General features: G+C 46.5%; 2 protein-coding genes across 3 annotated transcripts; one reads left to right on the forward strand and one right to left on the reverse strand.

Moving 5' to 3' along the window:
• The first annotated feature begins 578 nt into the window (after positions 1-578).
• On the forward strand, positions 579-10,657 carry LOC125946438 (uncharacterized). The gene is made up of 3 exons (XM_049669724.1): positions 579-823; positions 7,754-8,249; positions 9,770-10,657. The coding sequence occupies exons 1-3, from the start codon at positions 820-822 to the stop codon at positions 9,990-9,992; spliced, it is 723 nt and encodes a 240-aa protein (XP_049525681.1). The 5' UTR covers positions 579-819; the 3' UTR covers positions 9,993-10,657.
• A 143-nt stretch (positions 10,658-10,800) lies between these two features.
• LOC119456317 (phosphatidylinositol 3-kinase regulatory subunit beta) lies at positions 10,801-40,242 on the reverse strand. Of its 2 annotated transcripts, none has more exons than XM_037718015.2 (5): positions 40,164-40,242; positions 37,431-38,962; positions 34,660-34,828; positions 29,222-29,420; positions 10,801-23,641 (listed from the first exon to the last, which is right to left on the reverse strand). In XM_037718015.2, the coding sequence occupies exons 2-5, from the start codon at positions 38,871-38,873 to the stop codon at positions 23,443-23,445; spliced, it is 2,010 nt and encodes a 669-aa protein (XP_037573943.1). In that variant the 5' UTR covers positions 38,874-38,962; positions 40,164-40,242; the 3' UTR covers positions 10,801-23,442. The 2 variants fall into 2 exon arrangements, with proteins under 2 accessions (XP_037573943.1, XP_049525680.1); XM_049669723.1 differs by lacking the exon at positions 40,164-40,242 and adding an exon at positions 39,987-40,122.
• Positions 40,243-69,473: the final 29,231 nt, after the last annotated feature.

Below are 69,473 nucleotides of genomic sequence, written 5' to 3' on the forward strand. Positions count from 1 at the left end.
ACTTGCTGTACCACTGAACATATTGAGCTCGGGTGCTGCGTTAGGCAATATGGGAAATGTGCGTCCCTGTCGTCTGGTACGTGACAACTACCGGCGCTATCAGCGATGGCAAAGTAAGGTGTAAACGCCCGTCTACCATCCAAGTCTGTATTGCGAAGTACACGAGTAGTCTGTGACTGTGGCTGCGGGCGCACGCTGGCCTGATTCCGGAGCGAGCGCAGATATCCATGATACAGATAAGGGCGCGAGCCACTGACGAGCGCATTGTCATCGATTGGTCTGAGATTTAGTATGTGAACGCCAAACCCCCAAGACCCATGTTCTTCTCAATGCAGACATGACTACGAGCATATATATACTTTTGGGCCGGTATTTTGTAGCGATGCCTTTAAAGTAATAATGCCTTTTCGCGCTTATCGCGCTTTGTCAGTGGTCAGAGCGACGGTCCGCTCGCGTTATCAACGTTGATATCGTGAGCGGACCGTCGCTCTGACCACTGACAAAGCGCGATAAGCGCGAAAAGGCATTATTACTTTAAAGGCATCGCTACAAAATACCAGCCCTGGCTTCTGCTGTCTTCAAGCCTCACTTTTGTAGCACTTGACTCACGGTGCAACAAAAATTTTTCGTACACGGAAACAAGCTTTCGGTGTGCTTTCTTATTTTTCTTACAGTATTTATACATCATTAAGAAAGCAGTGACGCATAGCTTGAAAGTTGAAGTATACCTCTCTTGCTAGATCCGGTATTTGGCGACCATGCATAGTTACCGTAAAGTACCGAGCAAGTGCTCAAGCGCAAGTATGCACCCACCTTCTCATGTGTAAGTACATTATGAACATCTATTCTCGACTAAAGCGCCCTCACCCCACCTTTGTCTGAATTTACACTCTAAGGAATGTTACACCCTCGAGCGCGGATTAGATGTCGAAACACCCATTTTGCATCCTTACTTTCTCAGCAAATTTTTTTAAAATGGGTGCATTTGTTAGCAGAACACCCTTACTGCACCATTTCACTAAGCACAGGGCGCTTAAAACATTATAGTTATGTGGCTGTATGCCTTTATTGGACGCTTGCATGTACATGTCTGGCTTTTGAGTGTGTTTTCAGTCACCTTAAATTTCGGTAGCACATTGTTTTTCTCACTTTGCTGAAAATGCTGTTACCATGTAATAAAAAAAAAAGGTGGAGTGGTGAAGAGAATCGAAACATCTCCGTTCAGAAAACTATCGATCCCCAGTTCGAAATCCAGGCTGCGCAGCATAGAGCGCCGCTCTTAGGCGCCCGTTCCTGGGTTGAGCGTCGGCGTCCCTCGACGTAACCGCACGAACGCGTTCGCACCACTGCTCGCGCGTTCGTCGTTGTCTTCTTCCACTGCAGGCTCCGATGCCGCTTATGATGCCAGTGCTTCCAGTGCCGTAAGCCCCTCCCTCTGCGAAGGCGCCGACGGCACTGCCAGTCGGTGCGGTGATTTCGGTCTCAAATTCTTCACCGCAATATATCGCGAAGTGAAAACACGTATTGACCCTTTTCGCGGAGCAATTTGTTTTAGATAAACAAGATGGCGCTCACGGCGGCGCGCCATACCTCTCCTCAGCGACCGCGCACGAATACGAAACCACTACCGCTTCTACCTTGCTACTGTGATCAGCTGTCGGAAATGTAACTGAGTTTTTGTTAACACACTGTGCTCCAATCATGCTAGATTGAATCATGTGGATTGAAGACGTGTGCAGTAGTTAGCTGCAAAAATAGTGACTGGCATGTTAAGGAATACAATGACTCTGTGTGGCGAAGCTCGCGGACCGCTGCTGGAACTGTCCGAACGTGTTACCGGCACTTCGTGATGTACGGCTTTCCTCGAGGATACAGAAATTTGCTCGTCCGCTAGCGTTGTATCGCTAACCTTCAAAGAAAGGGCTTCATCCCCAGAACGTCGGCAAGAGTGAGTACCACTCGTTAAACAATGACAAAGGGAGTAGCGCCGCTTCCTGTCATAGTAAGTTTCGCGCACGTTATCTATACACATCTGTCCCAAATGACAGTGAATGGGCGCACACTTGAATATATGCGCCTGTATACGCACAATAAATGACGGACTACACCTATGGCGCACGAATGGTCGAAGCTGAATGTTTCGTGACGGTCCACAAAAGTAAGCGAGTTACTCGCTGTAATATATATTTGCTACAAGGTATTACAATGTACAAAACAGCTAAGTTCCAAGCCTTGCGCGCAGCAAGAACAAATCTATCGGAACTGAGCACACCCGCGAGCGATTAGGCAGAAAATAATCAGATAGTGGCCGCACTGAGGAACTCCACTGAGTCAGAAACTGACAAGCCCCTGCTTCAAAATATTTGCCGAATAAAGAACAAAGAGCAAAACACACTAATCCTGACTGAATTCATAATCGGAAAGCTTGGATAGCTTGGAATACATATTTAGCCCCGCTTTTAGAACAAGCACCATATACGCTGCTTGCGCCGTTTGGACATAGCTTAATCAGCTCAGAAAGCGCTTTTACATGTATCTGAAGCTGTGATCGAAGCTTCGTGTCGTCCACCTAGTCACCGTCTACTATATCTCCGAAAACAGAGGTTTTCTAAGCCGCGCCGGCGTCATCCACTTCCATTGTAAAGAAGGAGGCAACGGGGACAGTTGAGGCAAGCAATGGACGCGTCACCACGTGATCAAACATGGCAGCGCCCACGGGATCGCCGCGAAAAGGGTAAATACAGCTGCGCTCAAATTTCGCATTAGGGAGTATCGTAATCGTCGGACATTTTTGTTTTCTTGTTTATTTCTTTTTCTTTCTTGTTTTTATTTCGCTTTTTCATAAACGTCTCGGAAAACACTCCGAGATTACTTCGGACGACCTCAGAAAGATTAGGGTACTGAGTGAGCAAAAGGTATCGCTGCAAGAATTAAACGTAGTGTGCATTTTGGCAAACACACAGGGGGGTGAAAGGTGCAATTCCAAAAACCACCCTTCACACGGGTGTATTAATTCGCCTGAACACACTTTCCTTTGGGTGTAAGGGGGTGAGTTATAGACACGAGAAAACACACGTAAGGCTGCAATTTTCCTTAGTGTGTAGTTTTTTTTTTTTTTATCGATCGCGAAATGACAAAGTAAGGGCTTTACAACTATTACTTTATAAAAGTTCCCAACTACCGATAGCCGCGTTCTGGAACGTTGATATTAGCAGTGGTGTAGTCTGCCAACCACGGAACAAGCAAGGTCGATTCACATAGGTCGCGAAGCTTCGGGCGAAAAGCGGTTCAGAATGAATTGTCACCTACATCAGCAAGGGTGGTTATGGGAGCAGCGATTGAAGCGCGACTATGTTTGGAGGGAACAAACATTGGGAAAGACAAAAGCGTTTTATAAATAAAGACAGACACAGTTAGATTCATTCAACGAAAATACAATTCCTAATCAATTTTATATACGCATGGCGAGAAAAGAACAACTCTATTTTACTTGATCATTATCAATAAATACCTTTTTTTCAGCGCCTACCGTAAGAGCACCCACCGATAGCGGCGGGCGTTCACGCCGCTATCACTTGCAATGCAATGCAGCTCTTGAAGTGTGCAGAAAGGCGCGCTCGTAAAGTTAACCTGTTATAATACGCCCCCCTCACATGCGTCACAATTTGGTGACGCAGGTAGTCTCCTTGTTTCTTAACCTGTGTAGTCAAAAGCAGTAAGTTGCGACTGCCAGATAATTGTTTAATCTAGTTGTTTTCGTGCGACAGCGCTGGCCGACGGGCTTGGCGTCCGACGAAAGTGTGTTCTGTGCAGGGATGCGATTTCGACACCCGTACGGCTGACCTTTTCCTGCATCGCTTTCCGCGCTGAAAGCTCGCAACGCCCATCAAGTCGTATGGCGGGGCATTTGAATATACAGCTGTAATAGCAGGCCTCCGAAAACAAATTTCGCACATTTGCGAACAAAATGACGTCACTTCTGTTTTTAACGGATATGACGTCACATTATTTTTTTCCGCCGGAAGTGTTCTCTCCTCACACAGATGGCGCTAAGCCTCATGGACCGCCGATGAACCGCCATGTTTTGAACGTATGGGCTTCTATGGAAGCTTCGCTACCAGGTATATCTACCTTGGAACAAGTCTGAAGGTTTGTATTCTACTGCTGTCACGAGACCAAGTAACGTTATTCCATGACCGTCAGAGAGCTGGTCCCGTCACTTGAAGAATCGACAGCGGATGAAGTATCGACGGCGTGAAAAGCCTCCGTGCTTCCTGGCTTGATCCCTCAAGGGTAATTGCTGCTGATTGCAGAACTCCGCGGCTCGCTTGTTGATATAGTAATTGGCGGAAATGAGAGAAGCCGCTGGCGATGACTTATTTGATACCGCATATATACCGTATTTGTACGGCATAGGTAGCCGTACAAGGTATATAGAAGTTTTGACGAAGAGAAAGAAGATTAGGGAAATGTATACAAAAATGCTGCAATGAAAAGCATGTATCGCATACCTGATAAACTTAAGCCCGCTAGGTGAATATATTTCTCACCGCCCAGTTTCAAAGGGGATGTCAATAAATCATCGGCATCATCATCATTCATGATTAAGCCGGGGTGTCGAACCGAATTCGAACCCGAACCTATCCGAACCGTAGCGTTGGTAGGAACTGAACCCGAACCGATATTTTTGGAACGTTCCTGAACCAAAACCAAACCTAAACCTAAAAAAATAATAATAGTGACCGGCTCGGCACGAAATGGTTAAAGCATATAAGGCTACAACGGGTGCTCAATATTTGTACGATTGTTCGAATAACTATTTCAATCGGCGCACCTTGCTAGCAGATTCTTACGACTCACGAGTTGCGTTGTGTGCCAGAATGGGGACAGACGATGGGTACGTCATGGTAAGTATATACGGCCACCTTGGCAGAGAGACACTTGCACTTCTGAAGTCCGCCATGCGAGTTGTATACCGCACCCGAAAAGTTATTTCAAGGGGCTCCCCGGAATCAACATTTCTGATAACCTCCCAATTCAGCCGTTAGGTCAACTTGTTACTAAATCATAGATAAACACGGAGAGCGGAAAAGACGATGTCCTTGAGGAGGGATATCAAAAACTTCTGCTGCATGACTTAGAGTATTCATAACACTGCTGTGGCTAATTAATGCCGTCACCTTGAGCGAGTGGTAACCGTGGCTGCATAAACGGCACACGAAATCTGCTTTTGCTAAGTGCCATGGTTCAACGCACGTTTGGTGCTTAGTCAAGCACAGTGTACAATCTTCGTACAGTTGTAGAAATTATTCGTGGGGCACATGTGCGCGCTTTAGACTGCTTTGTCCGCTCTTAGTCAGCTCGTGCAAATGCGTAAGAAATATCGACGGATAGTTCCGCACAAGCAGTCCTTGTTCAGAGTTCAGAAGCATCAATGTCCTTGCCTGCTTCTAAAAAAGCAGCAAACTGAGCGAACTGCCAAATGCTGGCTTCTTTCTTTGCTACAGACTAGAACTCTGAAGGCGTAATTTATGTTATACAGTGTGAATTCGCACTGTCTTCGACGCCATAAATCACATGCCAGAGTGCGCTCACCACCAGTGCTGTAGTAAAAACCTGAAGCAAAAAAAAAAAATGAAAATTAACTGACTCTGCTGCTGTCAAATTAACGAGTGAGGAACCTACGCAGACCTTATACGTTGACACATGGATTCTAAAAACCCTCTGTCTTTCAATATGTACATGAAAATTCCGCCGTATCTGTACTTCGAGGACCACTGCGTTATCCGCTCTCTGTCCACAGCCCAATAAACTTCACAATTCGTAAATTTCTGCCTCCTCTTGGTGAAACTTGTGCATGCGCCATGTGCACAAGTCGATAGTACTATGCAGCATACCGCCATGGATAAAACCACGGTGGAAGAATATTCTTACACCGTGGATAAAACCCACTGCGCAGAACCGGTTTGCGAACCGGTTCAGTGTTGCGAACCGGCTCACGAATGATTATACATTTTTATTTCTCCGAGCCGGAACTGAACCGTAACAAAATCGGAGCGTGTTGAACCCGAACCCTAACAGGGATTTTTTCAGTCTAACACCCTGGATTAACTCTCGAGGCACGTGTGTAATCACAGTTAGCTGATGGAAACAAGCCTCCTTTCAGTTTCCAAAAAAAAAAAAAAAAAAGCACGTCATATCTCCCTTTCCAGCACTTCTGGCGTCCTTAAAGCAAGCGTACGTCGCTTCGCATTTCTCGAAAAATCCGAAGAATCAAGCCCATCTAAATCGTGTGATTCAACTTGAATGCTATCTCAATAAACGACAGAGCTCGAGACACGTTATACGAGGAACAGCATGCTTGATTTGAGGAATTAAAGTGAGCGCCAACTTCGTAGCCGCAACTGTGTGGCACCAAGATTTCGGCAAAAACAACTAAGATTTAGCTGCGGTCCTTTATCCAAACGCACGTGAAAATAAAATAAATAAATGATCTCGTAATGCAACTACCGAACGGACCTAACTGACATTTGTTGCGTTTAGAAGAAAAGCTCGAATTCTTGAGGCTGATGTTCGTAGAAAATTGACTTACAAGTCAAGAGTTACATGCCGTATTATACTGGTTGCGTGTACTTGTCACATGATTTACTTAAATTTTTTTAGAAGTTCTTTTCACCAAATATTCGTACTGTTTATAAGGCTAATTAAGTTAAAACAGGTACAGCCTCTTGGCTTTAAACTTAATTTCGTGCGCTGTTTATAAAGATGTAATATCCCTTTTCGTCGCAGAGTTACGAACCTGGCACTACAATTTTTTTTTATATTTGGAGATTTTCGGCAATTTTAATAAATTGTTTGAAGGAGTAAATCAAAATTCCCCCAACTATCGGCGATTAAAATTTTACCTTTTCTTTTAAGCGCATCAAATTTCCCCTAACTCCGCAAAGCGGATGAAATGATGTGGAAGAAGGGAGGGGGCATTGACGCTTCGATGATTTTAGGCAACAACCTTGTCGACGATTTACTAGCCTAAGAAAACGAACCCTAGAAACACCAGTCCGCCTACTTGGATTAGATTTAACTGTTCCAAGTGCCCTATCTTTGGGTGATTCTTCACTTGGGCACAGCGACGGGAAGGCTGGCGCTGCCTTCCAAGACTTTCTTTTAGGTTCCATGAGATTTTAACTCTGAATACAAAATGTTTAAGCCTCCTTTTCTTTGAACCAAATATAATCTGAAATGCTTTATTTTTATGGTTATGGTGAAATTTTCACAATTACAAAATCACGCAGGTTTTAATCTCTATCTTTCGATTCTAACTTAGCCAGTATAAAATTGTGCACTCTATTGGACATTTTATTTCGACCTACCTGGTTCTTGGCCAATCCCCCGGAGTGGGTACGTGCCAGTCAGGCCCGTAGCCAGGAATTTTTTGGGGGTTGGCCCACTTGCTGAAGGCCTTGACTACTTGAGGAAAGCACCTATTTTTCAGTAACCATTTTCGGTAAAGGTAAAAATTTCGAGGGGGGGGGGGGGGTAGGGGCGGCCCCTAGGGCCCCTCCCCCCTGGCTACCGGCCTGGCGCCAGTGTATCCCAATGATCTACATCTACACCTACAACCCCAGCACCAACAGTAGCAACAACTTTGGTCCATCGCAATATGGCGGCCTTGCATGCAAAGTTACAAAGACTAAGCAAAGTCATAACAGTCTGCGGTACTGAAGCCCCTTTTTCGGTGTTCATATATTTTTAGCATTTACCACCGCTGTCAGCACAAGCGGGCACATTTTTTCGCGGAATGGGACACGAGCTCCCAGCCAGTGGAAAAGACAAAGACGCATCGAATGCGTGCGGCGGTCAAGCGGTTCGTGCACGTGTAGCACAAGCCGAGAATTTCCAGCACCGACGGCGCCCAACGAACCGGTGGACATGGCGGGGGTAGAGTCGAACCGCTACGTAAGCCGCTCTTGCCAAACTGGCGGTGTCACTGGCTTCCAGTACAACGGCTCTGGCGACGGCATCACGGACGAGCTGGTCGAGTGCTGCCAGAAACTACTCCAGGTTCCGACCGACCCTCGCAACATCTACAGCGGGCCCGAAGAGGCGCCCGTGCGCCTGGGACGGCGTCGCAACGGTGCCTCGGACGCCGACGCCAGCGCACCTGCAGGTGGGGGCAGGCGGTTCAGGCTGATCGGCTTCCTGAGCCGTTTGCACAAGCCGAAGCAGCCGGCGGAGAAGACTCGGCCAAGGTGGGTTGATCGTGTTGGTGAAGAGAGTGGTAGGGCCCCGCAGTTTAACCGCGCACAAATCAAGAATAAAAAGAAAAGCAGACGTATTTAAATCCACTCGACTGACTTCAATGCGATAGAATTACGAGATCCTTAAACCCTTTTGAGGACACACATATCGGGCACTAGTATCAGGATCAACCCACTTCCGAGTTCAGCCGCTTCCGAGATAGGCCCGCTTCAGAAACTATGCAAGGTACAACACCTGCGGCCCAGTTCTCAATATGTGTAATGCAACCGCATTGAAAATGTCAAATTTTAGTCGCTTCGGCAAGCGTTTCAACATGCCAGCCCAACCTAGCTTTGACAGTAGAATGATGGTCTAAACCAAGCGCAGATTTTTTTTTTTTTTTTTTCAGTAGCAGATGCTACTTGTTTACGGTCGGACTATAAGCATCACAGCGGAGGTTTAATACATGTGTATAAGTACTCGAAGAAACATCCAGCAATCGAGGGTGTACGTCAGAGCCGCGCTAAACACTATAAGCATGAGTATGCAGCATGTTGCAACTCCTGCGCATCTTCGACTGTGGAAATCTGGAGTCGAATCGCGTGAAAAATTGCGGGCGCGCGCTCGCGATTCACAGCTGCGTGGTGGGCGGAGGCGGCCGGGTAGGGCGTCGTAAACATGTAGCAACGGTGCATGAAGCAAAGCAGCGCCGGTCGATGTGAGGGGCATCTAGCCATACGTCCCAGGAGTAGCTGGAAGCCACGAGTGCAGGGTGGTGAGGGTTGATAGCAGGCCCGTAGCCAGGAATTTTTTTCGTGGGGGGTCCACTTGCTGAAGGCCTAGACTATTCGACGAAAGCACCCATTTTCCAGTAATTATTTTCGGTAAAAATTGTGACTATTTAAATGCTATTTTATTAATAGTTTTATATTTTTAGTTTTGAGATTAATCTTCCTAATAGTATGTTTTTACGGACGATTCGTCTCAATATATTTAATTAATAAAAATAAAACAGCGTTACTCGGAGTCTAAAATAAAAAGAAGAGTGGAAATATTCGTTTTATTGATGCACACTGTCGGGTGCGGCAGTGGCGCAGTTAACCCCCCCCCCCCCCTTTTTTTTTTTTTTTGCTTAAACCCTTTTCTTTCCTTGCGCCTTTGAGTACTGCTACTAAGATGTAAGACGCGCAATCGTCTGCACAATCGCAAACTTGCGCAAAAAGCTCATTTTTTGACAATCTCCCGTGAAGAAATTCAAATTAGTGCTGTTTAGATGGTATCGGCAAACTAAGGCAAACTGTGTTGAGCGCATAAGTGTAGTGTAATGTGTAGAACTGTAAGTGTAGACCTTAAGTGTAGAGCACATAAGTGTAGAGCACAATCGCCCGATTTTGCAGCAGGTAGCTTGTGGTTGGTGGCGCTCGTACCTTTATACTCCGCTGTGCAATAGCTCCCATCGGCACTTGCAGCGAGAGCGCCAGCAAAGTGAGAGCCGCACATTAGTGTTGGACCGCACTGCACGTGCGCGCAGGTGGTCCGCTCGCGCACGGCAGCGCTTCCACAAGCTGGCGTCGTGGATGCACGCACTGCGACTGGCGCTGCGCATCCCGGGTGAGACACCGGCGCCCAAGGAGGACTACCACAGCCCGGCAGCGGCCGAGGGCGAGCACTCGGCGTTCGTGGAGGTCGCCGCCAGCGAAGAGGACGACACAGAGTCCTGGCCGCCAGACTGTTTTCAGGACATCCCTCTGTGATGGGTGCCTGGCTCGCTCCAAGGCCGCCATAACGACACAGGGCAGGGTCGGGCACTGTCAACTGTGCCTGTTTTCCTCGAAACTTCACTCGTTTTACATTGCAAGTCAGCTTGGTGGCCATAGACTGACCTTCCTGATGCACCGGCTTCAGGGTTAAACACGTGCTTTCATCGCCTCGCACAGGACTTTGTGCTCTTTAGGCGAGCCATAGTTGTCTTCGCTTGACAGACTCGCCAGTCGACGTTGCGCCAGCTGGACTTGCAGAGCTCCTGCGCTCTCCTTGTTGTCGCGCATTTTTTTTTCCTTCTCTTTAAAGAACACTTGACCAAAAGCAATGTTTTCTAACTAGTCCAAATAAAGCGCTTAATCTAAGAACCCAGCCCCAAAAAACCAGCCCAATGCACAATGTACCCCAGGAAAGTGCCGTCCACTTTAGCAACTTGTGGAGAGTTAGCCTAGCCGCGATGTGTTCGGGAAAGAGCGGTGGTAGCGCTGATGCCCTGCGACGTTGATTGAACATACGTTTTGGTGTTGCACGCCTGTTTCCATTATAAAACAGGCGGAAAAGTACAAGTGCCTGTGGTATGTACACCGTCAGACAAGCAGGATAGGTCATAGTCATTTATTTCCTGCAAACAATAAGTCGCATTCTACATTAATTAGACCATCAGAGCCGGAGGTGCAGTGCCACAGATGCAACTCTGCCACCGCAGTGATCCAGCCATAGAGTAGGTATAACTTAGTTATACTAACTCTATGGATCTGGCACCATGGGCACAAGGTTGCCAAGCACATCCAAGAGAAGTCGTAATGTATACACGTTGACTTTATTCCATAGAAGCCTACAAATCTGTCGCGTCTATATATAAATGATTGCAAAATCTCTTCACAGCACAAGACACGGAAAGACTCTTGCGGAGCGGCATACAGGGAAAACACAACTATTTATATGTTGTCGTTTGCTTAAAAAGCAACGTGGATGCCATCAAGAGACTGCGTACCATCCACCATGTCCATTTATATACATTCACGCGCATTTTCCGTACACAGATGATTCCGGAGGTCAGGATCTTCGCCACCACAAACTGCTTGTGCACAAGTGTGCTGCCGACCAATCATGCAAGCGGCTGGACTCCACATCAAGTTCACATTTTATAACGAAACCTGCTGAAGGTGCCAGCTTCAAACCTTTGTATGCTCATACCATGTCTTAAGCACCAACACTTTCTTGATAAGCCACTGAAAGCAGCCTTTATGATAGCAGCAATTTGTTTGGTGGCTCACATTAACAAAATGCATCTGTAGCCACAGAAACGGGAGCCGGCAGTTTTACATTTTTAGCAATACCACCAGGGAGTGGTGCCACCCTGGCACACTAAAGTATGCAATAGGTACCTCACACCAGCAAGTTTTGGTGTGCACAGTTTTTCTATCCCTCAGTTTTTCTTTTCACCACTTCATGTTATTTCAAACGTTTGAAATACCATGCATATACACGAAAGTGCTGTCTCCTTATGTTTGGCCACATCATATGGCATGCATATTGCATAACAGCACCGGATGTGCACAAGCCACATCCCAAGGTCTGTGATGCACTGCCTAGCTGTAGCTAATTCACCATTCACCGGAATTCATAAAACTGAGCACTGTCGCCAGGGGACCCTTAATGAACATCCCTGCGCACTCCGAGAAGAATCCAGCCCTGTCAATTAGCAGCAGCTTTCAGCGGCTTTTTCTACCCAGTTACTGCCCCACGCACATCAACATCAACAGACCACTTTTGTGAGCATCCCATGAATCGAAAGCGATGCACCAAAAACCACCTTCACGGCAATGTTGTCAAAGGCACCGCTTTTCTTCACACCTCCTCATCAACATTGAGCTTGCAAGGAATTGTAATACACTGAATATTCGCACACACTGCCCGAAACATTTCCAAAGTGCGAGCAGGGGTGCTCATTTCAAAAACCACAACCTCCACTGTATAGTCAATGCAACGTGGCATACGTGTGCTTTCATGAAACCCCTACTTTTATGGAAATAAGAATATTCAATGCCTCGCATACTAAAGCAGCAAGCTGGCTGGAAATGAGCAAACTGCAAGAGAAATGCTGTAGTATGACGCAAACCAAACAAGCTTTACGCCACTGCAAATGGATTAAGATTTCAGCGTGCAAGCATTTCTTGAATTTTGCTTCTTAGCCTTTAACAATGCTTGAAATTGGGCTTGTTGATGAACTCCCATCTTAATGCACTAGCATTAAGGAACGAATCAGGTAAAAACAAACACAGAGGAACAACCTAGCACAGGTGCTCGCTCATTCGGTTTCATTCCTCTGTGTTCATCCTTGTCTGAGTTGTTTCCTTATGCTATTACAATAAGATGGTTTTTAACCTCGCCTTTTACTTCTCAAGTGTAGGCAAATTTTTCTTTCAGTAGTCTTACTGCATTCTCCACAAAAAACATATAACTACATATGGCTGGGTACATTGAAGACTGCTGTGTTGCTGCAGCTTCAATGGTAACTAGAATGTAGCTAGAATGCTAAGTCTTGAAACATAATTCCTACGTTATTGCTGCGCTTAATGAACACAAAGCAATGAGCAAGCCCCTTGGCACAGCGCTGGCGAGCGCCATTTGATAGAAATGCTGAAGTGCAATAAGCATGGTGTTGTCATGAAAAATTCAAGAACACAACAGTCATTTAAAAAATTATAAATACATACATGCATAGGGCTTTGTGGAAAAGCCCACTTGGCATGCTAGTACTATGCAAGAAGGCATATCCAAAGATGTCACACACAAAATCACACAAAATCACACAAAACGGCACATTACCATGAACAGCTAACGAAAATCCATTAACAAATGGTACACACTACCATTGCTTGGGTATAGCATAAGAAATAATCCCTTCTGAAGAACTGCACTGTTCATTCTTTTGCAAAGCGAAACACCTAGCAACAACAGCAAATTGCAAGCGCACAACGATCCAGGGCACATGAGAGAACACATCACAACTTCCACTGTGCTCACAGCGTCTACTCCTGTGCTTCTCCAACATTCACATCACAGAAAGAGAAGCAATTTCATTCAAGAAAAAAGGAAAATAAATGACACCAACACTGCCTAAAAAGTTCCCATCGGTCAGGAAACAAATATATCTGGATTTCGATGAAATACCTTCGCATCCTATTGACACAGCGCTCTGCCTATGTGAAGCTTCACAGCATGGCCGATTCTGCATTTTTAAGAAAGGTACAGCCACTACAAGAGTGCATGATATTAAATGCGCAAGATTAACAGGTGAACAACAGTGAAACCAGTGGTACGCTAGAAGATTAAATGTGTGCTCACCGCAATAAGAGAAAAAGCACAGAGCTTTGGTCTTTACCGGGGAGGCAGAGATGCAGCGACTCACAGGGCAAACGCAAAGACATGTTGGAACAAGACAATGCAGTCCTCACAATTGCACTAACCTAGCAAGTTGGCAGAAACCACCATCAACAGCATAGAATACACATTAAAAGAATGTAGTATCTGAATCTCTCCAAGTCAAGACACCTAGCATCCGACAAAGCAGCCCACAGCTACCCATGGGCCAACATGCAACTTTAATCGCACAGAGCTCGTCCCCTGCTGACAGATGCTCATGCACAAAACTAGATGCACAGACACGACGGCACAATGAACGCTGTTGAGTTGTAGATACACCAGACCGGGTAACGCGAGGCTGCACTTCCTTAAATGTGCTTGTGACCGACATAAACATTGGGCCATTCGTTGAACGTCTCCGCTTCGCAAAAGAGCCTCAACAGGAAGGTGCACAGGAAGCCATACAAACCCTGACATGTGTACATGGAAACTGTGCCAACCACTGTCCAGCCAAAGCACTCACAATATCTTCCCAAGGTACTGTCTTGGCACTTACTGCCGAATGTTGAATAATTTAGGAAGCCACCCATGAATGGTCTTTGCAGCTAAATCGCTGGGTTGTTTGCACTCGACCATTGCATAGAGGTGGCATCTCACGGTGCATTTTGTTATAACACCTTGTCTGAATTTTGTCTGGAATAGGTCACAAATGCACACCATCAGCGACAGTGCAGGGCCAGAAAAGTAACTCTCGGTAAAGGAATGAAACTCAATTTTTCGACGAGCATCCCTAAACAACCTACAGGGCTCACCGCTCTACATGGACAATATTCACAAATGAATTTGGCGGGCCACTAAACCATTTTTTTTTTTTTTCACGAGTATCTAAGGGCCCTGTGTACCTTCCACAGTCAATAAATATTCTCAATTCGCTTTTTTGGGGGGTACTCAGCGAGTATAATGGGCAAAACATGTAAGTGGTCAAGGTTCTAAGAGCACTAACACGAAGCCAAGCAATGGTCGTCCACTATATACGTGATGCACTCAGCAAGGACTGCACAATGGGCAAGCATTAGAAAAATCCAAAATGCAAGGTGTATGTGTTTTCATTCCTCTTCTTTTTTTTTAATCCGTAGTCAATTTTGGTCAAGAGTAAAGATTGTCTCCATGGAGGGCATATAGGTCTGGGAGAAGTGGCACTAAGCTTTTAACAAGAGCAATCATGGGACGGCTCGGGGCACTTTGCATTTGTGAGTCGGGTCTCTCACGAGTTCTTTATTCTCAACCACAATGGTAATCTTGCAACCTGCCCATAACAAAACATGCAAGACAATTTTTTCACTCCTTCGTTGCTACATTATTGACACCAAAAAATGACCACTTCATTTCTTTTTCTTACTTCAATAAAAATTTGCGTAACATGAAGGTTTTGGATAGCTGGTATTCATCCATTTGTGGTTTTATAGTGCCATGAAAAAAAAACAAGGACTGCGGACTGAAATACGAGTGCAAGTGCTGCTTCCCACTGGTTTATTCAGCAAGGAACTTAAAATAATTGCCCTTGATTGTCTTACAAATAAGAATAATGTCACAAGCCCATAGAGTTTCTCCCTATAAGTATTACCTAGAGGGAAATCTGGCGCTGCTGCGCTGTTGTATGTCTGGGAATGCCGGTATAGGTGACTTCGGATTGGCATCATTCTTGGACAGACAGGACACCTTGAAACGCGCCTGGCTAGCACTGTTCCGTCTGTCACAATGATTCATTTCCTACTAAAACAGCACGTAAAGAGCTGTTTTAGCTTTATTATTACACAAAAATATGTTTTGCAAGCCTTTTGATTGGATGTACAATTGCATGAAACGTAAAAAGTATCAGCTGGCCGATAATGTTGGAGGACAGTTGACAAGATTTGCGCTCGCTTTGGAACAGTTTGTCGTCTGTTCTTTCTTTCCTTCGCTTGATTATGCATTGTGGGTGAATAAGCTTTATTGAAAAATGTAATATGGGTGAATGAGAACGTTAAATATGATGATTTTATTTTAAGAAAGCATGATCTGTGTAGCCCTATCCAGATTTTAGACAAAGCCTTATACAACAGCAGCCAACACAAGCCATGCACACCCATATACCGTCATTCCAATGATGGCACAGCGCTCGTTCGAAAATTCCTATAAATGGTGGCACCAGATTTCCCTCTAGGCAATGCTATAGTGAGAAACTCTATGCACAAGCCTCTAAAAACATTTTTAGTGGTGCGTGATATCACACTTGCATTCATGTAAGCAAAGATAAATATTTTGCCAAGTCGGAAGTACCCTGTGTTTCTGTCTGCAGTCCTCTTTTGCTTTCTGGCGATAAAGAACTACAAAGGAACCACGAACCACAAAAGTTTTTCCCTTTTCAGCAATGACAGTCTCAACAGTTAGACAAAGCATAGACAATCTATACAGTAAAACCCCACAAATGCACTTCTAGATTATGTTTTCCAGGTGTTAATGTCATCGATGGTGCTGACATAGCGATCACATGGCACATTTTCCAGCTATGATGTTCTATTCTCACAATTCAGTGAAAAAACATTATCAAAGGGGTTCTACTGTATATTGAAATAACGTGATCGAAAACGATCCAAAATCCATTTCAACTACTCACTCCAGAGAGCAACAAATGAGAAGCGCAGCATTAAAAAAAAGCTAGAGAACCTGAAAGCTAACCCGACACACCAGCCATGATTACAGCCAGATTGTTAGCTGCAAAGCATTCGATGCAAAGCAGAGGCCCGAAGCATACTGCCACTTGTCACAACAGTGCACAAATACGAAGGAAGCAGGGCACCCTCTCGAATACTATGTTTCTCTTGCAGAACATTAAAACGAGCACATGATGACAACAGCACAGACGACAATCTACTTTACTTGCCTCGTCACCTCCTGCTTTCGCGAGGGCTTAAGGCGAGGGCACACAAGAAATCACAGCCAACAAAGACGCGGGAAGAGCTTTCCTCCTCCTACAAGGCATCGGATGGCAAGGAAGTATGGAGATGGGGATGATAACACCATCGACACGACAGTTGAGGAAGGTAGAACCACATGCAACGACTGCCATACTTGGAAGGGAAATGCCTAAGCACTGTTCATGCAGTATTCAGCCCTTCAGCTGGTTTCTCGGACAAGTGTGGTCACTAGGCAAGACGCATGTTAAAGGAAGACCGATTCTCAATCCTTCGTGTCTAGCCTGAGTAGTGTTCAATACTACTTATTTAGGCGTCACAGCTATGTGTGACACACACTGCACATCCCTCCACAACTCAACAGTGCACAGAATCTGTTTCCAACATTGAAAACTTGTAAGTAGAAACAGGGCCAGGGTAAAGGGAGAGGTGCATATGAATAGAAACTAGAAGTGACTGCTCTCACAGAAACAGCATGTTGGATTTTTTACAGCTATGCAGTTTTAACAGAATATGACTCAAAGTCCTTGAGCCTGGCAAAAAGTTACCGGTACATCCAAATTTCACAGCAAAGATTTTCTTTCTGGATTATTGGCGAAGTTACAAACCAGCCCCTTAACAACACCAGTGAAAGGCCATCAGACGTAAGTCTCTACAAGACAAATCGTCCCACAGCGACTGTCAACACATAAAAATTACACACAGCACGTAATTACAAGGTGCTGAAAAGCAAACACTACCTTTAGTGGCCTGCATTGAAACAATTAACTTCAAGGGCAAGGAGTGGGGGCCCGCATTGAAGCATAACTAGGTTACATCTCAAAGCCGTAGTGAGGGCTATACAGGACATCAAAGTAAGGGCTTCAAATTATTTTTGATGTTCGTTACTATGAACCTATAATTGACTGCACTCGCACTGTTTGTGTCCTGCCCCTATCATAACATGGACATATTAGCTGGAATTCAATCCCAAAGCCGACCCTGCAGTGCATCACCGACAGCAACGGTCACAATTTTACCAGTATGACCTGCAGGCACCCGTGCCACTACCAACGTTAGCGCTTCAACAAGTGAGATTTCAAATAGCCTGAACTTCTTACTACAGTGTTCAAACTGAAAACACCTTGAAAGTACACCTCCTTTAGTGGAAGACAAATCACTACACTGATGTATCTGTAGTGTTTTGCAATATCTAACTATGCCATTGGCATAGAGTACTTGGACTAAGCCTAGCACAATTGCAAACAAGATGCTCACAGTGCTTTAGCAATAGTATAATGGCCCCACTGGCCAAGAGCATGTTACGCATTTACTGTCTGTTTCAGCAACAACTGTTTCCAATTATTAAAAATAAGGAAATACAAATGGAGAAATCGTAACCCTTGTTGGTTAAAATCTATAGGAGTGATGTTCATTATAAATTACACAAGGATCTTCTAGCGGCTATTTAGTGACTAAAAGTTCACTAATTAACTTGCTAAATATGCATAACTTTAGTACACATATTGTAAGGGCTGAAATAATGCCAGTCGGTACTCAAAGCTTGCGCAGTTAGCTGAAGTAAGTGCCTCTATTTGGGACATTCATCCACAAACTGTAGCGAAATGCGTTACTGTAGCGTTACTGTAGCGAAATGCGTTACCATTTTTAAAGTGAGCCTTCTTTAAGCAATGCTGGAGAAAACTGTATGAAACACCAATGCATACTTCATTGCTGATTCTGGGAATAGACAAAACTGCACTGGTGTCAGGGTTGCTACTAATATGCCTTAAGTACTGGCTGCATGCAATCTGCAATTACAATATGTGCACTAAAGTTATCAAAATGTCAAGTAGTAGTTATTTAATAAGGAGATTATTCATGAATACTGGTTAGTTACAGATCTCAAATAGCCTGTCTTTTCCTACATTCCCCAAGTATTGAAGCAAAATTTTAGAAGTGCTCTTCCATGGACTGTGGCAACACCAAGTTTCTAGATTAACACATGAGAAACAAAAAAAAAAGGCTATGCAACCCTAACCAGTGCCTCCTTAACCATTCTTCCTTGCCGTATGCTCCTTGTCTACAGTATAAAAGTAACATATGCTAGAACCAATTCTACATTAGAATAGAGCCTTCAGGAGATGCAAACGCAAGGATTTATGTAAGATCGCCATTTCAACACATTATTTTTCCTAACAAGGTTAAGTTTCACCCCCCCCCCCCCCACCTGCCCACCTTCCTTTCCCAAAATTTCTAATGAAAACATATTTTTTGTCAAGTGTTAAAACTACCCCTCACATCTCCAGTTTTCTCCTGTTTTTAAGGTCTTGAGTAGCCCCAACTTTCAATGCTAACAGCTGTACAGAACCTGACGCCAACCATTTCAGAGAAGAGTGTCAACATTCGATCGAAAGTGAAGCTACCATTAGCAGATCCGCAGACACACGACTGAACCCCTGTACAGCTGTACTGAGTTTAGCTTGAGCCAATTCTTCTCCGGTCTCAGAAAGTTGTCATCAACAGGACATTGTGCCAAGGTGTTATACAAAACAGACGCAAGATACTGGTAGAGTAACCACCAAGAGAACAGGAATCCTATACAAAAAAAGCATAGCCATCAAAGAATCAGCCATTAAACAATGAGGCATGAGGGGACCTAGTACTACACTGAGGGACACGCACTACAATATAGTAAAGAACTTTGAAGGATTGGCCACAGTATCGATGCCACGCACATCGACCTCAGGAGCACTTGATGAAGAGGTTGTGTTCAGGGTTGCTACGTTTGGGTAATTGGTGCCAAACAGGCTGCCTTTAGGAGTCTTTCATCTATGAAATCTTAAGCAATTTTTCAAATCACTATCTATTTCAGCCGGTTCATAAATTAGCATGCTGATCCACGTAATTCTCATCCTGGAGCTAACAACATGTTGCGTCTTGGGTTCCTGGCTGTCAGTTGAAGGCACAGGACCTTCCTTAGCAAAAGTGACACTTGGAACACCTCGGTACACTAATATCACTATCATTTTAGTGAATAGGTAGGTGGATATGATATCAACAGTTTACGTTGGTGTGCATCCTCTTAACTCCTTATTTCTTTTTTTTTTTTTGTGACTTCATTCCTTTTTGCATCACTTCCAGTTACCACAACCCATTCGTCAAGCGCTCTCACAAAAAATATGCCATTCCACTGCAAACTAGCCCCTGAATATCCTCAGAGAACAGCATACAGCTATGAAAAAGCATTCAAACTGAAACGTGAATACAGAAGCACAAATCCATCAGGTTGTGTACGATGAAGTGAAACATCAGCATAAAGGAACAAATGTGTGCCTTGCCTCTCAGAAAACAAAAAAAAAACACATTTCTGAACAAAAAAGAAAGTCCAGCGAACACTATGTGCTCTTTCTGAGATGCAACAAAATAGGCAAGGGCTCCAGTATTGTTCTATTCAGAAGCGTACGCTCCCACTAAAGAATCTAAAATCACATGCTCTACAGTGCAAAGCACAGCCTGTCAAAAGTGTCATAAAAAGTGAAACTGTACAAACATGACCACCTATGGCGACAAAGCTATGTCTATGTTTCATTAAAGTCACATCAAGAGAAACCTGCTAAAAATGAAGCCCAACACACAGTGCAACACCTATATATTCAACAATGCATGTATGCAATGAAGTCCTAGCTGACGCAGATTAGAGCTGGCCAAAGGTCTCAAACACGAGTCAATTTCTGCTTGCGAGGGCATGTAGATCTGTGCACTAAGGTCCTTACATGTTTTTCATTCTCTTTCTCATTAGAAACACTTCCCAGTTAGCAACCTTCATTCAAAAAATTACATTACTCCCGTGAGAACAACGGGTACATACTTGTCATGTAAAGGCCCCAGATATGCTAACAAGGTGTGAATGTGTGGCTGGCAGTACCTTATGCATTTCCTGCTCATTAAACATGCACTGTGAAGAAGTTCAATGTATCATGGGCACTGTTTGTTGTACTATGCTGTGAACAAATGAAACACAAGTGAGAAAGTATGAAGCCTCCTCTTGCAACTGTACTAATGTATTTACTCAATTCTAACATGGGCCTTTTATCTAAGAAAATTGGCCCAATAAGGGCCTGCGCATTACAATCCAATACAAAACTGAAATGTTGGCAATGGCCTACGGTCAGAGCAAGTGTCTTCACCACTAAAATCACAAAATCTCAAGAGAACAAATTCTCATGTAGGTTGGCAACGATGCACCGTTGCAAAAATTAATTCAAAAGACGCTAAACAAGTAGCAGCAGATTCACATGAAATGTTTTTGTCATTGCAGAGACTTGTGTGCATCAGAGTACGAACAAGCTAAGTTGTTAGTTGAGGCATGGGCCATCATAGCATTGGAGGTTGCAGTGTTGTTCAATAAATGCGAAATATCCAATGCAACAGACCACACAGAGGACGACATGTTGCGGTCCATTGACAATGATAAAAAGCTGCTAAACAATGATGACAATAAATTCTTGTGATGACAATTTACTTTGTGAAAGTAAATTCTGTAGGTTTTCTTTTCTCGACTGTGAAACTCAAAAGGCATGCTACATTTTTTTCCCTATAAAGTCGGCTGCAAGTTAGATTATTTCGGTGCATATTACCGTTTTACTTCATACCCTCAAGAAATCGGTGTGCGTTAGAACCAGGTAAATACGGTAACAAGCCAACAATGTCATTTCACACTACATACCAGGCTGCCAAATGTTAAGTAGGTTCCAAATTAAGTAAACAAGGTGGAATTATGCAGACATGACACAAAATATGAAAGGATGAAATGAAGAAAGGTGTCACAAGTTAGCCCTAACTTCTATGCATTTCAAGTGTCTATAACGGTACGCTTCACATAGCAGCTTGTGCATGCTGTAGAATTGCCGCATTATGATTGCTGCAACGATGCAACACCAGTGATGCTGAGCGTTTCTACTGCATCCAGATGGCATTCGCGTGGAGCAACATAGTTTGTAGTCTCCATCAATAACACCAGTCACTATCAGCACAAGATGCGAGAGGTACTGCAAGCCCCACATTAATACGTTGCCGTCAACACATCTCAAGTAAAGTAGACCAAGGGTGCTTCCGAATGCACACATCAAAGCTGTCTCAAAGGCTGTGCCGTTTCCAAGACCCTGACAGCCTCATAGGGACTCTAAAGAGAGACACTGAATCAGTTTAGACTAATAAAGTAAAGTATAGTTTTTGTCAATTCCATGGCAATAGGTTGAATACATTAGTAGAGAAAATGAAGGTCAAAAGCTCAATTTTGAAAATTTCACACCACAACCCTAGCGCTGGTACATCACTGTAACATCGCAGGTTTCCAAATATTTTTCGTATATGGGCCGTTGCAGCTCAGTAGAACATTTTTATTGCCAAGTTCAGTCTATAGCTTTTTTTAGAACACAATGTGGTCCAAATTTACCGATAAAAAATTAACTAGGCTCGTGCAGACACCATGAAAATCTATGACGTCGCAACAAGCTGTTGCTAAATCTTGAAGACAGCGTGTCCCCACCTGCTTTTTGTTTTTTCGGGCTTGCCAAGCTTCTAACAGTAAGAGTGGCTTTTTTTTTGTATTGCAGAAGACTAACTTACTAATACAGCTCAACTTAATTTTCTCTTCAGTGCCCCTTTAATGCTTCACTGAAAGCAAACATAGTACAAACATAATTTTCTTGCTGTTGTCTCGTCCAAGTAATCACACAAGTTACATGCACTGTGTTTGTGAGCAGTAGACAGGGTAAAGCATGAGCACCTGGATATGTTTGCTGTGCATGGGGGTAGCACGCGATTCCATGGTCTGCATTAACCTTACAGCACTATGTGCAAGGTTTTACTTATTAGGAAATAAGGTATGGACACAGTGACACTACACACAAATGATGGTCTCATATGTCACAAAAGTGCATTCTTATGTGGAAGTCACAAAAAGACATTGTCCCTGTGCATGGACACAGAGTTATAGCAACTTTGGTTCTATGCTTCTGCTTGCAAAGACTAAGCAAGCAGCAGAGTGCAGGTATTAATACTGTCGTAGATGCAGCAATGACGGAAAATGTGCATCTGACAATGAAGCCACACATTACTTCTTTCTTTGGTGGGAAAAAACGCAAGGCTTGTAATTCCCTTTCGGGAAACGCTTAAGAAATGACACCATTCTTTTTACATACATACAATAACCTGCAGCATCCACTGACAACCAGTCTATTCAGTAATGCTGTATTTGGTGGCCTTCAAAAGCTGGCTCTATCCTCTACATTCCAACAAAGAAAAAAAAACAACAAAAAAACTCCTTTGCCCAGTTCCCACGATCTCCTCTAAACACTCGTGCAAAAACCCAAGTTTTCTTGCGATAATAACACTGAAGTAACTTAAAATTTCAGATTAATCCAAACAAATTCCAGAATTTTGCCTGGCCTGCTATATCCTCAATGCATTTCAAAGCCACTAAATTCAAGCAAGGCTTTCAGTTACTTCAATCTTTCTGGCTTCGCAAGGCAGAACAATGCAGCCAGAGACAGCTGATGAGAGGACACCCATAAAGCAGTAGTCAAAACACGCCCACATTTCACATTCACTATGGTATGCTGCCACTAATCCAGTCACGCATTAGCAATTCTGGTGTCCTGGACATGCAGCGCAGGGACCCTTGGTAACATTTGGGGGTACAACATTGAAATGACAACCTTTCCCAGTGACATCCAGCCAACATCGAGACACACCAGTGCTCAAAAAATTGCTTTCTTCTTCACTCATGCCCCGGTGGCAATGCATTAATAAGCATAAAGTGAAACACACACGAAAGCGAAAAGACAGAATAGCCTTGTACATGATATTTTGAAAGTGCGGCGAGGCATCAGTGCCTAAGCAGTCGTACAATGTGCTGTGGCCCTGTGACTCAGGGTCTCAAATTGAATCATGCCAATGCTGCAGGCACTGGTGAGTGACGAAGTGCAAAAATCTGCCCTACTTCACTCTGACTAGCTCAAATTTCAATTCATGTTGATAGCACCTTTGATGAAGATGCTGCAGCCAAACAAAACATTCTCGTCCAGAAGAGAGGGAGAAAGATGAAATAAAACAAAAGCCTTTCCAAGATGTACTATCAACTTGGACTGAAAGGCCCCTCCTGCAGACCACTTTGCAGCTCCTGGGATTGGACGGCCAGGCCTCCACCACCGAGGGCAACTGATTCGGCCAGCTCTTCCGAGTAGTAGTGCGGCGTGTTCAGATAGGCCTTGAGACGTGCTGGCAGAGGAAGCGCATCCACAAAGTCCCGCCTTATAGTCTTCAGTATGGAGAACCTGGGAGAAGGGTGTTAGCCCAAATTAGGTTCTCCCCGACTGAGACTTCCTGTTTCGCCGACAGCATCTTCAGGTTTGTTGAGCCGAACAAGTCGGTCCATCTCTATCACCGACTTAGCTCTTCTTTCCCACCATTTCCCTACTATACTTAAATTTGACGCGGCAAGAAATGTTCGCCCACTTTTACCCCAGAACAGACCATAAACCAGGCATTCCCATTCTTAGCCTATTAAAAAAAAAGATATTACAGAAAGCCATCCTGAGGAACGCATTACATGTTACCCGCCAAAAGCAGCACTGGCTGTCCAAATTATGTGTCTCCTTGCTATAGCTCGCATTTTACAGCAAAGCTGTGAAGGGGAGTGTCTCAGCCATTTTCGTGCAGCGGTATGCTTGGTATCAATCAGCAATGCAACCTGCATTGGAGTCTGGAATTATTTCTTTGAAACGTCATTATCAATTACAGTGTAGACCGCTTATAACGTAAGTCGCCGGAGTCGTGAATATCCGCACTATAAGCGGTACTGCACTATAACTAAAGCAACAATTTTCAAGGCCCGCACATATGCAAAACATGTGCACCGAGCCGCCACGCGTATGCGACAGTCGAGGAATGCGGCTAGAATGTTTGCATTCAATTTACAGTCGAATCTCGTTAATTCGAACCAAATCACGCGGCGGCACCTCCGACCGGCATTGCTCCGGCACCGCCATAGAGGAAAAGTTTAGGAGAGACCCCTCAATGTCGCGCGCAAACAAAATAAAAAAAAGAAAGAAAAAAAAAAAGCACGGCGGAAATTTCACCCGCTCTCAAATGGCAAGGTCGCCGATTCTGCGTTGCGCCGGAACATGCGTGTACGTGTCGACGTCTCAGCCACGCTACCGTAGCCACGCGTAGAAAATGGCAGTGAACTCTTCTTTCTCCTTTAGGCTTCCTCTACTTTCTAGTCACGTGTTGACCTTGCACGCTGCGGCTACGGCGCAGAGAGAAGCAGCGGCGCTGTCCCAGGCCGGCCAACGAAACTGCCCACGCCGGCAAACGCCCGCTTCTCAATAACAGCAGAAAACAAAACTTCGGGGAGCTGGCGCCGGGCCAGCTGGAGCGGCCGCGCCTGCGCTGCGGTGGGCACACATGGTGACAATCGAAAGTGAGGGAGCTACGAGGGAGGGCGAGGGGAGCCACCGAAGCGGCGGAGTTGCCGAGGCGAAATCCGCTTCCCTGTCGCCCTCCTCCGCCACATTCCACGGTCTCCGCGTGCGCCCTTCGCCGTGCCGTGCCAGCGCCGCCCGCTCCCTGAAGTTTTGTTTACTGCCGTTATCGTGAAGTGAGCGTTGGCCAGCATTGGCAGTTTCGTGGCCCTCGCTCCCTATGTGCGCCGTGATATTTCACGACTCGCACTCAAGATTCTGGTTTCAGCCTCACTGGCTGTTCGTCCGCACCACGTGCCCTCTCCTCCACTTCGTCTCTCTTTCTTCCTCGAGCACTCCTTGGGGCGCCCGTTTGAGGGGAGCGTTCGCCGTCACCGCTGACTTCCGTACTCCCAGGCAGCCGCACCGTAACCGGTATTTCGTTTCCCGCAACTGCACTATAAGCGATATGTGTATACATGGAGTGCTATGGGAAAATTAACGGGAGTCTTAAAGACCGCACTATATCCGGTCCTGCACTATAAGCGGTTGCGTTATAAGTGGTCTATACTGTACTATTATCTGTATAACTGCTACCTTGCATACACCTCACACGAATAGACGAAGCCTTCCTTGCATGCTTTTTTTTTAACCAGTAATCCATAATTTCTGTTCCACACATCGTGTTTTACCGGCTCCACATCGGAGGTCAATTAGGAGTTTGTACTGCTCTGGTGGTAAAGAGCAGCCAGCAACGCAGCCAGCAACGCAGCCTGCGTGTGAGCCCCGAAGCAGCCGTGTGACCAGGGTGTTGGTGAGAACGCACTGGCGGCGTAGGTGATGAGTTATCACTAAGAACAGCCAGGAAATAGACCCTAGTACTTCCAAAGGGTGTGAGAACTCGCACGTACAACTTCGGTGTCTTTGATGTTTCAGTTGCTCAGATTGGCATACCATCTGCGAATAACTTTTTTCTTAAGTTGGCCCTGAGCACACACCTTTTGTGAGATACGTACATACACACTTTATTAACAATAGTTCACCGTTAAACATAGCACACAGGCAGCAGCAAAATTAAAATATCAGACACTGTTTTTAGATCACAGTGACTTTGCTGAAAGTACTTACTCAAAGCAATAACTTTCTAGATTAGTATATGGCATCTTGTGCTGCCACAGAAAAGTGGTGCAGGTACCATCACAACTTCTTTTGCTTGCATTCTTTTGCAATTTTGCACTACCCCATCTTCCTATAGCTTTAAAACATTTTCGTCAACCGAATTCATATTTTTGGTAAAACTTAACGCAACATTATTAAAATTGTAGAATAAGCCTTAATTTGTAAGATTTTGAAAATATGTTTGGGAGAGTTGGCAGGTAAGCAAATACTGTCCGTGTTTCATTCTTGACCTTATAAGTATCTTCATCTTCATCATCACCACCACTACCACTACTACCACCACCATCGTCATAATGATTAATCATATTCTAACACTGGTAGCTTTAAGGGTGCTGTGTCACTGAAAGTCCGGTGTCGGCATCGTAGCCAGCATTGGCGTCCCGTGAGCAAAAATTGCCGTGTATATTCTATTAGGCACTAAAGTTCTTCTATCACTAAAGTTGCTCATACTTTGTCTTACATTCTTTACAAGTTATTCCTCGAAATTTTGAAAATGACAGCCCTCAAATGTCATGAAGCAAAACACCAACAGCGCATGCCTTTTATGTAAAATCTTCTCAGACTGAAATATTAAAAGTATGAAACAATAACAGAAGATTGGCCCACGCAAGAGGCTGCGCTTCTACCAGAAAGCTCGCCTTCGTGCATAGTATTTGCCGCCAGCATTTCCCGGTAAACATTACGGTTACATAAGCTGCAATTGCTGGGAAGCGTGAGAAGCAGTCGGGGATCTTTGAATGCTATCGCATTCTACTTTTAAAGCCGAAGCTTAAGCGTCCTCAAATCTTATGTCCACTGCTGGATGGAGGCCTCTTCTAGTGATCTTTAATTACCCCTTTCTTGCATCAGCTGACTCCATTCTAAGCCTGCAAATTTCCTAATCTCATCATACTACTCCTTCCCTCAATTGTATTTTGCTTCCTATGGCACCCATTCATTTACTCTGACAGACCACACTAGCCATCTGCTCTATGCCCATAACACGACCTACCTGACTCCACATCTTGGTCTTCACTAGAATAGCAGCTACACCCCAATTACTGACTAACCCATACTGTCTTCTTCCTGTTTCGATGTTACACCTGCCATTTTTCATTCTATCGCTCACTGCACAGGCCCTTAGCCTCTTACCAAGCTTATTTGTTACCCTTCTTAGTTTTATCTAAGTTTAGTACAGATTTCAGCATTAGTACAGATTTCAGCATTAGCAAGTGCTGGTGAAATGCACCGATTGTATACATTGCTTTTCAAGGATATCGACAAGCTGCCAATCATGACTTGGAAAGGCAAACCATATGCACTCCGACCCCATTTTTATTCAACCAAAGATTTTCACCACATGATTTGGGGAATCCCTGTGCCTACTTGGTCTTGATAAATGTACTTTTGAACAGCTTGAAGAGGCTGGTCAAATCACTAACTCATTCATTGCCATGCTATTCAACATTACCTTAGTCTTTTGCATATTAATCATCGTGCCCACCCTTGAAATTTTCCAGTTAAGTCTCCAATCAAATCATTAGCTGTAAGCCATCTCCAGCATTGCTCAACAGGACAATGTCATCAGGAAATTGCAGGCTGATGAGATATTCCCTCTTCATTCTTACACGTTAACCTCCCCAATCTAACACTCTGAATACCCTTAAGCAAGCAGTGAATAGCACTCGCGAGATACCATGCCTGAGCCCCTTCTTATTCAGTACAGTGGAATCTCGATGATACGATCACAGCTAATACGAATTTCCGGATGATACGAATTTTTCTGTGGTCCCGGCCGAGCCCCATTACTTTGCAACGTGCTAGAGAATGGTTGTTACGAATCGATTTTCGACCCGCGTTGGTTGATACGAATAAACGCCGCCCCACCGACGGCCACGAAAGAGAACAGCACGCAGTCACGTGCTTTCTCCCTTTCTCTTTTGGTGCGGAGGCTTGGACGCGGCGCCGGACATCACGGAGGCCGCGACTGGGCGCGAAGAGTTTGAAGCGGTGACGCTTTTGTTGCTTTTGTGCTTTTCCTCCTTTTCCGCGTGCCATCGGCCGGACGGAGTGGCTGCTGTGCTTTGGGCCGCTTTCTTTGTGTTTGCGCCATTTTGCCTAGTCGCAGCGAGCTATGTCTACCGAGATACGATCACGGCTAATTCGCGCAGCCGTACGCCTACGTACGCCAAGGCGCGTGAGCCTCCGTTGGCGCGTCTTCCGTCGACTGCGTTATCGGTGCCGATGGCACAGGGCGATTGTCTGTTTCGCTGCCGGAGTCACATGGTGCAAGATAGCGCGGCACGTTCAGTCGGGTGCTCCTCCGCTTCTCCCGCTAATCGCCGTATTTTTCTTGCCGTAGGAGGCTTGCGCTTCCGTATTCCGGAGGCGTGCTTCGTCCAAAATTTCTTCTCCAACGAGCGACGATCCATCACTAACCTGGGAGCTCTCAGTAATCCGAATTCTGCGTGTCAAGTGAAGACGCCGACGTGGTTTACGAAGCCGACCACTACGGTTGCCATCTTGCCCCTGTCACAGCCGCAACTAATGGAGAGACGCCTTTTAGCACGGCAGCCAATCGGAGGCCCGCTTTCATCGGAGTTTCCGTGTGACTACCTATCGCAGACCCGCGCTTCTTTTGTGTTTGTGCGTTTGTTACAAGACGGCAACTACGGACGAATTGAGAAGCGGAACGGCGAAACTTTGAGCTTTCGAACGATACCAAGATGGCGGCACTCGGTGGCGGGAAATACGAGATATGTCTCCGTGAACTGCGGGGATTTTGCACGATTTAAAGCTGTTTTCTCACCCTGCGCACTGATGAATTAATCTTTTTCGGGCACTTTTAGTAAATTCAGCCAAACCATTTTGATACAGCGTAGATTAGGCGTTGCAGATACCGAAACGCGTGGTTTTCAAAAATCGATTCCTCTCGCGATTTTCACGATCTGATCCCCGCGTCCCCCTTAATTTGGCTAGTTTTAATTGTGTTTAGATGATACGAATTTCGGCTAATACGAATATTTTTCGTGACCCCTGTGAGATTCGTATCATCGAGATTCCACTGTACCTATTATTCGTGAGAAGAATTACTATAGCTGTGGAATGACTGTAGATGCTTCCTAAGATATTCCTGTATGCTTCCTCCATTCCTTGACTACACAATGACTGCACTACTGCTCGTATTTCTACCAAATCAAACATATGTCTGTAATTGAAAAATGCCATATGTTAGGATCCTGTGGACTGATGAAAAAAAAAAATTGAAAAATGAGATGGGAGGCTCCAGCCTACCGGCAGAGGTGCTGGAGTGACTGGACTTGCTTGAAACGAGACACTGGATGCAGGAGCTGGACACGCATGGGACCCAGCACAGGACGCCGGTGAAGGAAGAACAAATAACGGCCACTGCGCGAGTGCTCTACTGCGTTCTCGATGAAGTCTACAATGGTGTTGCTGTGGAATTTCTGCAGGCAGCCAAAGCTGAAGTTGCCTGCAGTGCGAGAGAGACAAGAGTTGGGAGGTCAGACTCATTCAGCAACCAGCTGGGTCTCCACATCTGCCCCGACACAAAATAGCAGCTAGAGGGGCAGGCTGCCGGAACAGACAGTATGTCATGACACAGTGTATACGACAAATGCAAAAACAATGGCCTGAGGGCAACACAGCCATCACATGTTGGTACACAGGCAGGCAGAAGGCAAGGATAAAGCAGAAAAAGAAACATTCTCTTTATTAGGGTGAACATGTGCCTGGGAAACTAATGGTACATTCAACTGGTTGCTTTTGAGCACACTAGAGCGCCCGTGCAGGGTTGTTTACACTCGGCTGGGCAAAATGAAGCGCTCGAAACACATTCTTTTGATTTATTCAAAGCGCCGCAATCCGGCTTGGAGCACTCAGCGGCGCTCTCGCATTCAAGCTGGGAGCAGGACCAAGATCCGACAGAATTTCTATCACATGGCTCCTACAATTGCTCTGGGAGCAGCCAAATGTCCGGCTGAGGCGTGCTTTCACTGGCTTCAATATCAAGGGGCCTCAGCTTTTAGGGCCGCAAAAATTGTCGTAGCGCGGTAGAAACCAGTCATATGTACCACAAGGATCAGGTCAACAGCAGCAATAGTGAGAAGCACAGTTGTCAATCACAGGATCTAACGAAAATGGTAATCAACCCCCCGCTTACAGAATATCGTCAGGCATTGTGAATTGACAGGCAGTCACAGTGATAGTTTGACAAATGCCAACATGCCTCGCTTACATTTGATAATGACTGACCTGCCACCGTACAAGCAGCAACGCCTGCGATGCAATAATGATCCGATATTGCAACCGCGTCTTGTGCAAATCCTAAAGCTAAACATATACAATAGGCTGAAATCAATTATGATAACACTATTTTGGCCAAAGTACAAAAAATAAAGAGCAAACAGTAGGACAGCAGTGGGACTTGAAAACTCATGGTGTACAGTCGAGTTTCAGACTTCTTTGTTGCAAAATGTGTATGCTATAAGTTCATTATCATATTTCTTGAAAACACAACCTGAAAGAAGGTTGCAAGACGAATGTTTGGCACAAGAAAGTTACCCAGGAAGCAATTTTAGAGTGCAGCTCTTAGGTGCCCATGTTTGAGGTCAAGACATAGTCTTTGCAGCCAGGTACAGGCAGCCAAACCGTCTGGGTGAATGCAGTTCAAAGGGCACTGATAAGCTTTTTAAACATAGCAACAAAAGGCACCCAGTCTTCATCATGTAATACCACCACGAACATGCGAGCCAATATATTATTCCGTTGAACATCCAACTTTCGTTAATTCGACCCTGATGGAACCGACAAAACTGGTCAAATTATTAGGGGGATCGAATTAAACAACAGTAGAAAAAATGACAAAACACATCGCTGATTCCTTAGGCATTAGTAGAGACCTCACGGAACTCAAAGGGACAGAAAAATGTATTCCTTTTATCCGAAGTTTCATTCAAGCAAAGGGTACAAAAATCACAAACAATCATTTTATTCGAAGAGCATCCAAGTGTTTCGATGTTACTGCGGCGAAAAAAAGCAAAAAACATTTGTTGTGCTCTGGTTCTAATATTTTAGCATCTTTTGCGCAAGGTTGTGTTCATGCACGAAAGGATTCCCAATAGTAATTCTGTGCAGTACTCGTGTTCAAAATAGCGAGCGCTGCAGACTTTCAAATACATGTCTAGCTGCCTAGTCCAAAACAGTACTGTGCACTAGAACAGCAATATTTATGTCTTTGACACTATAATCATGGCCTTTTCCCCTAACATTAAAAATAATATTTTAAACTGCCTCCTCAGGGCAGATAACAAGGGCATCATTTGAGCTCTCTCATTGCTGGTGGTGTGAACGTGACTGGGGTGCAGAAAATTGCAGACTCCATTGCAGACTCTTCCTCCTCTGGGATCATTAGCAGCTTTGCGAAGTCCTCATGATGAAAAAACCGTTGCAACTTCGACATCATAATTTAATTTGCATTGACTTTCCTGTAACTGCCTGATGGACTGACTGGATTTTCTTTGCCATTTATGGCATCACCATTTGACATGTTTGGCAGACTTTTCCTGTTCTATACGCCAATGAGTGAGGTGGTCATTTCGGTTAAAGTTCCGTTTAACTGGATTTCACAAAAATATTTCACCCGTTTAACCTATGGTTTTGTTAACATTGTGTCTGTAGATGACCAACCCAAGTAGATACCATCATTGTGTGTATCCAGCATTTACGTCTAAGCGAGTTTCATTAACCGGGAGTCTACTGTAGTTTCCCTATTCTAACAGCTCCCGAATCAATTGTAAGTTCCGTTTAACCGGATTTCACAAAAATATTTCACCCATTTAACCTATGGTTTTGTTAACATTGTGTCTGTAGATGACCAACCCAAGTAGATACCATCATTGTGTGTATCCAGCATTTACGTCTAAGCGAGTTTCATTAACCGGGAGTCTACTGTACTTTCCCTATTCTAACAGCTCCCGAATCAATTGTGCACCTACTTTCTAAGTGTTCAAAGTAGAAAACATGTAGAAATGACATTAGAGCTCCCAAACAAAGTAGAGATCTCATGCACACCTAATATTTGAGCCAAAAGAATTTTGCATGTCTCTGATTTAGGCTGCAGAAAAAAGATGAAACCAGCGAACTTTACCTTCACATAAAATATTTATTTATGCCAAATGTCCATCAACATAACTCTCAGACAGCACTTTATTGCCATCTATGACCCATAACATGCCCATCGAACAGTTCATTGTGCATTTCACACTCTCCATTTCTCAAACGACTCTGCAACAATCGCAAACGGGATGGTGACCCCCCCTATACTAAACAAATCCCACGCTTGTCCAGCGACATCTGCAATTCGGAACGCCAAAAACACATTTCCGCTAACTTAGCATGTAAAAGACCCCATCTTTTGTACTAGGTTTCATAATGAGGACTGAAAGTGGAACATCGTCGTCGTTACGATACGCAAGCATGTTCATAGTCCCCTATTATACATTTCATGCCTGCTCAAAGGTGGTCAAGCCACTTTCCGCTTTCTCTTGCTGGTTGATGCAGTTTTTCACAAGGTATTGCCACCAGCCCTGGGTAGTATACAAGGAGATTGCCACATGCTTGTGTGTCAAAACGTGTGTTGCGCTGTCACCCCCACAGACCTTTACATGTTCTCATGATGCCATGGCCTACAGTTATGCTGCAAGATGCAATTCGACGCTAAGCATAGAGTACCTGGCATTTTGTTTCACGAGATAGCGAAAGCGAAATGAGAGCAGCGTGGTTGAAGGACATCGCTAACAAGGACTGGATGCTGAGTTCGACTCCATCGTGTGTAACCGTGATTTTCTACCCAGAGACCACAAAGAAGGATCCAAAATTTGGAAGCTCAAGAAAGGTGCAACTTATAGTGTTTTTTACGACTACCCTGAGTACATGAAACCAAAGCTGAAGAAAGCATTGAGCAATGCTGCCCTGAGGAAGGGAACATTGCTGCTCCCTCCCATCACTACTGTGCTACCTCTCAAGCAACAGACTGTAAGAATTGTAAATTTTGCTGTTTGGTGCCTCTTCCAGTAAAATACTGTTTTACTGCCTGATAATTTGTTATGGTTTGCTTCATACATTAAGAATGTTTCACTGCATAATTTTGTTCAAAATGCTAATAAAGTGAACTATGTTGTTAAGAACAAAGTGACAATTAAGTGTCATTACTACACAGCCATAAATAACAGTGCCATCATGTCACATTATTATAGCGCTGTCGTGATGCTCCATATACAGTAGAATCTCAGTGATACAATCACACCTGATACAAATTTCAGAATGATACGAGTTTTTCAAATGTCTCCCAGCCCAAGTCCACCAGCTTACAGTGTGCTGAATGTTGCAAACTGCTTTTAGCTCCGCGGCAGATGATATGAACAATTCAGCGATCACACAGTCCTAGGCGCGTCTGTAGCACTAGACAACAGCTGTTGTCAGGCTGGAAGAGCGGCTGCGCCGCATAAGCCGATACGCCGGTCACATTCCTGTTGCCAAAGTGACCTACGTCACTACACCACAACTCAATCCCCCCGCATCTCCCCTCCCCCCCAAACAAATAAAAGGCTTCTGCTTTGTGCAGTATTATGGAACTTGTCAACCATTTTCGAACATCTTGTAACTTTATCAGGAGCCAGCAATCATGCATGAACCTTTCTTGAGGCATCAGCAAGATCAGCTGCATCTGCTGCCATGGGTAGCATTCTCTCTGTGTTCCACGCCTTCCATCGTCTTAGGCGCCCGATGACAATTTGAACCTTATCTACCTTTGCACCCGTCAAATTACATGATACAAAGTAGCTTCGCCGCTGCAAAGAAAAGTAAACAGATTGCTTTATCTTGCACAAATAGTGTCCTGGAGGGTCCGGTTTTCACACCTCCCAGTTCTAGCCACCCTCACGGTATGCGAGAACCATGTGTGTCACCATCTTGTGATGGCAATGGTGCTGGTTATGCTAGCTCTGACGGTAGACTGTAGCGAACGCCGTAAACGCGGTTTTGGTTTCATATACAAATGCTCCACGCAGGTAACTTTCACACAATTTCCTGCGTGGGAAATCCAACTTATGAAATCATTTGACACTGCGTGGAGTATGATCTATAGGGTGTTGATATGATTTTAATTCAATTTGAATATATGTTATGGTTTGTATTCTCGTTGCAGTTGCTCAATGTTAAGAAACAGCTCGATATAATGTATAATTTGATTTAATTGGTTTCGATATAATTGGGTTTGACTGTATATAGGATTGTGACATAGTAAAAGGTACAAGGACAGACCAGGGCGAAAACAGGACAAATGCTAACTTTCAATAACATTGTGAAACGTATACCCTAATTCCATTCAATGATTCACTCAAGATAGCATAACTTTTCAGCAAAATAACTTGCGCACTCTTTAGGCCCATGTTATGTGATGCCCTTGAATGCTAATAGTATTTCTTCAGTTGAAAAAGAGCTAAGGGGCAAAATTTCAGCATACTTGCACCCACATTTGTTAGTTTCTGGACAAAAGTGATCATCCCTACTTATAATACAAAAGTGGGGCTAAGCTTTCTTTATTTTGCTGCATGACAAGCTTGGACTATAGCACGTTCCGTAAAGCATATGTACGACCTGACAAGTTCGCAAGACCGTGCATAAACATTCAAACTTGTGAGATCCCTCACCTTGATCATGCTCAATGCGCACATGCCGTACAAAGCCGTTGAGTTTGAAAGTCAAGCTGAAGATGTAGTGTTCATCAGAGCTGTCACGCACGACGAACGAACCATCTGGTTCATGTGCGAGCAGCCGTTCAGCCGTCTCTCCACTGATGGGGCCCCAGTACCAGCCACACTGTGCAAGAGACACATACGAGCAAATTTTCAAAATACTAATCTCAATAAACCAGTTTTCTAATTTGCAAGAGCACTTCTCTGCACTGCACATTTGCCCAACTAATGGCAGCACCAATCATCGTCTTGTCTTGTCTCTTGCAGGTAGTTCCATCACAAGAGTCACGTTTTATATTTTCCATGGAACAACATACAAGCAAACTGCCTTGAAAAGCTAGCTTTGCCATAATGAAAAAGGTCTAGTTTAACTGATCCACCAAGTAACTTATTTTCATTTACTTTCAACACTACAAAACAGTTGAGCCCAAGCCGAAGTGAAATAACATTAACAGCATGAATAGGAACATGCCCGGCATGCAGGTAACAACAGTGAGCCCGAAATTGCAACATTTACGCAATTATATACAGAGTATTACTCTCTATAGCACTTTCTGGCAAATGTTTCCAATCTCTAAGATTTGAAACGCCCCGAAAAAGGGATGAAAGGCAAGGGAAGAACAACACAGGACAAGAGCTGTTCTCTCTCTCTGTTTGTGTGTATGTGTGTGTGCATGTGTGTGCGTGCGTGTGTTTCTTAATTGCATGGTTTGCAACACGACATATATTTAAATGAATTCATGCAATCCTTGTTCATGAAGAATCAATTGCTGGGCTAGTTAGTCTTGCATTGCTGATGAAGAAAACTTGAGGAAGCACTTGTCTTCCCTTCCTGTGTGCATTGTCTTTTTGTTGCATTAATTTTCCTCATCAGCAATTGTTCATAAAGAAGCAGCATAACTGGGCTATAGAGCTTGCCGTCACTAATTTACTTTTCGTAATCAGTGGGCTGGTCGGTGCCTTTCATTCCTTTTGCACTGTTTTAAAACAGACAATTAACCAACACGCCCAATTGTCCATTTTGCAACATAATATTTGTATGAGTTCTTCACAGCAAGGAGTTCTTCCATTTTGAGACATAAGACGAGTGTTATTTGCGCAAGATACAGGGCGTAAGTAATTAGTAAAACAAGTCGCCAGTTTTGACTTCGGCAATACACACCAGGTATATAGCAACCTTAACCTGTTTCATGCCCCCTCACCATAAAGAAAGCAAAAGTAACCCACAGGTAGAACGCACAAGCAAAAATAGCTGGCCTTAACATTCAACTTAAAGCTCCATCATTCCTAAGCACACAGACCTGCTTAAAATTAAAACAAACCAAAACAATAAATATCTTGCACTCACCTCTACTCTTTTATTGCCCAAATTTTGCAGGAAGATCGTATTTTATGGTCCAAATCATTCAATGTAAACAGTCACCGAGACGTGGTAGGTTTGTCATGAAAAAACTGCCAATTTGCTTTCGCGTGCCCTCCTCACCATGAGCAATGTTTAAAACATGGCAGCTCTGTCACTTTTGGCATTTGTAGTACTGCAAAACATGGCCTTTGAGATTGGTTTCTATTAATTGGTGGTGGTATATCTGAGAAGCGCAGAAGAAGGCAAATTCACATTTTCCTGACAAATCAGGCAAGTCACAGTGACAAGTGTTATGTTGAACAATTTGGACCATCAAATGCGATCTTGCTGCAAAATATGAGAAGGAACAGTGTAGGAGTAAGCTGCTCTAGCTTTAGTAACAGCACATATTACAGCATTCTAAATAAACATAGGCAGGGTGCGTTTCTCCGAGAGATAGCCAGTTTCTAAAAAATTTCACACCCTTTAATGCATGGCCTTTAACCCTTTCAGTGTCACTGACACATCGGTATGTTTCCGTGTTTCTGTCCTGCCATGTTCCTATCGTCATTTCTTTTGTCAGATAGGAACGTGGGGACCCCACTAACAGAGCATTTGCCATTATCAGTGTCATTTTTTATTTCTGCACAACCAAAACTTAAACCATTGTGTTCGTCTTATGATTTCAGAGAAAAAAGCTCAACACTGGGGGGTGCACGATCTGTGAAAATTGTCCCGCACTGAGAGGGTTAATAATGTGGAATAAATTAGAATTACCTCTCACCACCTGATCTTGTTTCATACCGAGGGAATCATGTTGAGAAAGTTTGCAAAATGCAATGCCATGCTGCTTTGAAAAGCTTTTAATTTGCCAGGGCAATTACGAATTGGAATAATTTATCACAAAATCATACTATGAAATTATGTCTACATTTGTGCATTGATGACAGCATTGTTTTCAGTAGTGTTATTTGTACTAATACTGTTTCTTGACAGAGATGTATTTTTTTTCGGTATAAACACACCACACCAACACAGACATCCTAGTTTGTACAGGAAAAATGTTTTTGGAGCTATCACAACTAAGGATTCAATATCCAGCGCGCACTGACAGCTACAATGGCAAAATTAGATGCAGCAGATAGGTGGTAGGAAAACCTCGCCTTAGGATTAGTGTTACGTCACACAATCACACATTCGTAACATTGCCTGAGCAGACAGCAGAAGCTTCTAGACACCAAGTAACAATGAGAGCTTTAAAAAAAATTTTCTCGAAGTCCAACAATCTAAAAGATGTAGCCCTTGCAGCTTTAAAAAAAATCTATTAGAACCGTTTGTTGACCCCAAACCCAAACTTGGCCAATCTAAACACTGGAGTACTTACATCCTTAACTTTCTCTATGCTGGATGCATAGTCGAGGCTCTTCCTGTCTGAGTCATCCGAGGCGCAACTGACCGCATCGGCCCCGCCAAAATGGTCACACAGTGTTACGGTAGCGTTGCCTGGAAGTGGAGGCAATGCCCGCACGGCATATGGACTGGTTGCCTTCTCGCTGCACCGCACCACCTCCTCTGGATAGGGGTCTGTCTGACTTGAACTGTTTCGCACAGACGGTGAGGTGCTAGATCCCTTGCGAAAAACATTCAGCAGTGCATTGGGCAGAGTGAATGAAAAGCGCCTCTTCGACGATGCCTTCTCGGCAGGCCGCGACACACTCTGGCCTCTAGCACCCAAGCAAGAGCCCAGTGATTGCCTCAAGGAGGCCTTTTCGACGGGCCCAGACAAGTCTTCAATGCAGTCACAAGTGCCATGCGTACCAATTTCCTCCGAGCAACATCGCTCAGTGCGAGAGTTTTCTTTTCTCTTCTTGCTCCTGAGGTGTTTCTTTGACTCAACAGTGGTGGAACGTGATCTGCGGCAGTTGCTACACGTTGACGAGGTTTTTGCCTCCTTCCTCCCATGCATGTCTGCATCCCCTGATGCTGCTGAGAATGGAATCGGACTGTTGGGGCTGCTATAGGGCATCTGCGGCAACGGTTCGCGGCCCTCTTCACTCAAGCCAAGTACCTGCGATGGTGTGCTCCCAGGACGGCTGACAACTTCGGGCCTTTCAAACGAGGCACCAACCGAACATGCAGAGTGGGCAGAATGCACAGAGTGGACGGACCCTCCCGCGGGACAAGGCTTCAGTGCTTTGGGCTTCAGGACAAGCGTGTAATTTGAAGGCTCATTCAGGGAGCAGCGTGACCTGGAGGTTCTCGCAGAACCGTCCGTTCGACCCGACGTGGATGCTCGGCGGCTGCCCACATCAGAAGGTGATGACTTTGCAGTGGCACCATGCGGCTCGCAGCAGCACGTGGCTTCAAGACGGCAGCGCTGACTGGACACCTGGCAGGAGTCTAGAGACAAACAAGCCATGTAGACACTCAGAGGCAATGCCCCTGCACCTTCTTTGGACGGCCAGTCTGCAGACAAGGTCGAAGCTGCACCACTTCCCGCAGCCCCACAATCTTCAACGCTTGAGGATGGTGGCCGGGCTGCTGGCACCCTTGCTTCCCATACTCCAATGTTTTGGTGGCCCGAAGATGGGTGGAGGTCAACTTGAAAGATGACAGGGTGACTGGAATGGTGCGGCTGTTCAACACTGCCCTCTTGGGCCTGGCTGCTGGGATGGTGGTCCTCCCGAGCAGGTACGTCGCGGAAGTCGAGGCTTCCTGGGGAAGCCTGTTGGTCCATGTCACGCGGTGAACTGTGCAGAAGGCAACCGACCAGGGCAGGCCATAGGTGGAGGGACACTCGGTGCTCCTGTTGTTCACAGCAAGGCATTGTAGGAAAAGCAGCAGCCACCTGTAGGCACAACAGCCGCTACCAATGGTGCTGCCATTGCTGGGGCCTCACTGATGACACCTCGAAAACTGGACAGATTTTTTTTGTGAAAAAAAAAAAGCAAACTGTAAGAAAACGAACAATGAACTGGGAAGCACAACTTACATGAGAAAACAGTTGAAACCATACAAGATTTCAGTCAAAAGTCTAGCATTCAACTTCTCTGAACACTTTTCCAAAGCCAGTAGAGCATTGTAAAGTGTAGGAGTGTAGGGCTTCCACAGACATGCAGGTGCATACGCACATCTTATGAATACAGATACAAAAAAAAATGTGATAGCCACATTATCATGAGGCAGCATACGCACACTAGCAGTATTGAAATGACATATTGAAACCTAGCACAATAGTAAAGTTGACAGCATATTTACTTATTGGTTTTCCTTGTAACCCTTTCAGCAAAAGTGAACTTCAGGAACTAGCGGCCACCCAACGCCGCCTGCCTACTTCGTAGTACTTCAAAACATACTATCACCTTCCAAATTCAATAAAGAAACCTAATTGACCCGCTAACTCAGGAATACCACGCAAAGGGTCAGTCTGACCTCGCCAACAAATCACCCATAGGTGCCGCGACGCAGAAGGCTGGAAAAGCATGCGACGCATTGATATCTGCCCAAAGCTCTCATTATAATCAACCACGATCTTCAAAAGACTACGAGTAAAGCACCGCGCGTTAAAGAAAACTTTCAAGGGTACCAGACATTATTTTCCCAGGGCTCGGGAAATTTTAATTTCGTAAACAGAAGCACAGGCTACAAGCAATAACAGACAAACCGCACCTCACAAAACCTGGTTTTAATATAGTGCTTAACGACACGAATCGTTACAGGCTACACTAGGAACTCGCGCAAAGCACCAGGGACGACGCGAGTTGTGAAAGCAAGGAGCTAACGGCACTGATGGGTATATTTATTACTTGGGTAAACACACACGCACGCACAAAGATAAAGAAAAATAAATCACTCTTTTTTAGGCTCAACAAAGAAACTCTGGCTGTTCAAGCACAATTACATTCGGTTCCAGGAATACGAAATGAACAGAGACACTCACTTTAAACGAGGAAGTGGTGTGCTCCAGAGTTTACAAACAACTGAACAGAGATTACGACACTGAAGGAATGCAACTAACAAGTAGGTTTCGCTTCTTCCGTGCAAGTAAGACTGAATGAATATAAGCAGCTTAATAAGGAATAATCGGTCTCAGAAGAGTTATCAGAGAGGGACTGACCTGATAATGCCTTTTATTTGTCGACACCACAACGAAGACGAGGAAATATACCACCCGCAAGTAAGGCAGCCATTATGAGCTGATCCCATTGTTGCCGGGCCGCCGTATAATAAAGCCATAGGCGGAGAAGGACGAACTTGGCGCCGAAATTTGAATGCGTTCTACCGGACACCGATGAAAAACATCAACAATCAAGTATCCTAATAGCAGCTACATCTTCACAACATGTCATAAGAAAGGAGAGCTCCCACAGAGCAAGCAGTGATTTTTTTTGCGCATAACTGACAGACAAGAAACAGTCGAGTGGTAGATTATTAATTTAAAACAGTTGATTGTGATCAACTGAGCAAATCGTTTATCATATGTATCACATGATCTGACTTCTTTATGTGCACGGAACTATACCATAGAAATTTAACTTAGTAATAGCACAGAATGGCACTACATAATGTGTCACTTTATCTGACTTATTCTTTCTTTCTTACGGTTGCTATGTAGAGGTAATTGCTTTCAGAATAGTTCTCTTAGTGAACCCAACTGCAGTAGTAGCATAACTAGCACGCACTGTTTTCTGATAAAACTGAATAAATCCTTATCAAAAGCATGGTTGCGTGAACCATAACCTGAACGCAATTAAGCGGAGTTCGGAGATAAAGTAATGAAGAAAATTCTTAAACATACGTATTTGCTAGCAAAGTGCCATTGACCTCTATTCAAGCTTCCGAAATGCATACAGCCAGAATCTGACGTATATATATATTCGACGTATTGCAGTAAACTTTAAGTACCGCAATGCATGCTAGATTAACTTAAGAGACCGACAGTTGGCGATTTTACATGTGACATAACCATATGTGATCTGAGCAGCTTAGAGAACACTTGCACACTTGTCCCAGCGGTAGTGAAGCACGTGAAGGCTCTTGGTGGCGCTGTCGATGGTAAGCGGCTTCGGTCGTAAAGGTGAGTCTGCCTGCCAATCCCAATGTATTCTCACTGTGAAATTATGCCGCGAACAACCGAGTAAGCTGTTCAAATGCATTCTCGACTTTGTCATGGGTGCCCGGATTTGTTAATATGAAGGAAAACTCGCGATAAGCCAAATCGTTTAATTTTTAATCCGATTTGGGGGGGGGGGGGGGGGGGGGGGGGCAAATTCCGGAGGGGGCTAAGCATGCCGGCTAAGCATGAGGTCGCGGGATCAAATCACGGCCACAACGGCTGCATTTCGATGGAGCGAAATGCTAGAACACCCGTATACTTAGATTTAGGTGCACGTTAAAGAACTCCAGGTGGTCTAAATTATTCCAGAGTCCTCCGCTACGGCGTGTCTCATAATCAGATCGTGGTTTTGGCACGTAAAATCCCATAGTTTGTTCTTTTCATACTTTTGTGCTTCGATGAATAAAACGACGTTTTGTTGAGAAAGTGACTGGCACGCCAATGTATTACTCCACAAAGTTAGAGAATTAATATCTCGACGCTGGTGTCAGCCTAACATTTAGTTCAAAGTGGATCCGCACTCAACGGCTAGAATTTCTAAATTGCAACATGGGCCATAAGGCAATTAGCTAAAAACTTAATTGGTTAATTTTATTAATTAGTCGATTATGCATTTCAATTTTTTGTGCAAGTAATGCCCGCCTCTTCGAGTAGACGAGCTCATGAACTAGAATTGTACGATTTGCCACAGGCCACCTCTAAAATTTTGGAAACTGTTCGCTGAAACACCTTGTATATAGAATTCACTCAGTAACCGAAATGATGCCAAGCCGGATTCACTCAAAATCAGAAAAAATAGAAGTCTAGAAGTCATGCGCAGCAGCGCTTACACTCGGACTCAAAGTACTAAAAAAATAAAGAGTACAGTTTGGCCGGGAAGGCGAAGCAGTATTAGTGATAGCGAAGTAGAAGACAATTACATGAAGGAAGATTCTTACTGTGTAAATCCGTGTAAGAGCCGCACCCATAACTTGGCAGCCAATATTAAAAAAAAAAAAAAAAAAAAAGACATCCAACAGAGAAACAATCCGCCTTTTTTATTTTCCTGTGCTGCCCTCTGCCGCATGCCACTGGAAATTAACGTTTTGGAAGGGTGCCGGGGCTTTCGCCGGTTGATTTGTGAACCTGCACCCATGTTGAGCGCGCATCGGTTGTGCGTTTCGTGAATCGCGAATAATTATTAATGGCTTCTGCGGGGCAGCATGTCGCTCCTGGAAGCCATGTAGCACTCTCCAACTATATACATGTATGGTGAGCAGGCCTGAGTGCGCTGTTTTGTTTATAGTGCGGCCGATAAAGACACGCTGAGTTCCCTCTGCCGTCGCGGCTGCTTTGGAGATTGTGGTCGCCAACTCTTGCACTTTCACCTTGCTTTCTTTTCAATTCTTTTTGCACATCCTTTAGACATTTTGCATAAATAACAAGTTTTCGAGTGCGCAGCCTTGCGCGTCGGATTTAGGAAAGCGGTGCACTTGTTTACATCGACATCTACAGCCACATATCGTTGTTAGCGTCAAAAATTGGGGAAAAGGTGCATCGCTGATATAAAATAATGTCAAAACGTAGAATAAAACACACATATCTGCTCATATGAGCCGCATTGTTCCATAGTGAGACGATTCATTAGGAGCGGCTGAGCCACTTAAGCATGCATTGGCGACTGTGATCCAGTTACAAATATCGGGCTGTTAATTTATTACTGATTCTCGCTCGCTTTTCTTGAACTTCACCATAGTTAGTTTGCGCGTGTCATAAAGCATTATTAGAGATAACTGTGCTCGCATAAGCGCTCATTTAAAGGCCGTGTTGTTCTGCAAAAACGCGGATACCATCGCTGACACCGTTGGTATATAACCGAGAGAGGCGGCTGTTAATGCTGCTGTACCGAATGTACTGTCTCTTGTTTCGCGTTTGACGCAGAGATAAACAGTACATCTCGGGAATTAAGAAATGTGCGAGCAGGCCAACACGTACAATCCCACCCATCTACGTTGCGAATACGACCGGCAGCCTACGGGAACGGTGACGTACAGCGGTGAGCACTGTTAGGGTGAACACGCGAGCGCGTGGCCGACGGCACTATCAGCGCCGCGTAACAGCCATCGTTGGAAACATTGCACATGCGCAGCATGTGCTTTGCGAAACACTCTTTCCACCGCGCGCATCACGTCATCGATACGCTTGTTCGTCGTCTGCTAGCCGCATTTTTTTGTTCGCTGAGCTGATACCTTCTGCATTTCAAGGTCCATCTGGATTGAAGATTGGCGCGTGAAGGAAAAAAGTGAGTGTAAGAGGGATAATTATTAAACTTTTTATTCAAGAAAATTGCACTTTTGCAATTCAAGTTAAACAAGACCATGAGAACAAATATAAAAACATGAGCAAATCTAATAGCGAGTCATGTGACCACTTACAGCAACGACTGCAGCTATTCTGGACGGTAACGAGTCGTAAAGTGATCGAACATATTCCCGATCGGCTTTCAGCCTTTCCCACTCGTTGCTGACTTGCGCCCACAACTGGTCCGAAGTCGCGGAATAAAGGGGCTTCCTTGCCAAAGAAGCTTTCAGACGGCCCCACACGTTTTCTATCACATTCAGGTCCGCTCCTTTCGGAGGCCATTCCAGTAGCTGCATGTGCTGCTCCGCCTGGAACTCCTTGACAGCCCGCGCCATGTGTATCGGTGACTGGTCCTGTTGGAACAGGTAATCACCGTCTGGGAATAAACTGCTCGCATATGGCAACAGCACATTGTTCAAAATGTTGCAGTATTGTTCCGACGATAAGTGTCCACGTATACGTTGCAGGGGCCCTAAACCATATCTTGAAACAGCACCCCACACGTTCACACTCGATCTCCCACTGGCAGAAACACCACGTTGTCCGGGTCGTTCCTGCGTGGCATTGTGACGTTAACTAAAGCAATTGCTTTTCAAAGCAGGAAGTTTGCCTCACCGTGTGCCTGGTAGTCTCCAAACACGCAATCTTTGGCCTTGTCGCGTCGAAAACGTCGACTCATCCGAAAAGATGACGCGACCCCACTCTTCTGATGTCCATGCTTCGTGCAGCTCAGCGAACTGCCGTCGTGCGTCCTTGTTTGCCGCCGTTAGTAGTGGCTTCTGCGCTGCGACGCGACTGCGAAGGCCCGCAGTACGCAGGCGACGTCGAACAGTGGTGTCCGAAACGTCCAAATCCAAGTCCTCGCGTATTGCTGGGGCTGGCAAGAAAGGGTTACGAACAGCAGCTGCAACTATGAGGGCGTCTTCATCGTCTGTGGTAGCTTTAGGGCGGGGCGCGCGGGGTGCATCCTGAATGCGACCTTCATACTTGTAGGCTTGAATTATCCTGTTCACAGTCTTCAGGGGCCTATTAACTAAAGCGCCAATATACCGCTGGGAATAACCTTTCAGGGAAAGATCGACAATTGAGCGCCGTTCATCATCGGGAACCCTAGCCATAATACGATCTGGCGACAGAATGAACGGCTGCGAAAGATGTTTGGTTGTTTTATATACGGCGTTGCATGCACAACAACTTTGAAGGGAACGAATAGACACGCCCCCATAGATATACAAGTTTTTTTTGTCTTGTTCTGTTCAAGCACAGATGTTTAAAGAAATCTTAAAATGCAGGATGCATGGGCTTAGAAAACAAAAATGCGGCTAGCAGACGACGAACAAGTGCATTCATGACGTCATGCGCGCGGTGGAACAATTATTTCGCGGAAGGCGTGATGCGCATGCGCAATGTTTCCAGTGATGACCGTAACGGGGCGCTGACAGTGCCGTCGGCCACGCGCTCGCGTGTTCACCCTAACAGTGCTCACCGCTGTACATGTACATATGTTGGCGCAGCCGCAGCGTTGGGCACAGCGCTGTGTCCCTGCTTGCAGCTTATTGCGTACGCGACGATCGAAGCGAAGACTAGTTTACTTCAAATCGCTAAGGCTAGAACTGGACTATAAAAGCAGTTTCCTTCGTCCTAACTTGCTTACTTTTCAGTACAGGTCCGCCGGTAGCGGGTGCGCGAACTCGACGGCGCCAGGCCTAACATTCGCTCAACAGGATCAACATTGGCTCAAACTTCATGTGCACGGCTTGAGAGGGTCGAAGCTTGCGCATTTCAACCTTTCAACATGTTTTGACTCACTTTGAAGGCGATTATTTATATATACCAACGAAGGTGTTGCGGCTATCGCGTTATCGGTTCGACGGCCGATCGCGCGGGGTTCGGTCGAACGATGGTCAGCACGCTGATTTTATCGGTGTTGCCGTCAAGTAAGCCCGTCGCAGTGCGACAACTCGCGCTCGTCGGTTACGTCTTGTAGGCCTGGTATGATCAAATGGTCTCAGCGACACAGTGCTGAATGGTCGGCCAATCGTAGGCGTGCATGTCTTGTCGGTCTCGTATCGTCCCAGTACGTGTTACCGCGCCTTGAACACGCATGCATGTGAAACACACGCTGCCACTACCAGCAAGCGAGGACCGAAGCTGCAAGTGTTTTTAAGTGTCGTCCAAGTGTAACGCAGGGGTCTATAGATAAATTTGCTATTACAGCCATCAATGCAAGGTGGCAACTGCGTGGTTCCCTGTGCAGTCCGGACGAAGCCCTCGCCGCTTTCTGTTTTAAAGTGGAGTTACAGTCGTACGCTACGTACGTTTTCGGCACCGCACCGACGTCGAGCTACCAGTGAAGTTTCAACGCGGTACACAGCATGAGTTTGCAATAGCGCGCGTCCGAGCGCTTTTTTTTTTTTTTTTTTTTTTTTCGGGGGACGTTTCCCCAAGACGCGGCCGCACGGCCGCACGCGCGACCCTTCCAAAACGTTTCGCGACTAATCCGCCAGGTCAGGGCGCATGCGCCGTTGCGCCATGAAAAAAGGCGGATTGCTTTCCGGTGCGCTGATTCTGATCGGGCTCAACAGCGAATTGTCGCACGCAGCGTACTTTAGCGCGTCGCTGCTGGATGTCGAGAGGAGGCGATCGCGGAGGTTTACAGTGTATTTCGTATACTCTTAGTTGGAAAAATGAGGTCCAATGGTCCGGTCCCATGAAAGGCTCGTCAAAATCGCGACAGAAAAGTGTGGCCCTTACGCGTCTATACGTTAGTTATAGTGGCCATATAAATTGTAGTAAACATTCACCTAAAATTAAAATAGTAAGCATAGTGGACGTAGTGGACATAGTAAGCACAGACCATGTAAACCTGTAAATAACTCACTGGATGACCTCGAGCGCTCGCTTTCACAACGCAAGCATTGTGAAGAATGCCGGCAGAGGAGGCGAACGGTTCGTACAGCCACGCGATTCACCGCAACTCTGAAAATTAGATTCATCACCATTATCTGCCTATTTTTATGTCCACTACTGACGGCCTCTGTGAGTGATCTGCGATGACCTCTGTCTCTTAACTCTGCAACACTAGGGGCGCAGAAAGACAGCCAGGCAAGGAAGACAGCGCGCACGAAGTTAGCAGCCATCCCTGGTCGCCCTTTATGATTGCATCCACCAATGATTACCAATAATTAGATATGGCACGCGGGCCCCATAAGCGTCAGCCGCGCACAGTCATTCACAGCTACGGCAGGGCTACAGGAGAAGACGCGTGCTCTCCCTCCCATTCGCGTTTGATTACGTGACAACTAACCCGAATATTGAGCGCGTGGGAAATTATGCCCATCAAGCCGCCATCCTTTTCGGCTGACTGTTACGTGCTCAGTGTTACAGGTCGCTCATGTATATGGCTTTTGGATTGAATGCGGAACATCACGGCGACGACCACCGCGACAAATTTGCCTGAAGTGTCGATATAATTGCTTTCGCCATAAAGCTCGAAATAGAAAATTGTGAGCAGAGGGTGTATATATTGTTACGAGAGAGCGGTTACTAGTGTTACGAGAGATGATCGGAGCGTGATCATAGCGCAGTCAGGCCTCTCAAGCTCTTCGTTCTCTTCATCTTCGCTTCTCTCTTTTTGTGCCTGCCTTTCGTATCCGTTACAATATATATATATATATATATATATATATATATATATATATATATATATATATATGGCTAGGTTTAGGAAAGCTGGTCGGGATAAGCCGGTCGTGAGCGGTGGATGATAAGACTAGAGTAGAATAAGTCATAATGCCTCGCTACAAAATCGCGGCCCAAGTTCAACCTGGCTACAACCAAGAGACGCAATCAATCGGCCAGCTTCGCTGTGTCTTGAGCATGGTGTAAGATATTGATACGTATACATGTTTATCTTTCACCGGTCACCGCTTTTCACTAAAGTCCCTAAATAAGGAAAGTACCGCCATCCTTTGATAAACGCCGCTTCTCTCTCTCCGGTACCTGCGATTGGAGCCATGTTGAAAGTCTTCCGCGCAGCCGCAGTCGCCGGCGGCGGCGCGCGCCCGGCCTGAAAGCTTCAACGTGGACTTTCTAGGTGCGCCACCGTTGACTTGGCTTTCGCAAGCAAAAAGTAAAGAAAAAAGCAAGCGCTTTAGGAGAGGAGGCGGCGGAGGAAAGATTAGATGGCGGTACTTTTCTTAAATAGGGATTTTAATTTTCACCGGCTAACAAATGTTAAAGGTTATCGCTAGGCACAGGACGCGCCTGCACGTATCGGAAGTTTCTCGAACGTTATCGATGCTTCTATCCATTGTATCTTGTCACTGACGCTCCTGTAATCTGATTGTACGAGCGACGCGAATTGTCTAGAACTTTCTAGAAGACACGCGGGTACCAGGGAATAATCTGGAACCTTCGCTGACTTATGTATAAGAGCCGACGCGTTTCGCCGCTGATCAGATTTTCGACGATCGCCGACTGTGTTCGCCGCTATCGTTTACCTTCGAGTGCAACTTGCTTTTGGGGCCACAGGTTCGCCCAATAAAGTCCGTTTCGTCATTCACAGTTTTGCGACTATTTTCTTCACCATCACTACTACGTGACAACATATACTCTTTAGGTGGGGACACTTCTCGGCTTCTGGTGCTTGGCGGGAAATCCGAAATGATTGAGTGACGCTCGAAAGTAGGTCACTGTGGTGAGGGGACAGCGTGGGGAGAGGGCATCACCTTGACGAAGCAGATACGGCGACGTGACGCCGCTTGCAGACGCTGTTCTCTGGATGCTTGTGGTATCCGAGCGTTCCTTGCCCTCGCAAGCTCCTGCTTTCGTTTTAACTAAAGTTGTGTCTTCCCGCCGATAGGTAAAACCCCTATATATAAAAAGTAGCGACACTCTCCTCCGCCTTCCCTCCTCCTTGTTTCTCCTCTCTTTCGCGCTCCTTTTTCAACCGTTGCGCCGCCTACACCGCTTGAAACACGTGCACTTGTTTATCTTTCGCCGCTGATCAGATTCGACGATCGCCGACTGTGTTCGTCGCTATCGTCGTGCTCCTCGCCAGTCGGTAGACGCTTCTCGGGCGAAAATGGCGATGGAGCGTGATCGTAAACAAACGCAGCCAGCACCCGGCGGCGCGACGGTCCACGTGATGCCATTAGGCCAATACCGACGCGTCGTCGGCCTCGGACAGGGTGTGCGAGGAGGCGGCGGCATTCTTCAAAGCGTGACGCTACTTTTTATATATAAAGGTTTTACCGATAGGTATCCGCTGCCGTCACCGGGCCTAAAATCCCTATATAAGAAAAGTACCGCCATCTACTCTTTCCTCCGCCGCCTCCTCTCCTAAAGCGCTTGCTTTTTTCTTTACTTTTTGCTTGCGAAAGCCAAGTCGACGGTGGCGCACCTAGAAAGCACGTTGAAGCTTTCAGGCCGGGCGCGCGCCGCCGCTGCCGCGGTCGACTGCGGCTGCGCAGAGGACTTTCAACATGGCTCTGAGGCGGAAAAAAAAAAGAAAATATAAAGAAGTGAAAAGCGCGCGCTATCATCGTCTAATCGGAGATACAGGAGAGAGGGAAGCGGCTGTTTATCAAAAGATGGCGGTACTTTTCTTATACAGAGTGTTTCATTTTAGCTGCACCAAATTTTTAAACATTGCCTGTGGCAGATAGCACAGTTATAATCCTTGATCTAAACTAATCGATGAGGCGGCCATTACGTCCACGAGAAATCAAAACGGCTAATTGAGTAATTAACATAATTACGCTAGTTAACTTTTTAATTAATGATTTTACGGCACATCTTTCAATCTACGGGTTATAGCCGCTGAGTTCGCAAGGCGTATGCACTTGGAACGAATTCTCAGGACTGAACCAGTTTCGAGATATTAATTTTTAAAGTGTCCAACGAAATGTATGGGCGTTCTAGTTAACTTTTTGAGGAAAACGCTGTTTTATGCATTGAAGCACAAAGTTAACTGGAACGCCCATGTATTTCGTGGGACACTTTGAAAATTAATATCTCGAAACTGGCACAGTCCTGATAATTCGTTTCAAGTGGATACGCTTTGCGAACTCAGCGGCTATATTTCGTAGATTGAAAGATGTGCCGTAAAGTAAATAATTAAAAAGTTAATTAGCGTAGTAATGTTAATTACTCAATTAAGCGGTTTTATTTCTCGTGGAAGTAATGGCCGCCTCATCGAGTAGTTTAGCTCAAGGATTATAATTATGCTATCTGCCACAGGCAATTTTTAAAAATTTGGTGCAGCTAAAGTGAAACACCTTGTATAGGGACTTTAACCGGGCCGACGCACGCGCGCCGTTGCTACATTGTCTGGTCGATCGCGTCTCGCCACTGTCCCCGAGCCAGCAAGCGCGAGGCGCGCTCGTGACTTGACATTGCAGCCAATATGAATTTAGTTGACATTTTTTTTTTTTTTGCTGCGACAGACGCCGCCGGCTTTTTCCCTCAACGGGACATTTGACGCTTTCGCATCACAAGAATTGCGGCGGAACCCATCTGACGATGAATGTCGACGGTAATGCGTTTGCATTGAATCAATATAGCCGCACAAGGTATTGCCACCATCGAAAGGAGTTATGTATGAGGTGCCTACTGTAGCGGCACTACCCTTTCGCGCTTCCTAAAGAACATCCGGCGTCATCTGGCGCTGTCACTGCGAAGCCTGTGCGTGGCCTCCGAAATGCATGGCGCCCGAGAAACGCACCATGTAGATACCGGGCTCCTCTATTGCGCTACTTTCTAGACACGCGGCGCCATCTGGCGGCACTGCTGCGAAGTCCGCGCGTGGCCTCGGAGAGTAGAGGCGTGGCGCGCCGGTGCCTGCGAACGCTGAGAATTGTTCCCACGCTTGCCGCACACTCACCGGCACGTACTCATTAACCTAAATTGGCGAGACGTTAATTGAAGAGTGGCACATACCTATAGTGCATTCATGGCGCGGCTAGGCGTGACGTGAAAGGCGTTCGTTGAAAAGCGGCACAATGAAGACGGGTACTAGCTAAGGCAACCCACAAAATTAAACTACTTGCCTAGAAAACGTGTGTAATACCAGTACTAGAGCGTGCGTGGGCTGCCTGGCACCCACACACTCAAGTTAACTTAGATAAACTTGAATCAGTACACAGGGAAAGCTATAAGATTCATATTTAATGCCTACCAACGCGACATATGCTAACATATCGGGCAAAAACTTGGAGGTTAACAAAGAAGCTCGAGAGCAAGTTAAGGACCGCACAAAGAGCGATGGAACGAAAATGTTAGGCCTAATGTTAAAAGACAGGAAGAGAGCGGTTTTGCATCGGAGAGCAAACGGGGATAGCCGATATTCTAATTGACATTAAGCGGAAGAAATGGAGCTGGGCAGGCCATGTAATGCGTAGGATGGATAACCGGTGGACCATTAGAGTTACAGAATGGATACGAAGAGAAGGGACGCGTACTCGAGGGCGGCCGAAAACTAGGTGGGGTGATGAAGTTAGGAAATTTTCAGGCGCAAGTTGGAATCAACTAGCGCAAGACAAGGGTAATTGGAGATCGCAGGGAGAGTCCTTCGTCCTGCAGTGGACATAAATATAGGCTGATGATGATGATGATGATGATGATGATGATGCTGAACGCGACACATCTCCGACAGCTCTTTTGGAAAGCGCAAAATTGAAAACTGTAGAATTGAGACGGTATCGTGAAATAATGAAGCGATGCTATCCTATATATAATGACAAGCTATCAATAGAGAAAAGTAAGTACGTCAAACCAATCTTGCGCCGCGAAGCGCGCTCTTCTCACCCTAAAAAGTTACTGGACACCTCTGCCATACTTGGCACGTAAAACCCCAGAAAGAAGAATATTTACAGGTATTCCTTCTTTCCTCGTACGATTAACGACTGGAATAATTTGCCACCCGAGGTTCTCGATAGCGCCGATCTGAATCGTTCGTTCGCGCGTTGCCTGCACGGTCTTACTGAAAATTATATTTTGATTCATTTTTACATTGTACTTTCTTCTGACCTCCCATGCACTCACAGTGACTGCTATTGAACTTGTTGTCGCTTTTGCAATTAAACATGCTCGCGTGTACTTATATTATTGCTCTCGAAATTTTTTTTTTTTGCATTGTGGGTGGCATCTGGCGTCGCTTTTGTCTGCGATCATAACTTAATTACGAAGTTGTCGCACTTGTTATTAGACATGTTTTTGTACGGTATGTGTATCTGCTTGACCATTATTATTACGTTATATAAATGGTAGTTGCTACTGCTGTGGTGCTTATGTGGTGGTAGTTGATAATGCTGTAGTATTATGTAACTTTGTTTTGATTTGTGTATTATTCGGGGTTTCATTCTATACGATTATTACTTTATATTACTGCAGTAATATCAACTCTACATAGCACTGTGTTTCTTTTCACTTGTGTATTTTCTGTGCTGTGTTAATTACAATGTATCGCTCACCCCTGCCTAAGGTCTGGCATTCAGACTGGCAGTATCTCCTTAAAAGAAATAAAATTAGTAAATAAATAATACCCAGTGCATTTGCGGTGCAGCCTGCTAAAGCGTCGGGTTGCTGTCCTTGAAGAACCCGTGTGACGTGGGTTGGATCCGCCTAGTATTGGAGAAATTCAAAGGATCGTTTATGTCATTTCCGAGCTGCACACTACCGGTGACACATACCCATTTACCCAAGTTGGCCTCAAAGACATTCCTTGAATAGCGGCACACACCTGCTGGCACATACCCAGTACGTGGCACAGGTTCGTCCGATGGTTGGTTTCGAACCGAGTTACCTCACCGATTCAACCACTGACTACCTAGTGACCCAGGTAGGCGGGAAAACAGTTACATACAAACACACAAGCAAATGATAGATAGATAGATAGATAGATAGATAGATAGATAGTCCTCGGAAACTAAATTAACAAGCATGGTGTCAGCGCGCACAGCAAATATGAACACATCACACTCGATGACCGCGGATACTCGCTGTCAAAATGCTGGCGTGAGCAAAGGCGGCAGCAGCAGCGAGCGAAGTCACCTTCCTGTTGTCTACCACTTCAACGCAAACTGAGCGCCGAGAACACACAGCACGCAGAAAGCTGCTCTGCCCCCAACGCTGATCGCTCTCAAGATATGGCCGCGCAGCCGCTGCCTACGCAGTTGCAGCCGGAGTAAAATGCCGCCCCCACCCCTCACTCCCTTCCCCCCGATGCCTCTCAACGTTGGATGCCTCGCGCATGACGGAAGACGGCGCGCTTCCTGCCCGCTTTCCTCCCTTTCGCGAGAGCAAGATTGAGTCGCGATCATCGGCTCCCCTCGTACGCTTTCACTCGCCCATACAGGCCAGGGTGCGCGGCGACGCTGTTATCGCCCATGGACTTTATACGGAACCTCACGGCGACGACGACGGCGACGCAGAAATGTGCCTGGAGTGTCCATATAATTGATATCGCAATAAAAATACAAGCGGCAAGAAACGAGAAAAAAAAACTGGCAGAATATACAACAAAAGACGCGGCATAAAGTGCTGAAAGCAGGCTAGAACACGTGGGCTTATCTGTGGAGTGCACGTCGAGATTCCGATCTGAAAAAAGCGTCGGGCTGCTGGTTCCTTTCTGCCGAAGACAATGTGGACACGTCTTCCTGTCGGTCTAGCTTTCGAGGACTTCGCCTGCCGACCACGTCTTCAGCCGACTTCCAATGCATGTCCACGCCGCCCCGATGTCCAAACCACTCAGCCGCTATCACGCGAGGAACCGGTCGAGGAACTCGGCTCCCCACAGCGTCAAAGCCACGTAAGCGGCCCGGCAGTGGTGGCCATGTCGAGAGGGACACGTGTGCACGCACTTTATGACAGTACGTAACCTCGTTGACGCCAACTTATGTGACTTTGCATGCATGTGCTATTGGGTTTGTGCCGCCTCTTCAATGACAAAAAAAAAAAAAAATGGTTTAGAAATTTCTCCCGTGCAGGGCGGAGTGGAACCCGCGCCCTATACAGATCCAGATAATCTTGTTCGGACATTTACTCAGACACGCGCCACGCGCAGACTTCGCAGCAGCGACGCTTGATGGCGCTGCGTGTTCAAAAGGAATTAACCGTGGATAACGCACACTTCCTCCAAGCGCTTGGATTTAAAGTGCACGGAAGCATCAACCGGTCGGCAGTCCAGATCAGCACGAGACTTTTAGAGTATTGGTGGAAGAAAAGCAGGGAAGAAATTGAAACAACCGGATCTGTTATAGTCATAGGTAGCGGTGTAAGGTAGATTTCGAGGGAAAAAATATATATTACGGAGATGTATACAAAAATGCTAGATAAAAATATGTATAGCATACCTGGTTAAATCAAGCAGGCTAGGTGACCATTCGTTACCGCCTCGTTTCAAAGGGGTTATGCCATTAAATCATCATCATCGAATGGTGCAAAGATGACGCAATGTGTTCGCAGCTACACATCTGTCTTTAGTACTCAACAGGCATCAGCAGCATTTCGCACAGCACCGATGTCGCCATCTATAGGGTTATTCGATTCAGCCAGGTTTCTCTGCACCTATTAACAGTGCAGGGCACTCGCATAGAACGCAAGTTATCCTGAGCGACTCGCGCACACCAGTACGAAATTATGCCAAGGGAAGAATTTCGCCTGAAGCTTTCCGGATTCGCCAAAGCATAACGCAAGCTCGGGAAATCCCGATCACTGTGATCTGGTTCCCCGCCCACATGGGCGCAATCTCCTAAACTTACCAACCTTAACGAGACGGCAAACTCCGCTGCACGCGATATAATTGACTGTTACGGAACAGCTCTCGCGGTTGACGCAGACAAGGACAGGCTAACGAGCTACAATGAAATAACTAAGGCCTTCTATCTGGCGCGACGAAGTTTCACTCCGCCTAACAACATGTTATGCAGAGCCCAAGCTACCACCTTGCGGGAGCTGCAGACTGACCCTTATCCAAACCCGCTATATAGCGTATCATAGATTCTACCCTGAGATCTATCCTTACAGCATCTGCAAGGTCTGTGGCATAGAACCTGCTACACTAAAACACGTGCTCTGGGAATGTGAGGCAAAGACTAAAGACATTAATCCCGATGTTATCTCGGCGAGGTGGGCCGATGCCCTGCAAACGCTCCAAGCTCGCCGACCAAATCTGGGCCGTCCAGCAGGCCTGCGAAGCGGCGACTAGGCAAGGCCTGGACGTCCAGACGTGGGAGACCTGAGCTCGGATCATCAATCTGCAGGACACATAATAAATGTTTTTACCAACCAAACCTAGGCCTTAGATTCCCCCGAGGTGCAGCGGTGCACCCTGCACCCCCGGGCTCGATTGCACGGGGTGCAAGGCAAGGTGCCGTCGCGGTGCAGTGCGCCCTTGAACCTTGCAGTGAGTGGGTGCAGCCTGGCACACCATAACTGGCACCCCCTGCACCTTTTCGTTTGTGGTGCCGCGCACCTTTTCTGAATCGAGCAAACCTTATGTTGACCACGTTAACTATATACGCTGTCTTCGTCCATGGCTTCCAAGATTTGCGCTCGCCAGCCGGCGTGCGATTCTTTGACAATAATTGCTATTTGCTTAGCGTTAAAATTTGGAATGTACATTCTTCACTCATTATTTTTCCCAACTACATATCCCATTTTCAAAATGATGCGCTTATGGTCACTCCCTATGCTGCTATACCCCTGCTCGTCACAATGATCACTTCTCTCAAGTTATCAGAGATACGTACCTTCTGCCATCAGACAGTAATCAATGGTCGATCGCCTATTTCTGGCTACTCATGTGATCTGGCCATCACATTTGGGACCCGTAGACCCGTATATACCATAACGACGTTACGTTGCTTACAGAGATCTAGCATTAAGTTCTCGTTGTTGTCCGTATAATCGTATAAGTCCTGTGGGCGGGCATTCATGTCACCTAACAGGATAATTTCCGCATTATTGCCGAACAATTAATATCAGCACTTTGACATTCTACTAACTCTTGAAACTCCTCTCTGAAATTATTTCCCATACACAAATAGTTTACGCCCAGCCAAGTCTACTTTCCGCTCACTGTTCCGGATAACCAAAGAAGCTATTGGCACTCTGAATTTACCCTTTCCCATTTGGATCCCTGATCTATGAGTATTCCGACTCCCCCTCCCTTTTTTTTTTTTCGATTTAGTTCTGTTGTACCTGTAGCGCCCACCGACGCTGCTAAGCGCGAACGCTAAGGTCAGCGTTCTCGGCCGGCGCCTTGGGGCCGGCTGCGACTGACGAGAAAAATTAAGTTGGGCGGCGCGTGCCAGCGGCGCAAGCACGGCACGCGCTAGTCCGTTCTAAAAGTCTGCTGAGCTGGTCCTCTTGTTCTGGCGCTCCGCTGCGACCCCTCGGTTCTCGACAGTGGTGACTCCGGCCTCAGAGATGACCGACCCCAGCAACCTCCCGCCCACAGGTTACCTTCCGCCTGACGCTACCGCGCGCCCACGGGACGTCGCAGCTCTACAGCTCCGTCTGCCCACGTTCTGGCGCCACAACCCGCAGGTTTGGTTCGCCCAGGTCGAAGCCACCTTCGATCTGCACAACATCCCCTCGGAGACTTCGCGGTTTCGCCACTTGCTTTGTAACCTGTCTCCTGAGGTGGCTCAGGAAGTGGCGGACGTTATCGCTGCACCTTTGAGTGATGCCCCATACCAGCAACTGAAGCAGAGCATTTTAGAACGTACCACGGCGTCTGAGAGCGCGCGCATCCAGCAGCTGCTTACCTCCGGGGACCTTGGAGATCGCCGCCCTTCCCAGCTGCTCAACAGCATGCGACAGCTCCTGGGCACAAGCAACGTCGACTCGAACAGTGCGCTGTTGAGGGAGCTCTTCCTGCAGCGCTTACCGCAGTCCACCCGCCTTGTCTTGGCCGCTACAGAGGACTTGACCCTCGACCGCCTCGCCCAGCTCGCTGATCGAATCCACGACGCGACTTCTCCTTCAGTCGCCGCCCTCTCTTCAACGCCACAGTCCTCAACCATGGCCCGCTTAGAGTCCCGGATCGACCAGCTCGCCGTTTCCATCGACGCCCTTCGGACGTCCTCCCATGACGAGCGCGGTTCCACCTCATGTCCCAGCCGCCGTCCTTCTTCCCCGACCAGTCGCCGCTCGCGCAGTCCTCGACGCTCGCCTATCTGCTGGTACCATCGCACTTTCCAGCACCGCGCCCGTCAGTGAAAGTCCCCATGCGAATGGTCGGGAAACGCACCGCGAGATCACTGACGGCGGCATGTGACCTCGCCTTACAACCCGGCCGCCTTTTCATAGTCATGGATCGCATTTCCGGCCTGCGGTTCCTTGTAGACACGGGTGCCGAGGTCAGTGTACTGCCGTCCTCCAAGCGTGACCGCGCTTATAAGTCACCTGGACCTACACTCCGCGCGGCAAACTCTACTTCCATCGCCACGTATGGTCTGCGGTCCCTCACTCTCGACCTAGGCCTGCGGCGCACATTCCGGTGGGTCTTCATCGTAGCCGACGTCCATCAGCCTATCCTCGGTTCCGACTTCCTGACTCATTTCGATCTTGACGTCAGCATGCGCCGCCATCGCCTGATTGACAGCAAGACGCGCCTCTCGATCCCTGGCGTTCTGTCGGCTGTCGCTCCCACCGGCATCCGCACGCTGATCCCAACATGCCCGTATGCTCGTATCCTCGAAGACTTCCCTGAGGTGACAAGGCCCTGCAATTTAAATCAGCCTCCCAAGCACAGCGTCACCCACCACATTGTCACACGTGGTCCACCTGTCGCAGCCCGTCCGCGCCGCCTCTTCGGTGAGCGTCTGGACATTGCTAAACGGGAATTCGAGCACATGCTCCAGCTAGGTATTATTCGCCCGTCGTCCAGCAGTTGGGCCTCCCCGCTTCATCTGGTGCCCAAGAAAGAACCGGGTGACTGGCGTCCGTGCGGTGACTACCGGGCGCTCAACGCTCACACGGTCCACGATAGCTACCCCCTTCCACACATCCAAGATTTTACAGGCCTTTGGAGGGATGCAAAATCTTTAGTAAGGTGGACCTTGTCAAGGCCTATCACCAAATCCCCGTTGAGCCGGCCGATATCCCGAAGACAGCCATTACTACACCATTCGGCCTGTTTGAGTATGTGCGCATGCCCTTTGGGTTACGCAACGCAGCTCAAACGTTCCAACGATTCATTGCCGAGGTAACGCGCGGCCTCCCGGCTGTGTTTGCCTACATCGACGACATCCTCGTCGCGAGTCCCAATCCACAAGATCATGAGCGTCACCTCCGGGAACTCTTTCAACGCCTTCAACAATTTGGCCTGGTTGTCAACCCCCAGAAATGCGTATTTGGATCTTCCGAGCTCGAGTTTCTGGGCCACCACATCTCGGAGCTGGGAATTCGTCCGTTGCCCTCTCACGTCCAGGCCGTGAAAGACTTCCCAGCACCCACTACCCTACGCCAGCTGCGTGAGTTCCTCGGCCTAGTGAATTTCTTCCGACGTTTCATTCCGCACTGCGCTGAGCTTCTACACCCACTGACTAACCTTCTTCGCACGACCAAGGGCTCCTCATCTGCGATTTCCTGGTCTCCCGAAGCTGACGCTGCTTTCAGGGCTGCTAAACAAGCCGTTGCCGATGCGGTACTTCTCGTACACCCGAGAACTAACGTGCCAACCCGCATCATGGTGGATGCTTCCAGTGTGGCCATCGGCGCTGTTCTCCAGCAGAAAATCAACTCCGAGTGGCGCCCACTGGGTTTCTTCTCTCGGAAGCTCCAACCTGCCGAGACTCGCTACAGCGTTTTTGGCCGCGAGCTGCTCGCCATCTACTCCACCATCCAGCACTTTCGGCACTTCTTGGAGGGCCAGCCATTTTATATTCTAACCGATCATAAGCCTCTGGTGTATGTCTTCCGTACAAACTCTTCCAAGTACGTCGCACGTGAAGTTCGTCAACTGGCCTATATATCGGAGTTCACCACGGATATCCGGCACATCAAAGGCACCGACAACGAGGCAGCTGACGCACTTTCACGCATCACCTCCCTCGGCACTTTTACATCGACTGTGGATTGGGAGGGTCTAGCTCGTGCGCAGATGGAAGACCCCGAGCTGCAAGCGCTGCGTGACCATCCCCGTTCCCTCCGTCTACAACTCGTTCCTCACCCGTTTGTGCCTGGCTCCCTCTGGTGCGACATGTCAGCGGCTACACCTCGCCCCTTCATTCCGACTGCCTTCCGTCGTGCGGTGTTCCAATCACTTCATGACATCTGCCATCCCAGCGTCCGAGCCACGCAGCGCCTCGTTACACAGCGGTATGTCTGGCCAAGCATCAACACCGATGTTCGCCAGTGGGCCCGCTCATGCCTCGCATGCCAGACCGCCAAAGTGACCCGCCACACGAAGACTCCCACACAGTCGTTCTTGCCCCCTGGCTGCCGTTTTGACCACGTCCATCTTGATTTGGTGGGACCACTTCCTCACTCTCACGACTGTCGCTACATTCTGACAATGATCGACCGCTTCACCCGTTGGCCCGAAGCCGTGCCCATTCCGGACATCACTGCGGAAACGGTCGCCAAAGCCTTCGTTTCAGCATGGGTTTCCCGCTTCGGCTGCCCCAGCATCGTGACAACTGATCGCGGCCGGCAATTTGACTGCACACTTTTCACTTCACTCAACCGCCTGCTTGGCACTAAGCACTGCCGTACCACTGCATATCATCCCTGTGCCAACGGCATGGTTGAGCGGCTCCATCGCCAGCTCAAGGCTGCACTCACTGCGCGCCTGGATCGAGAGCACTGGGTCGACCACCTTCCTATGGTGCTTCTCGGCCTACGTGCCGTCCTTCGTCGCGACCTTGGCTGTTCAGCGGCCGAACTCGTCTACGGTGCACCCCTGCGGCTTCCTGGAGACTTGTTCGTTTCTTCGGCCCCCTCGCCCCAGCCGCTACAGTACCTCCAACGCCTACAGGACTGCATTCAGCACCTGCGCCCCGTACCACCTCGGTCATCGGACCACAGCATCTTTGTGCACCCGGACCTTGAGTCCTCGTCCCACGTCTTCCTCCGACGAGACGCTATCAAGGCGCCTCTTACACCCTCCTACGACGGACCATACCGTGTCCTCCGCAAGACGCAGAAGTCCGCCACCATCCTATTGAATGGCCGCGAAGAAGTCGTTTCGCTGGACCGCCTCAAACCAGCCTACGTCGAAACGCCTCCCAAGGAGCTCCCCGCGGATGTCGCTGGCGCACCTGTCGATATGCTCGACACCAAGACAGCCCCATCTCTGCCTCGTCGACGAGTACATTTCGCGTTCCGTCTAGGTTGGGGGGCCCTGTAGCGCCCACCGACGCTGCTAAGCGCGAACGCTAAGGTCAGCGTTCTCGGCCGGCGCCTTGGGGCCGGCTGCGACTGACGAGAAAAATAAAGTTGGGCGGCGCGTGCCAGCGGCGCAAGCACGGCACGCGCTAGTCCGTTCTAAAAGTCTGCTGAGCTGGTCCTCTTGTTCTGGCGCTCCGCTGCGACCCCTCGGTTCTCGACATATCCTTCCCAAAGTAATTCTCAATGGTTAGTGACTCTTCTTGGTATCTAAGGTGTGTTTCGGTAATCGTATAGTTAGGCCGGCCGGCACGGAAAAGCTGTCTTCGTGCCGGCCGACAGAGTGACTTACATATAGCACTGTGCGCTTTTGTGTCCTCTGCCTTGTATACTGTGCTACTTCGAATAAAGAATCAGTTAATAGTCAGCGCATTGTCCTGTACTTTGTTCACCCGTCCGGTCGGCAGCGCTGTTTCGTTATAATGCTTGCTTTGTTTTGATAAAGATTTGGCTATGATATCCATGCTGCCAAGTTTCTTAAATTGTCGTGAAGGCAACCTCATTTCTCGAGTGTCGTTGGTGGAGAATAAACATCAAAGTTTTTGAGTGCCCGAAAACAGTGATACAAAACCACGGACATGCCTCAAACGAGCTTAAAACTTGCGATCAGTGTTGCCAACTCAGTGCGCGCTGCTATATCTAGATTGATACCCAAAAATCATTAAATCGTGAAAGAAATCTCTAACATTCTATTATTGACGACGTTTTGTTTCACCGTTTCGTGGAGATTTGCGCACGCTTCTGTTCACTTGTACTTAATTGTCTCACGAAGCTTAAAAATGTATCGAAATGTAGATCATAACAAGAAAAGAAGCGATAATTAGTCGTCGAGTAGGTATAAAAAGCCGGCAGATCCCATGCCCTGTGGGAATCGATGTTATGCGAAGCAGTTTGCGGGGAGCTTATCAAGTTACCGAAACGACCATGAGAGTACCAAGACGTAGGTGGCTGTTTCATGACCTACATGATACACATGTCATGAGTTCCTCAGGAGTCCCTTCAACTAGGCATAAGAGACCTTAAGGCGAAAGCCTTAGTCGTGCTCATGACTATGACTTCGACCCAGATCAACCTTTAGCCTTTTCCTTCACTTAGTACCCACGTCCGAATCCATTTCAGTGGTTTTTGAGTGTAAATGTTTTCTCGCTGAGTCATTGTGATTCTTGCTGAGTCATGCTCATGACTATTACTTCTACCACCATCCCTTCACCCCTCCCCCGGTACAGGGTAGCCAAACGGAGATAACATCTGGTTAACCTCCCTGTCTTTCCTTTACCTTTTTTTTCTCTCTCTCTCTTTAGTGTTGCCTTCACGTGGTACCCAAGTCTGAACCCATTTTAGTGGTTTTTGAGTGTTGATATTTTTTTGCTGAGTCATGCTCATGATTGACTTCTTTCATCATCCTTTAGTGATTCCTTCACTTGATACCCACGCGCAAACCCATTTCAGTGGTTTCTGTGTGTTATTTTTTTGCCAAGTCATTTTTGATGAGTCATGCTCATGACTATTACTTCTATCATCATCCTTTAGTGTTTCCTTCACTTAGTACCCACGTGCAAGCCCATTTCACTGGTTTTTGAGTGTTAATACTTTTTTCCGAGTCATTGTCATTTTTGATGAGTCATGCTCATGCCTATGACTTCTATCATCCTTTAGTGTTTCCTTCCCTTAGTACTTACGTCCGAATATCTTTCAGTGGCTTTTGAGTAATAATGTGTTTTCGCTGGGTCATTGTCATTTTAGGCGGCTGTTTAATGACCTACATGACACGCTTACCATTACATTCATGTCATGACATATCATTTATGTCCGTCATGCACTGTTGTCATACTATGCCAATTTTGGTACCTACCAAGTTAACGAAACGGCCATGAGAGCACGAAGACGTATGCGGCTGTTTCAAGACCCAAATAAGACATGTCATGATATTCATGTTATGACCTATCATTTATGTTGTTCATACACTCTTGTCATACTATGCCAATTTTGGTAAATACCAAGTTAACCAAACGACCATGAGAGCACCAAGACGTAGGATAGATAGATAGATATAATAGATAGATAGATATATAGATAAATAGATAGATAAATAGATAGATTGATAGATAAATAGATAGATAGTAGATAGATAGATAAATAGATAGAAAGATAGATAAATAGTAAATAGATAAATAGATAGATAGATACTGTCAATGTGGTAAATGTTCACGAAGAAATGCTTCGCATTTAATATAGCGGGACGGGCGTAATTATCGTCAATATAGTAGAAAATTAATCACATTGCACTGTACTCCTGTAAAGGATGCACCGCCGCAGATATACGCATGTTGAGGCAAAGCCACCGTGAGGCGCACACTTTTGTTCCGGAAATGAAGCGACTTCACTTGGACTAAGCAGGGCTCGCGCGAAGCAATCAATGCTGCCTAGAAGGCGGCTTCGGCGGTGCCTAAAAGAAGCAAAAAATTAGTCACCGAGTAGGTACAATCAACGGTATGGACCTAATTAACAGAAATATAGTCAAAAATAAACAACACTGCAACATAAACAGCGCTATTTCCGGGATCTGCCTGCCTGACCTCTTGGTCAAAAAAAGAAAAAAACAAAAAGTCTTCGAAGCATCGATGCTGAAGAAGAGAAGGTCGATTTAGTAGCGCGCGAAATACGAAACGAATGAATAATGAACATGAAATAGAGGCAGAATAGAGAGATATAACCAAAATTTCATCATTCGAATCATTTGACCCACCATGTACATCGACCTTGTCTTCTTTAGCGTCGACGCTTGGTTGACCTTTTTTTTATGCGAAAGCGTTAAATGGCACATTAAGCAAAAAAGCCGGCGGCGTATGGAGCAGCGAAACTTCCCACAGGTTGCGACGCCACGTCACACGCTTGCCTCGCGCGCGCGTGACGCTGGCTCGTATTTGCTGGCTCGGGCCTCGACGGAGCAGAGCGGGCGAAAGGGAACACCTGCTCCCCACTATTGCGTGAGGGGAGAGTCATCGCCGCGACGACACCCTCGCTCTCGGAAGCCTGTGTTATCCGCGCGTCTTTTGTCCGCGCAAGCTCTCGCCTGCGTTCTAACTGCACTTCGGAAAGGCCAGATCAAAACGCGCCAAGCGGTGTTCAATTGGAAATTAATGCTTTCGCATTAATAACTCATAAGGAGTGATTAGGTGTCCTCGGATTTTCTTTTCTTTTTATACATGTGGCTCACTGCTTTTAATTTTGGGAGGTCACGAAATTTTACCGAGGAAGTAGTTCAAGTTGGGAACTGCTTCATATCTTTCAGACGCCGTGCAGAAATACCACTCTAGTGCAGAGGCGCGTAATAAATTATTTACTTTGGCAGCGTACCTGAGTTCTGTTCACCATTTAGGGCACTTTACGCTGTGAAGTGGTGGTGCTTTATGTATTCTCCAGTGTAGATGTTGCGGTTTGTGCTGTAGCGCGCACTTGCTGTAAAATGAATGTGCATCTACAATAAAATTATCTGCCAACTCGGTGAGATCACGTCGAGTCGTCTCCGTAAAAAACACGTGGCGTATAAGTTGCCTATTTTGACTAATGCACGCAATAAAAAGCGCACCTGGCGCCAAGTGCACCGCATGGCAGGCGCGCTAGTACGAAGGTTATGAGTTGAAAACGTTTCTACGGACAAGAGTGGCAACCATACCAGAACATTAAAAAGGAAGGAAAAAGAAATGTGCGCGCATTTTGATCGGGATTGGTTCCAAATCCGGCCTTACAAACTTTTTCGCTTGTCAGGTGGCCCCCGACAACTGACATCAAGTTATATATTATATCCTCGGAGGCAAATGCACCAACGATCGACAGGAGGCTACAAACAAGCTTTATTATTTTGCTTGTTACATGGAGTGATCAATTGTTTTTTCTACAATGACGGACAAACATATATAGGACGAGAAAGAAAAGAGAATAAGTAAACTGGAAATCAGTATCAGTTTTAAGACAGCTTATAGGCTTCCAAACAGTCTTGGTTGTAAGCAATAACACTAGAACACAGAACGTGCATTAAAAAAAATGCAGGTGTTGTCTAGAACACGAAACATGCGCAAAGTAATAATCTCAATCGTCACTGTACATTCGCTTCAGATATGCTCATTCTGTACATCCTCTTAAGAGGAGAAGACAGGCCCCTTTCTCCTCCGGAGGGGTAGAAGCGCTTCAAAGCAGCAGTGCGGATGTGGGTTGAGAGATTCGAGATACTTCTCGCCAACAGCGCTCGTTTTGCTGCCGTAGCTCCCTCGAGAGCATTAATGTTTCTTTCAGTATTTTTCAGTATTTTTTATTTCAGTAATGTAACATGACTCCAGTTTGTCTTCCGTCCTCGAGCGTCAACATTCCTTCGGCACACTTCAACATCCTTGGCCTCGGAGAGCGTTGGAGGTTCCTGACACCGACCTGGTAAAGACAGGTACCGGGCGTCCCGAGAGAAAACATTCCGACCCCTCTTCCTCTTAGTAAATCCAATAACTTAGAGTGGCAACCAGCGCGTTTGGCTAGGGTGCAGCAGTTTAGGCGGTTTCTCTCTCGCCAGCTTCTGAAACTCCTTGTAGCCCGATGTTTGCTTTGGTGATAGAAAATAATTAAACATGTCATGCGCCAGGTACTCAACTCTTCTCTGGCGCGCCTTGCGTGCGTACGACGCACAGAAATGGAATGAATAGCGGACGTTTTTCATAATGAAAGTCCCTGGAATCTCTGCCTGCAGTAGCAATGCGAAATAATCATCCATGTGTAATCCAGTTTCCTCCGTTAATTGGCAGTAAAACCAATAAATTTCTTGCGCGCGGGCGCTCGCGCGTGCGTGCGCACGTGTGTGTGTGTGCGTGTGTGTATAAGTATGAGACCGAACAGTAATATTCTCTTTCCCTAAATTGGTGCTGAACACTGCATTCAGGTTGTCGTAAAGAGCGCTTGAAGTTGCGTCGTTCACAGGAATCAAGTCGTGAAATGCGCCTACGGCCTCACCATTCGTGTTCACAACTCTCGCGACGAGTGACAGATGTTTGACTGACTGTTACTCTGTCAGTAGATTCGTCTATGAGAAGAGAAAACTCCTTCCGCGGTAGCCCGCAGAGATCTCCTCGACTCTGGTCACTAAGGGCGTTCCCAATAGCAGCTATAAAGCGGCTGCTGGTCACCAATAGCAGCTATAAAGCGGCTGCTGGCCTCATTTCCACCTCTTTCGCACATTTTTCCATCTGAATTTGGCCACTCGCTGACAGTATTGAAGTCAGCGTCCGGGTGCATTACAGGCTTGATGACGTCTACTTGTGCTTCGCGCTTTCAACGTGGCGATCAATTTCTGACTTGCCTCTTTTGCATTCTGCATAACAAGCTCTGCAGTGAAAATAGAGCACTCCTTTTTTTACTCGTCGACAGCCATCCTTTGTACTTTGGCTCAGCTTCCAATTTGACTAAGTTCTTGTGACAAGTAGAGAATACTGTGGTCGCGAGGAGACTCACTCTTCAACACGTTCTATGTTACTGTCCGCGCTACACTGTATAGAGACAATCACTCGCAATCGCAGTAGCGCGCTTTGATCAAATACCATTATCAGAACAACCCATTTTAGAATGCTGACCTCATAAATCATCGTAGCTGAGGGCGACGAAGGCACTGTTACAGTTTTTAAGGACAACACACCTATACGCAAGTGGCTGTGGTCTGAATTGGTGTTTGTTGCGCTACAAGTGCTACATAGCTGTGATAGTCTAGCGGTGATAGTGATCGGCTGTGCTAGTGTGCCTGTGCTCCTTGTCTCTCCATCTACGTTCTTATCTTTTTACCTCCTCCTCCGCCATTTCTGAGTGTAGGGAAGCGAACAATATTTTCCCTCTGGTTACCCTCTCTGCCTTTCCGCTTTGTTGTGTATCTATCTCTCCGAAACTTGAGATTGCGCTACCTCCAGCACTAGGTGCGCGGGAAGACAGCACACATGCATTCACCGGCCATCACGGCTCGCCCATCGTTTGTACCCGCCGGAGATTACCTCCAAGATAAGGCGCGGGCGGTGCACGCACTCAGTCGCGCGGACAGCCATACGCAACGAAGACCGAGCTAGTTAAGGAGACGCGCGCTCACCTGCCTCCTCAAGCGCGCGGTTTAACACGTGATTCTTCAACATTGGGCGCTCATCAAACTACCATCCTTCTCGGCTCACCCTCGCAAGCTTTCCCTCGCATCCGTAGCATACGGCGCGCCCCGCGGCGACGACGAAGGCGAAAATTCACCTTGAGTGTCCATATAATTGACATCACAATAAAATTAAAAGGGCGCTAAGAAAACATGCATAAGACAGAGACCAGCACAAGCGCTCACTAACAACTGATTTATATTAGCAAAAGGTGAAAGGAGTTCAAAAGAAATCAAAACACGGAACGCAGAGATGGACCAGACGTAGTATAGCTTGCTTAAAAAGAGAGAATAGAAGAGAGGAAAGGCAGGGAGGTTAACCAGATGCACGTCCGGTTTGCTGCCCTACACTGGGAGAAGGGGGTATAGTGATGAAAAGAGAGACAGAGAGGAGATAGGGCACAGTTTCGCACACATTTGAAGGTTCGCACCAAGTCTAAGCACGGTCGCCAAAACCTGTCGATTTCAGGTACTGCAAAAACGTTTCTCGTGGCTTTCTGCTCCTTCCACGCGTACCGCCATGATCCAAGGATCTTCATTTTCGTAAATGGTCTAGAGTTCAGGTGTCGCATATTATTAAGTAAGTGTATAAAAAGCACATGCCTGTCGTGTTCTCTGTACCTCGTAAACTTGCTGAACTCTGCGCGCGCGTGAAAATAGGTTGCTGAAAAGGCTTGATATTCTTAGTTTAGATAAATAATCGACTGAGTTTTATCTGTTTTCTTTTTAGTATCCATGGTGGCGTTAGTTTTCGCGCATGGCAAGACTATGAAGACTCCTCTTCTTTTGTCTTTAATTCTGAAGTTTGCCCTGCGGCATAAAACGGTTGACAAGGTCTATCCAATTATACGTCGCGAAACTTGGAACTAAATGCATAATTTCTCTATGCTAAAAGCGTGTCAAAACCTATTGCTAGAGACGTCACGACGTGCAGAGCGATTGAAGCACGACTAAGTGAGGTGGGGTTTGTACAAACACTGATATAAAATAAACTTCTGTGGAGCACACCTTCAGAATTGTTGAAGCATTATACTACCAAATAAAGCAACGATTCACTGGGAAACAATATTGGCGTAGGTTTCCTCCATTTTATAGTATAAAAAACCGCCGTGGCGGCCTAGATAACTGGCGCCGGCGACAAGTTATCTTTTCGTCCACTTTCATTTCCCTTTTCTTCATTATTTCCTACATTCCAATTTGAACCCCACTTAATTTCCCCGATGCCTTCCTTGGCTTCATTGTCTGTTGGCTTTATGTGGTTCTGATTAACAAAATAGAGCCCCTCTGTTCCCCTTCTTTCGTTTATTCATTGCGAGGGTCTCGAATCTGGCAGCCTTGATGTCATTAGGTAGCATGCGAGGGTTTATTAGTCACGCGCCTGCTCTCCCAAGATCACGTGTTATGTGACGCCATCTGGCTAAAAAGGATGTTCCACCTCCGTCCACCATTGTTCTGAGTGGCGGTGGCTAGCACACCTAGGGCTAGATCTAGTAAACATAAATACCCAACTTAGTGGCCGAATTGATGGCCGTCTCTGTAGCACAATTGGTAGTGCAACGCACGCGTAATGCGGAGGTTGCGGGTTCCTCTCCCGCCGGCGACAAGTTATCTTTTCGTCCACTTTCATTTCCCCTTTCTTCATTATTTTCTACATTCCAATTTCAACCACACTTAATTTCCCCGATGCTTTCCTTGGCTGCATTGTCTGTTGGCTTTATGTGGATATACATGTATAGTTGGTTACGTCCGATGAAATATAACAAGGATCAATGATGCGGTTAGGCTGTTCTCAGTGATGTCGTTAGTTTTTGAGCGCCCTTTTAATTTTATTGCATATCATGAACCAACTCTTTTTGTTTCTTACTACTCCGCTCGCTTTGCTCGTCGCCGCCCATGAAGTTGTCACATATTTTGTTGTGTCTGCAGCAGGCAGAGATCCTGGAAGCAGCAACATTGTCAAGAGCCAGGCATGCGTTCTCGAGCGCGCAAAAGTTAAAGCTGGCCAAGCGTCCAAACTATCGCTTTTCTTCACGCTGCGCAGCATGCAGCCGTCATGACGCAGCCGCGATGATGCTTCGTCTTCTTTCGCGATGAGAAGGAATTAAACGTTTCCAAAACAAAATATAGACGGCAGCGCAACACGGCCTATTTGGTCAAAACCCGCTATTTTACTCGAGGTTTACTAGAACCACTTCCATATCACATCCCACAGCTGCCACAGGTCCGCCCGGAACACGTGTCCCGGGTGGCCGTCACGAGAACTAGCGGCGCTGTAGTCGATCGTCCTGCTCAAGTCGGATATACGGATTAGGGCAGAACGATGACCGCGAATGCTATTCTGAATATTGTCAAATCCCCCATACTGTCAAATTTGCCATTTTGTCAGCTATGATTACACCAGAGGACTGCTACAGCCTCCCTAATTCGTTCAAAATGCCGCCAGTGCAATATTTGACAATATGGCGTGTTTTTCAGAATCAAAAGTAACGTTGGTGTAGAATATCACCTCGCCGTAAGCAACAGCTCGAGGCAACTAGCGGCAGACTTCGTAAGTATTTCTAGTTGGTTTATAGCCTCCGAGATCGGTCAGCGCGCTTGCCGTACAATCTTAGAGGCCATGGTTGGTGTCGCCGTAGGGTCCGCTGTCTCGTGTGTCCTCTTGCTTCGCCTCTGCTTACCGCTCGCCTTCCTCCTCTAGAGAGGCGCGTTTCACGGTGCAGGCGTTGCAAGCGAGGAGGTCACGCGCGCCGAAGTCGTCACGCGGCGCCCGGATTCTTTGGCGCCGGCCAAGTGGCCGCCTCTCTGGCGCCGCACGTAGGCGCCCTGCGGTTTCGGTTATGGCGCGCTTCGTTAGAGGGACGAAAAAGCGATCAGAGAGGAAAGGGGGAGTTCGCGGCGCGGTTAACGTTGCTGCAGTGTCAGCCAGGCGGGTAGAAATCGCGGAACATTTGTCAGCGTTTGGGCGATTATAGGTACGTTCACTGGTTTAATAAGTAGTAGGTATCCTCTTGCGGTTTACTTTGAGGTATGGACTTCAAGGTTGACTTTGAGGCAGTGGTGTCGTTACGACAGCGACAAGATTGGCGGGTAACGTCACCGTGGTGCTCGTTCTCGCCTGGCCGCGACTGTTGGAAGCTGCGGCCGAAGTATCGCGGCTTATTTGCGTGCGTGTCTTGAATTGACAGCAGCGTGCCTGCTTCAAGGACTCAGTGAAGAGGAAGACCCTGTGGTCTTCTTTCGTGCGTCCTGTTGGTGGAGTTCAATCTTATGGTGCATGTGAGGCTGCATTGCGGTGAAGGCTTTTCTCGTGTGCCGAGGGACCGTACCTTTTGCTGCTGAGGGTCAACATTGGGTGGCGGCAGAAGCTTTGGTGAAGGTGTCAGCGCAGGGATTGGCGTCGACCTACTGCC

This window comes from Dermacentor silvarum, chromosome 6 (assembly GCF_013339745.2).
Source record: "Dermacentor silvarum isolate Dsil-2018 chromosome 6, BIME_Dsil_1.4, whole genome shotgun sequence".
Lineage (NCBI taxonomy): Eukaryota > Metazoa > Arthropoda > Arachnida > Ixodida > Ixodidae > Dermacentor > Dermacentor silvarum.

Coding starts and splice junctions, on each gene's coding strand:
- LOC125946438 (XM_049669724.1), top strand. Junction 8,250..9,769: donor GCGGAGAAGACTCGGCCAAG/GTGGGTTGATCG, acceptor ACGTGCGCGCAG/GTGGTCCGCTCGCGCACGGC.
- LOC119456317 (XM_037718015.2), bottom strand. CDS start 38,873: ATGCCTTGCTGTGAACAACAGGAGCACCGAGTGTCCCTCCACCTATGG. Junction 34,829..37,430: donor GCATAGAGAAAGTTAAGGAT/GTAAGTACTCCA, acceptor TCTCTTGCACAG/TGTGGCTGGTACTGGGGCCC. Junction 29,421..34,659: donor GCGCATTGAGCATGATCAAG/GTGAGGGATCTC, acceptor CTCGCACTGCAG/GCAACTTCAGCTTTGGCTGC.